Source organism: Camellia sinensis, chromosome 10 (assembly GCF_055761805.1).
Source record: "Camellia sinensis isolate YWXY chromosome 10, ASM5576180v1, whole genome shotgun sequence".
Lineage (NCBI taxonomy): Eukaryota > Viridiplantae > Streptophyta > Magnoliopsida > Ericales > Theaceae > Camellia > Camellia sinensis.
The window spans coordinates 179,502,259-179,574,347 of NC_138970.1; the positions used below are offsets into that span (position 1 = coordinate 179,502,259).

General features: G+C 35.3%; 4 protein-coding genes and 2 pseudogenes across 4 annotated transcripts; 4 read left to right on the forward strand and 2 right to left on the reverse strand.

Annotated features, from left to right (window-relative positions):
* Positions 1-3,157: 3,157 nt before the first annotated feature.
* On the forward strand, positions 3,158-9,312 carry LOC145788635 (cytochrome P450 78A5-like). The gene is made up of 2 exons (XM_082892936.1): positions 3,158-4,254; positions 8,596-9,312. The coding sequence occupies exons 1-2, from the start codon at positions 3,298-3,300 to the stop codon at positions 9,199-9,201; spliced, it is 1,563 nt and encodes a 520-aa protein (XP_082749062.1). The 5' UTR covers positions 3,158-3,297; the 3' UTR covers positions 9,202-9,312.
* Positions 9,313-12,394: 3,082 nt separating this feature from the next.
* Positions 12,395-18,453, forward strand: LOC114312653 (meiosis-specific protein ASY1). The gene is made up of 22 exons (XM_028258918.2): positions 12,395-12,491; positions 12,616-12,672; positions 13,555-13,651; positions 13,746-13,814; positions 13,904-13,996; positions 14,174-14,297; positions 14,386-14,455; positions 14,601-14,642; positions 15,112-15,240; positions 15,323-15,436; positions 15,558-15,600; positions 15,706-15,747; positions 15,837-15,961; positions 16,086-16,098; positions 16,204-16,280; positions 16,379-16,477; positions 16,668-16,818; positions 16,916-16,992; positions 17,083-17,140; positions 17,237-17,400; positions 17,907-18,044; positions 18,136-18,453. Exons 1-22 carry the CDS (start codon positions 12,489-12,491, stop codon positions 18,187-18,189), a joined length of 1,839 nt encoding a protein of 612 aa, XP_028114719.2. The 5' UTR covers positions 12,395-12,488; the 3' UTR covers positions 18,190-18,453.
* An 8,387-nt stretch (positions 18,454-26,840) lies between these two features.
* On the forward strand, positions 26,841-29,782 carry LOC114312682 (uncharacterized). Its single transcript, XM_082890665.1, is given in 11 exon segments — positions 26,841-26,998; positions 27,141-27,183; positions 27,550-27,654; positions 27,748-27,843; positions 27,935-28,027; positions 28,149-28,187; positions 28,309-28,324; positions 28,327-28,349; positions 28,735-28,856; positions 28,933-29,080; positions 29,350-29,782. Coding segments are annotated over 11 exon segments (1,026 nt in total). The 3' UTR covers positions 29,533-29,782.
* A 4,275-nt stretch (positions 29,783-34,057) lies between these two features.
* Positions 34,058-41,808, reverse strand: LOC114312652 (protein LAZY 1-like; annotated as a pseudogene).
* LOC114312651 (elongation factor 1-gamma-like) lies at positions 34,704-56,617 on the forward strand. Its single transcript, XM_082892992.1, is given in 7 exon segments — positions 34,704-34,842; positions 37,942-38,051; positions 45,159-45,403; positions 53,188-53,276; positions 54,243-54,332; positions 55,788-56,115; positions 56,118-56,617. Coding segments are annotated over 5 exon segments (834 nt in total). The 5' UTR covers positions 34,704-34,842; positions 37,942-38,051; positions 45,159-45,372; the 3' UTR covers positions 56,414-56,617.
* An 11,812-nt stretch (positions 56,618-68,429) lies between these two features.
* On the reverse strand, positions 68,430-71,065 carry LOC114271548 (F-box only protein 6 pseudogene; annotated as a pseudogene).
* Between the last annotated feature and the right edge of the window lie 1,024 nt (positions 71,066-72,089).

Below are 72,089 nucleotides of genomic sequence, written 5' to 3' on the forward strand. Positions count from 1 at the left end.
TCCTTAGAGAGTGAGGCTTTACAACTGAGGCTATCATCTACAGTGAAGTGCTCTTCAAATACTCGGATAGGATATACTCGGCCTTTACACTCCAGATTTATACGTGTATTAATCGGGTCCATTACAGCAGTAACTAATTTAAATCTGCCAATTGTAAATGCTTTTGGTGCACTTATATCACCATCCAAGAGGACCACCTCACCCCATGTGCTTCCGATCCTTCTGAATGTATTTGCACTCCAGAGGTTTGGGGGTACCCCAAAACAGCTGATCCAAACTTGTCTCTGTTGCTGCAGGTACAGACCAGGACTCCAAACTGTGATGTACTCGCACCAGTGATGGAACCATTCCATAACCATGGACTTTTTGCTGAGCAGGTCTTCTTTGGAGGGGAATGAAAGATAAACGTCTCGCCCACCTCCCTCTCTTACCAACACATTGTGCTCTCCTCTTTTGATTAGTTCATTTTTCACCTGTACAGAGGTGTGCTCTGGCTTGAGTCTCATGATCAAGCTCTCATAAAGCCAACCGTTGCCTATCTCCTCCACTCTGATTGTTATCTGCACAGCTGATGGGGCTTTTGGATGAACCCCTTTAATGACTTCTGCAAACGATCTCCCGTCGGTGCCATGGTTCCAGTTGGAGCTATTGGCCATAGCTGGTGTGTTTCTTCCCACTGGTTGTCTTGTTGAGAAGACTTTCCTTTGCTGTCTTGCCTCTGTATGTTTAGCAAACTCCGCGATTTTGACTGATATGGATTTATCATCCACCCACAGCCCATTCGTTTTCTGTTCTGCAACGTTAGCTGCAATAGAGCAATCGTACCGAACAAACCCAAATCTGGAGTTAGTTGCTTTCCGCCTCTTGTATGGTATGAAGACGTCTTTAACCACGCCAAATTTGGTGAATAGATCAAACAGGTTTCTAGGTGCCATGGATTCAGGCAAGTTATCCACGAAAAGCGTTATCAAGTTCGATCTGCTCCTTTCAGACCACAAGTTAGGATTTGATTGTCTTCCTCTTTGCTTCACCACTGGGATCCACCCACCGAGATCCCCTTGCTTCCTCATTTTTGGCAGTAGCTTGAAAACACATTTAAATCCGTACATATCATTGGCTGCTGTGCTATACATAGTTACCCAAGGCCGTACAATACTCTAACCAGGGTTAGTGAAGAAACCCTAAATCATTGGCACAAGATTAATGTCTTTAAATTTTGAATAAATTATAAATATATATTTTGATATTTATTTAAAATATAAATTATTTTTTATAATTTAAAAAATTACAAATATCACCTTATTAGAATTTTTTATTTAATAGAATTAATTAAAAAAATAAAATTCATAATTATTTTCCTGTACAATAATAAAATTACCTAAATTATTAATTGAAAAATATTTTTAACATCATTAAAAACTGTTAATTAACTTGATAATTTATTAATAAAAGGAGCGATTTGTTATGAAATTAGAAACCTTAAGGGATGGAATGTAATTTTCAAAATCACAAAAGATAATTCGTATTTTAATCAAATCTCAGAGGATGTATTTATAATTTACCCTTAAATTTTTGAAAAGTAATATTACAATAATTATGTATTTATACTGTCTTATTTTATAATATGATTTGTTAGTCTAGTTGTTAACAATACATTATACGCATGTGCGTGAGACTCATTAAACTAATGTTGCCATAATATTGTATAAAAATATGATAAATATAACATTATTGATTTTTTATTCTTGTGTTCTAATTTTTCTATTCTAATATAATTTTAATTATTAAACCATGTCTCAAGATTTACATATTTTAGAATTCTTACATTTAATCATAATAAATCTTGAACACAAAAGTGGACATTGAAACTTAGAGGGTAATTTATGTGTAGAAAAATGATGCAGACCACTATTTAGTGGTTGCACTAGGGATGTAGCAGTGGGTCTCACCCACTGCCACATGTGTTTTGTGTCTTAGTTTTTGTTTTTTTTTTGTTTTTTTTTACTTGCCACATCATTAATGGTGGTGTTAGTGGTAGAAATTTAGTGGTCTGTAGCATTGTTGTTTATGTGTATAGTTTGGGCCGAGCTAAGTTCATTTTATCTTAGATGTTGGGTCGAAGTAAATGTTCGGATCGCATAGTTCTAGATCATCTATGCGTCAAGTCGGTCAGAGATGGGCTGCCAGGGGCCTGACCTGGCTATCCCAAGCTAAACCCCATAGAAGATCGAGGTGACAGTGGCAGGAGGATCGAGCTAAGGATAGCTCTGCAAGTGCAATCTCACGGTTAGGACTACGATAGTGTTGCCTAAAGCAGCACCAAGCTGTGTAAGCTCGGTTGAGTGTGGTACCAGCCGAGATAAGAGATGCAACTATCTCACTTGATTGGCAATGAGTAGGGTGTTTTTAGAATAGACATTATCCTTGGGAGTGTGATTCCTGGCAGGACTCTGCTAATGAGAGTTAGAATCTTATTAGGATTGTACTAGGCAGAATCTATAAAAGCTCATGACAGGACCTATGTGCAGGTATCACAATTCTTACTCTCAAATGCATAGAGCTTTTGTGTCTATTATCTACTCTGCTGACTTAGACATCGGAGAGGTTTCTGGCACACCCCCGTCAACTAGCTCACGTTTATATTTTTAAATAATAAAGCAACGACGTTTGAAGAAGTGCAAACTTAATCAACAGGATTATATAAGAAGATTATTTCGTACTCGTACAGAAACCAAATGGATATAGAATTTTTGAGAAGTGAGTTCTACCAATATATTTTGTCTATTCATATTTAGATGCCTTTAGCATTGTTTTTTTAAAATGAAAATTAGAGTGTTTATAATGATCTAAATAAGTATATTTTTTTATTTTTTTACGAAAAGATGTACAAAGGATTATTTTGAAAAGTTGGTTAAAATTTAATTTTTTGACTTTTTTTTTTTGAAAAACTATGTAAAAAAATAAGATAAATGATATGATTCAAAATAAGTTAAAATCTAAATTTTTTAATCATCTTTCTCACAGAAAATAAAATAAAATAAAATAAATAATATGACTCAAAAACAATAAAAATATAAAAAAATATATACTTTTATAAGAGAGGTGAAATAGTATCTAGTAGTGCACTAAAATAGAATAAATAATGTAAGTGCAAAACATCATAGCCCAAATCATTAATCCAAATCACTTTCCAGGCACTATATATTCAAATCACACCACATACAACCCTCTCACAGCAACATTCCATCTCTAGACATTTCCCTTGGCTTTTTCAAGCACTTTCATCAAATTTTCCAAATGAAGCCCTTCATGCTAGCAATCTTCTCTCTCCTCTTCATCCCAAGTTTTGAAGCCACCCACCAAACTCCCTGGCCTTTCTCTCTCCAATTCCTTCTCACCATCTTCTCTCTCCTCGTTTTGCTCCTAAACTCATGGCTAGTCCCAGGAGGCTTTGCATGGAAAAATCATTATTATGACCTAAAAACCTCTCCAAAACTCAATGGTCCTATGGGGTGGCCCTTATTAGGCACCATACCTCAAATGGGTACCCTAGCTCACCGTAAATTGGCCACCATGGCAGCCTCATTCGGCGCAACTCGTCTCATGGCATTCAGCCTAGGCTCCAATCCTGTGATCATCAGTAGTCACCCAGAAACAGCTAAGGAAATCCTTTGTGGGTCTTCATTTTCAGACAGACCCATAAAGGATTCGGCTCGTTCACTGATGTTCGAGCGAGCCATCGGTTTTGCCCCCTCTGGGGACTACTGGCGTCACCTCAGGCGAATCGCTGCTACCTACATGTTCTCTCCTAGGAGAATCTCCGGTCTCGAGGGCCTCCGGCGACGGTTAGCCAATGAAATGGCGGTGGGGGTGTGGAGGGAGATGGAGGAAAGAGGGGTTGTGGAAGTGAGAAGGGTATTACAAATGGGGTCTTTGAGTAATATGTCAGAGAGTGTGTTTGGGGGTAGTTTGGGTAATTCACAAGGTGAGGAGTTAGGTTTGATGGTAAATGAAGGGTATGATTTAATTGCTAAATTTAATTTGGCAGATTATTTTCCTCTAGGGTTTTTGGATTTTTATGGGGTGAAGAGAAGGTGTCACAAATTAGCCCTAAGGGTGAAGGCTCTTGTAGGTCAGATTATTGAAGAAAGAAAAGGAGAGGACAGAGAGTTTAGTGGAAGAGATGATTTTCTTAGTGTTTTGCTATCTTTGGAGGATCAGCTCAGTGATACAGACATGGTGGCTGTCTTGTGGGTAAAAGCTCTCTCTCTCTCTCCATGAAAAGTTTTCAAATATAAAGAAGTATTTTATTGTTTTATTTGTTCACACAATAAATATCACATATATTATATAAATTATTTTTTAAAAAAATAAAACCTACTCTATCACTTTAAAAGGCCTATTAAAAGTTTTAAAAAAGAAGAATTTCATTGATATATTTCTATAATTTATAACATCTCTTAACTGAACACGAATTAAATATTCATGATACACCACATTACAAATAAAGGTGGTAGATATTCTTAAATTTATTTGTACATAAATCATTTATAGAGTAATTCAGATACTACAAGAAATAAGAGGATCAGTTTCACATGTAAATACCACAACTAAACCCATCATTTTGTCTTACGTGTGAACCGTTCTGATCATTTTTTGAATAGTTTCTATGCACATAACACAACCCGGTAGATATATTATCACAAAATGGACGTTGAACAGAGTTAACTCAGCCTTGATGTTTCTCTGGAATATTACTTCAGTTTTGCTATATACGCAAAATTTGATCATAAAATTGATAAAATTAGATATTATTAGAAGTGTGTGCGGTGCGATTCGAACATTTTGAGAGTAAAATTACAAGTTGAATGGTAACTTGACAGATTAGCGAATTGACAAATTGCGGTCTAAACGGTTTTGAGTGAATTGGCAGATTGAAAAATATTCTGACCAATTATCAAATATTTTCATAATATATAATACTAATTTGCATAATATTTTATAAATATAACAAAAATTAATTTTACACAATGTGTTTTATATATAAAACTACTAATTTATAACAAATTTCACATCTTAAATATTTCTCACACTTATTTTTATTTTGATATTTCATTATAGGTTAAAAAATATATATGTATTAACTAGCGAAGCGGAGCGATTTGAAAGGCAGATTATAAATTTTAAAATTTAATCCGTAATTAGCAAATAGAGTGGTGTTGATAGATGCAGATCGGTGCGATTTTAATGAATTAGGCAGTATATTATACAACCCTAAATACCACTGTCTCACATTAGAAAGAGACTAAGGATACAAAATCTAATTATAAAATTGAATACTACTCTCTGACATTCTATTATTGAATTTCATGTATTTAAAAATATTTCATAATATACTTTTTAAAAAGAGAAAGAAAAAGGAAAGGTAATGAAAGCCAGATTTTGGAAGAGATGAACAATTTTTTCAAATAGTTGGTAATACTTTTACAGAGATTTTGGCTTGGTTTGACATGTTTGAAAAAAATCAAAAAGTCACTATCTTATTTAAGTCATATCGTTTCTCTAACATATCACTTCAAACCCAACTCATATTTCATAAAAAGTCAAAAAGTACACTTATTTAAATCATTCCAAACAACCTCTCAATAATTATTGAAAGAATAACATTAGGAACTTATATATTTAATATATAAATTTATTTATAATGATACAATAAAAGAATGGGATTCTCAATCGTATAATAAATTAAAAATTAATATTTACCCTAATATATTATTGTAAATAGAATTAAAAAACAAATTATATAATTTCAAACAATTCCTGCTATAAAAATGCTTAGGTAGGTGTTTCAGATATTTTTCATGGTTCATCATGAAACTCTCATTGAAAATGCAGGTAGTATAAATTGGTGTCATATCAGTAAAGATTTTGCACCCCGCTTTGTCAGCAGAGATCATCATAAGATTATGATAGGTCTACATAGACTTTAGGAACAACTTTGACTAGATAGATAGTGCTGCTAGGTTACTAGGTGCCATTATTGGCATGTGGATAACATTCCAATAATAATGATTAAAAGTGTTAATTTTTAAATTTTAAAAAAAAGCTTAATGATGTAATAAGAGAAAAGAAAAATAAAAAAATATAAACGTATCATATTACATGTGGACCTTATACCTTATCACATCATTAGAACTCTTATTAAAACTTTAAAATTAAAACTCTCAATTTTTATTCTAACTCTTTAGATTTCATATCCAACAATAAAAAATATACTTCATCCGTTTCAAAATAATAACTATTTTTTAAAAAAATTAATTTTGTCAATAATATAATTATTACACTTTTAAAAAAAATCACTATGCTTGGTTATCATTTTTCAAAAATATTTTTCAGAAAATTTTACTTTTTTATTTTTCGTATTTTTTTTGTTTTTACTGAATTTTTTTAATATTTTGCACAAATTTTTTAATTTTTAAACATACCTAACATATATATACCTAAAAAGTAAAAAAAAAATTTTTTTTTTTAAAAATTCACTAAATACCAAAAATATAAAAAAAAATACGAGAATTCAGTACATTTTTTTATATTTTTATGTATTTATTAATTTTTAAAAATATTTTTTCACAAATTTTTTACTTTTTAGATACATCTAAGTAAGGTGCATCTAAAAAAGTAAAAAAAATGTTTAAGATTTTAAAAATATTCACTAAAAACAAAAAAACACGAAAATCAAAAAACTCAGTTTTCAAAAAACATAATTCTAAAAACTCAAACCAAATGCACTGAATAATTTTTCAAAATTATCCTTTGATAGTATATTTTTTGAGAATATTAATTGTCATAATTATTCTTTTGTATTATTAACGAATTTAAATGAAAGACAAAATAAGAAATTCATATTAGTTCTGTCTTTAATTTTTGAAAATGAACTAATATTTTGGGATAATGAAAAATGGAATAAGAGATTAATATTTTGGGATGGAAGAAACATATATATATATATAAATGAATAAATACTTTAAAAATTCTTGTATATAAATTTTTAGGTTAATTTTAAGATAAATTATATTTTGTACCTTTGTACTTTATATCAAATTTCATTTTATTCTTACACATCAAATAGAATTTGGTGCAAAGTCTAATTAATCCTTAATTATATTAACTACTTTTGAGATTTGTAAAAAGTACATTGAGTTATAAGTTTGACATAATTAGATTTTCTAAAAATTTTAGTTCACATATACCATCTAAGAGGTCGCCGGATCAAATCCCACGAAAATCAAACATTTGAAACCTTGGAGCTACTGAAGATTTGTTCGGTCGTTAATTTTAGAACGTCAGGATTAGTTGACGTGTGTGTAAATTGGCCCGAATATCTAGTTATAAAAAAAAAAAAGGTTTCAATTCACATAATAGTCAATTCATTTTTTATCAACAATTAGTTAGTGGTATAAAAAATTGATATTTTCATCATTTTATATTAAGATATATATTATACCTTTTGTCGTTGTGTCTACACACGATTTGCATTAGTTTCAAATGATTTAATCTTATTAAAAGATACGTGAGTATAATTATGTTAAATTCGTAAAATTTTTAAATAGTCTTTTTTCCAAACTCACTACAAAAATTAAAGTTTTAAAGACTAAAATTTAGGGACAAAATTATTTTTTAGAGACCAAATATTTTTGTTGCAAAAAATGTTGTTATTATATTTTTAGCAACGAAAATTAGACATTAGTGATAATTATTGTCGTTTTGGGACCAAATTATTTGTCTCAAAAAATAAATCATTTTGCGACCAAATTATTGTGTCCCTAAAAATCTATTAATTAATGACATTTTCAAAATTTTGTCGCTAAAAGCCTTGTTTTTTACTTTTCGGGACGATCTTTTAGCGACTATCCTCATGACGATAAAAATTGGTCCATAAATGTCTTTTACAACAAAATTTTTACTTTTATAGACTAAAAAATTTGGTCTCTAAAACTTTTATACGTTGTAGTGACTCTTAGAGTGGTTAGTATAATTTAATCTCTTTTTTAATATAATAATGTGATCTTTTATAATCTTTTCATTCTAAATCAAAACTCACAGTTGTATCTTATAATTTTGAAAACATTATTAATACTGGATTAGATTTTTGTATAAAAATTTCTGCTATATATACCATTTTTTAGAACAAAATTATAATTTGATAATGCATGTACACACTATTATTGACATGCTTGGCCACATCGTGAAACATTCAAACATGCAAAGTTATATCATTTGATTCTTTATTAACTTTATTAGTTTTTTTTTTTATAGCAGAATTAGCTTTATTAGTTTGAGCCTTGAAAAATGTAGCTTTACTTAATAGTGCATAAATAACTATGTCATAAAGTTTGCCTCTCTTTTTGCATGACTTTAAGTGCTATGTACGATAGAACTCTTTATTGCAAGTCATATGAGAACTTTATCTTCGAGTAAATCTAATCAGGTTTCAGATTTTCACATAATGAAATATAGATATAAATTAAATAATAAATCTTTAACATAGATGATCATTTTTATGCTAATTAAATTTTTCTTTTTATAATGTTTTAGGAGATGATATTTAGAGGAACAGAATCAGTTGCTATTCTTCTGGAATGGATCATAGCCAGAATGGTTTTACACCAAGACATTCAAGCAAAGGCTCAACAAGAGATCGACACGTGCGTGGGCAGCCACAGGCAAGTGCGAGATTCCGACATCCCAAACCTCCCATACTTGCAAGCCATAGTCAAGGAGGCCCTGAGACTGCACCCTCCAGCCCCATTACTCTCATGGGCCCGCCTCGCGGTCCACGACTGCCATGTCGACAAATTCTTTATCCCAGCTGGCACGACCGCGATGGTGAACATGTGGGCCATAACCCACGACCCGTCCATTTGGAAAGACCCGTGGACCTTTAAGCCCGAACGGTTCATTGAGTTGGACTTCTCGATCATGGGCTCAGATCTGAGGCTTGCGCCTTTTGGGTCGGGCCGCAGAGTGTGTCCGGGTAGGGCACTGGGCTTAGCCACGGTCCACTTATGGCTCGCACATCTTCTGCACCGATTCAATTGGGTTCCAGCCCAATCAGTGGATCTTTTGGAATGCCTTAGGCTCTCTCTTCAGATGAAGAAGCCACTGGCTTGTCGCGCAATGCGCCGGTATTGCTCTTTGTAAGCATCTGACTTTACCCAAAGTAAAGAATTAGAAACTGTAAAAAATATATATATATTATTAGCAATGTTGCAGGTTGTAATTCGGTGTGTTCTGTGCAAAAGAAAATAAAAAGTTATGTATAATTTTATTTTTTATTAATTTTTCTCACATCTAAATAGAAGTGGGTCCCACTGCCTAGTATTTTAGAATGAGAAAATGATATAAAAAATTCAATTATGTATAACATTTATTAAAAAAAAAAAAAAAGTGAAGGATTGGTGTGTTGTTTTAGATGAATGCTAAACCCTGAACTCTTCAGTGTAAGCTTGAGAGGAAGAGCAGCTTTAGCTCATGAAAATTTGCAAATTGTTAGTTTCTAATTTGCTTGATTAATTTGAGTTTCGCTTTGTTTACCCATGAATGGAATGTGATGGAATTAATTAGAGTTTGCAAATTGTTAGTTTCCAATGTGATGGAATTGATTAATTTGAATCCGCTTTACAAATTGTTAATTGGAAAATGTATTGTAACTCGAAACCCAATGTCCCGAATGGCTCGATTTTCAGAAACGACAGCGTTTTGACTTTTTTTGTTTTTTTCTTTTCCTTCTTTCCCTTCCACTTCTCGATTGTTGGGCAATCACTTCTCGATTTTCAGTTTTTTTTCAAATTCGGGGTTGAATAAGAACTTATATCCAAAGGCCCTATGACCATCATGGTACATGCTATTATAACTAACTGCAAAACTATGCAAAGGAATTTTTCAAAAACAAATATTTTTTAAAAAATTATATTATTTATAAAAAATAATCATTTGAGATTTCACGTAAAGGCTCCAGGAGCGTTGGGCCGCCTTACCTTTCACCACACTAAAATATGTAAAGGTGCCGTTTGGGAAGACTATTTTGGGCTAAATTAGCCACTATCGTCCAAAAAAGACTAATTTAGCCACTACCGTCCAAAATAAGTTTCACGTGAAAATGTTGAACCCATGGCAGGTTGAAATTACCAAACTGCCTGATCCCACTCTGATACACATGTCTCATCGCCTCACCACACACACAAACCCACTAATCTGTCATGAATTACGGCAAAAACCTTTTTTCTTTTTTTAAATGACAAATTCTGATTTTCGGCATATAACTTCAACAAATGTTTTGGTTGTATTGTGCTTAGGATCATGTTTTGTTTTTCCTTTTTATTTTTATTTTTTTTTTGAAACTGAAGATCTAATATCTCTTTTGTTCGAATGGTCAATTTTTGCATATTCAGGTTATGTAAATTATGTTTTTTTTTTTTTGTAAAAAAAAAACTGAGCTTCGATAACCCTTTCACAAATTTTGATGCGCTGAGGTTGAAGTTTTTTTTTTTTTTTTGAAATTGGTATAATTTCTGTTTCTATGTTGCGAAATTGATGAAGGAACAACACTGAACAGGAATGAATTATGTTGAGATTGAAAAATTAACTCTGTCAACAGTAAGGAACAACATTGAAACAGGAATGAATTTTTTGCCAAAATTCATTTTTTGGGGATTGTACCATAAATTAATTTTATTTTTGCCAACATGAATTAATATTTTTGCCAACAAAAATTAGCATTTGTCACGTAATTTAAAAATAAATAAAACACATGAAAATCCATTTTTGAAAAATAAAAACAATTAATGTATACCAATAAAATTAAAAAAGACAAAAACGTAAATTGAAAAAAAAGAACAAATTAATGTATACAAAAAAAAAAATGACAAACATAAATTTTTTTTTTTAAAAAAAAAAGAACCATAAAAATACGCCTAATCCAAACCAAAAAAAAATAAAAAATTTCTGGTACAATGACGCTGACGTGGAGGATGTAAGGCAAAGAGTTAACATGTAAAAATTACTTCAAGGGCAGTTCGGTCATTTAACATGAAGACACCTCACCAAAAAGTTAAAAAGTTAAAAAAGTCAAAAAAAATTTCTCAAACCAAGTTTTTAAGCCACAGGCTAAAATAGTAAAAAAAAACCAAAAAACCAAAAAGCCAACCCACTTCCTAAACGGCACCAAGATTGATTGGTGGAACTTGTGGAAAACTTTGGCCTTGTTTGGTCTGTTTTTGTGAAATAAATTTTGGAATTTTTTTTTTTTAAATTTTAATTGGTTTAATGATTTTGAAAAAAAAAATTTCAAAATCACTTTTTATCTCTTTCAAATCAATCAATCACTTTTTCTTTCTCATTTCTCTTTCTCAATCATTTTTTTTTCACACACATCTACTCAACTACAACAAAATATCAAATCATCCCAAACTCTTACATTCCAAAACTATTTTCAAAATATATAACCAAACAAATCAAAAAAAATCTAACTTCTTTCTCCACGATTTTTTTTGAAACCAAACCAAACCACTCTCTATTTTATTTTTATTTTTTTAAAAATCAGTGTGAAAGTATTTTGTGTAATTTCTCCATACATCTTTTGAGGTAGAAAAGGTTTGAATAAATTGATTATTGAAAAATAAAGGAAAAGTTATAGAAAACATGTCTATAGAAATACTGAGAAAATTGATGGCATGTGTCATCTTATGTTTTTAAAGACTGAAGTAACCCTACTCTGCAAGCAAATGCAACTTGTTAACTATGAAAAAAAATTGTGTATAATAGTAAGGATCATTTTATGTAGTGTCATTCATCAATAAAATATTATAAAAAAAATTAAGTAGATAACTCTTATTTTTCATTAACGAACAATTTTATGATCTTTAGTACAAATCAATAATGCACATTAGATAGTGACATATTACCGTTACATATGATTAAAAATGAGTCAAATCAAGTAGTAAATTGTTTAAATTTAATTTGACAACTTAACCAGTTTAAAATTATGATCAAACTTAATTTATTTATGTAATAAGTCAATCTCGAATATATTTTTTTAAGCTTGACTTGCAAAATTAATAAATTTAAAATTATATTTAAATTTAACCTATTTATTTAACAAATTAATTTCCAACAAACTTTTAACAAGCATAACACAAATCGAGGTCAAGCCACTGGACTGGTTTAACAATCCTAACCACTCCAATATTTACGCACCAACTTTCCCCAAGGACCTAACGCGATTTGCATTGCTCAATCTAACCACAGCTAGGTCCCTTATAACCATGGTTAAATTTCATGCGACTGTATATAGCTCAACGTCTTCTACTCCCGCTAGTTTCCCTCGTTTTTTCGCTTCAATTTCAAAATTTTCAAAATCAAGTGCTCTGAATTGCTCTCTCTCTCTCTCTCTCTCTCTCTCTCTCTCTCTCTCTGTGAAATCCGTAAACATGGTGAGAACACAATTCTCTTCGAATCATTCATTCGCATTTCATCTCTTCGCGCCTTCTTCATCTCTCTATTTCGATCATTTATTTCCTATCATCTGAACTCACTGTAATTCTCTCAATCGTTCAGGTTGTTGCACAGAAAGTGAAGGAATCGGAGATCACCGAGCAGGACTCGCTTCTTCTGGTATAGTTCAGATTTTGATGTTCATCTCCTGATAATAATCGTATTATTATAGATATAGATTTGTTTTAACTGTTTTGCTTCATTGTTATTTGATCGAATTTCGGACTTCTACTTTGAATTTTAGTTGTCTCACGTTCAGATCATTCTATTGGTTAATAGATTGCAGATCGCGAGTAAATGTTGTTTTCTATGGTAATTGATCGGTGAACTTTTCTGTATTCAAATGCTATATTCCACAGAGTCTGGACCTGAAATGCTTTAATTTTCTAGATTTAGAGAGAAATTATAGTGTTTTACAATGATGATTTAGTAGTTTATTCATCTCCTGATAATCATATTAGCTTATATATGTAGATTTGTTTAATCTGTTTTTCTTCATTGTTAATTGAAATTTGGATTTCTACTTGAATTTTAGTTTTGTTATGCTCAGATGATTGCATCGGTTAATGCATGGCAGATCGAAACTAAATGTTGTTTTCTGCTGTAATTAATTGAACAATTTTTCCGTATTGCAAATGCTAGCTATGTTGCAGAGAGTTTGGATCTGAAATACTTTAAATTTTTCACATTTAGAGAGAAATTATAATGTCTTGCAAATATGATTTGGTTGTTTATTGGAGATTAGGGAGATTGCCCATAAAATTAAGTGATAAACTGAAGTTGCGTTGTTGATTTTAGTACATTGATTTTTAGTGAAGAAAGAGGATATGATGAACAACCGTTGACTGTTAATTTGTACCTGAAGCTTACAGTATTCCTGGAGTTCAAAACCTATACCGTATTCCTGTTAATGTTTCAAAAATGGATGTTCAAAAACTTTATTGATGTTGTTAATTTATTCAGTGTTGATCTCATGTTCTTTAATGGTTTTGTCTGAGACAGACGAGGAATCTGCTGCGCATTGCCATTTTTAACATTAGTTACATCAGAGGCCTTTTTCCTGAGAAATATTTCAATGATAAGTCTGTTCCTGCCTTAGGTGAGCTTGTTATCATCAGATTTACTTCAAGTTTTCTATGAAATTTAAGTTCTCGTTGGTGAATATATTTGAACAATCATGAAATTTTGAACAGAGATGAAGATCAAGAAGCTTACACCAATGGATGCAGAGTCTCGCAGACTGATTGATTGGATGGAGAAAGGCATGTAGATTTTGCTGATCTGATAGCTTTTGTACACTCAAATGTTCTTACACTCTTCTTAATCTGTTTGTGTTTCTTAATTTTTGTAGGTGTTTATGATGCATTGCAGAAGAAATACCTACGGACACTGTTGTTCTGTGTTTGTGAAGGAGTGGAAGGTTCAATGATTGAGGAATATGCATGTAAGATTTTAAGAATCGCATTTCCTTTGGAACTATCAATGATTGCCAGGAAAATATGCAGAAGTAACGTTAATGACTCTGCTATATGGCAATGCCTGTGCCAATCTTTTAGTATCTGTAGATTTCCTTCTGTGCATAATTAGAATAGTAAATAAATTTATAATTCTTCTGCTGCAGTTGCTTTCAGTTACTCTAATTCTGAAAGCCAAGAGGTTTCAATGAAGATCAATCGCACTGGAAACAAGCAGGGAGGAACATTTAAGTGCAACTCCTTGACTGAAGTTACTCCCAATCAGATGAGGTACTTAAGCCAGATAACTCAATCTTTTGTTGGCAAGATTTTGAACTTCCATGTATATCCTCGTTTGTGATACAAATTAACAATCCAGGAGTTCTGCTTGCAAAATGGTCCGTACACTCGTTCAATTGATGAGAACTTTGGATAGAATGCCAGAAGAGGTGACACTTCCAGTGACTGAGTTGAGAGATAGCTTTAGGATTTTACCTGTTGGATGCACTTTTCACTTTGTTAAAGGGAATGACATAGTGTGGCTTATGTTAAATGCAATGCTTTTGACTTTAAGATATTTGATTATTGTTTCAGCGGACTATTTTGATGAAACTCTTCTACTATGACGATGTTACGGTATGCCCTAACTTTAATTAGCTTCTTTTGTACTTCATCTTGCTAATTGGTGTTCCCTTAGACTTTCAGTTCCATAGATCTTTTTCTTGAAATGTTTTTTGCATAGAATAGTCAAACAAAATCTGATACACACTGAAAAGGCTGAGGAAATAAATAATGCAACTCACAAGCACTATTATCTCTCTACAAGCTGCATACATTTCTTACTTGTGTGTTTTGTTTGTCTGATAGTAGTCCAATGATAATATCAACTTATACATGTCCATGCAGTTAGAATTATGTAATTTTCAAACTGCAAAACTGCTGGAATGGGAAATGCTAACAAAGATAAAGCATCATCTGAATCTTACAGAGTTTGGGGTGTTCTGGCTTGTCACTAGTCTGTCCAATAATGCATCTAAAAATCCTTATTTTTGTTTGTTCATATTTGACCATGAAAAGCATGATCACTGACTTATTGATCTTGCAGCCTGTGGATTACGAGCCTCCATTCTTCAGAAGCTGCACAGAACAAGAACCTCATAACCCATGGACTAAAAATCCTCTGAAAATGGAGGTTGGGAATGTCAACAGCAAACATTTTGTATTAGCTCTCAAGGTAAAGATGTAAGATTGCAGGAACAGTGAGACACTTGGATCCCTTGTTCAAATTTTGGGTTTTGTAATTGGAAATTATGCAGGTTAAGAGTGTGCTTGATCCTTGTGAGGATGAAAATGATGACATTCAAGACGATGATGTGAGCTTGGGAGCTGATTCTGTAGAAAGGGATGAGCATTCTGAATCTGACAGTGAGGTACTGTGTTAACATTACATTGCTGTTTGTTCTCCATGAGCTTCACTAACTGCTGAAAGCTTGATTTACCATATAGCACAAGTGTTTAGTTAACTACTTGTCAATTTGTAACCCACTTCAGGTTAGCCATTCGCAAGATAACGAATACATAGTCGCGCCAATAGGTAATTACATGTCTTTGTGCTCGGCTGTTTCAGCTTGTTTACGTATTAGGTGTTTCCAGTAGTCTCTGAAGTTTGAAATGTGAATGACATTAGTTCTTTTGACAGATAAGCAACAGAATTGTGATGATAATGGCATGGTTGATGAAGGTGATTTCAGTTAAACGACATAGCATGCTGATTGTATTAGAACAAGTTCAGGGCATATCATAATCCACTATACAATATTCAATTGGCAGATGATACTGAAGACCCAGTGGAAGATGAACACCAATTAGGCCGGGTAAAGGACTGGATCAGTTGTTATCACCTTGCCACTGTTGAGCTCACTAATGTTCTCTCAAATTTCCCTGACATCTCAATGGTAAAGACATTTTCCTATACTTCAATTGGTGGTGTTAAAGACTAGTGCTCGTTAAATCAACTATTTACAATTTCTTTTGAATCTTACAGTTTCTTAATATTGGTATGAAACTTGATGGTTGCAGGTTTTGATAGAAGGTAAATGGAGGATCTGATCCATGTTGAAGCCCATAAAAGAAGGCATCCCCATCCTGCACCATTATGCTATGGAATAATTTAAATTTTTTTTTTCTTCTTTTTCAGAAATTATGGACAAGCTAGTTAAGGAAGGTATCCTATCTAAAAGTGGAACCGACAGTTATACCATTAACAAGCAAAAGGTTGTTTAATTCTTTTCATTGTCAGTCTGAATTTCGTATATTCTTGTTACTGCTGGCTCATAGTGCTTTTTATTTTTGTAACAAAACCACAATCTTAGGAATCAACCTATAAATTCAATGCTGTAAAAGAAGAAATGGATGTCCCAGATGGGAAGAAAGCTCGGCAGGGTATGGGCGAAGATCACATGTACATGAAGGTGAGTCGTATTAATTATCCTTGGAACAAGGAAATAGGACTCTAAACTAGTTAATTTATTTATATAGGCAGTTTCTGTTCCAATAAAAACATGTGATGGTGATTGCTGAGCATGGCTTACCAATCAATAGATACTGGTGTGATGTTAGCTGAGCATGGTGTACTTATTATTATGAACATTCCAATCACAGGCTTTGTATCATGCTCTTCCAATGAACTACATTACTGCTACAAAGCTTCAGGACAAGCTTGAAGGAGAAGCCAACAAGACTACAGCGCGCAAGCTAATTGATAAAATGACCCGTGATGGGTTTCTTGATGCCAAAAGCAACCGGAGGCTAGGTGTGTTCACTCAAACTAATTTTTTTCTCCCTAGTTTCTGGCATAATTTGGCAGAATAAAATTTCCCTCTTAAACTTTTTGCCGTTAAATGTCACAGGCAAACGTGTGATCCATTCTGATCTGACTGAGAAAAAGCTAATGGAAGTCAAGAAAGTCTTGGACATTGATGCCATGGTGATATTTAAAATTTTCTTTGGATTTATTAATGCACACAACTTCAAATATATTTTTGTTGATCATTTGAAACTCTATTAAATAAAACAGGATTTGGATATTAATGAATCACATAACAAGTCCAACCATGTTGAATTTCAGAAAATCGGTAAGTGGATTAGAATACTTGCATGCTTATTCTTCATTATCTAGTTGTTTTTGTACTTTGAAACAATAGAAACTAAGAATGCTCATTGATGATCAGGGATCAACAGGGACATGTCCACCTGTGGGATGCTCCACTCCATTGGATCAGATCTCACGAGCACGAGAGGCGGATCTGAGACACATCAAAATGGCTCTTTAAGAAGCGAACAGAATGGTTCAAGGGCAAGGGATCAAGGAAATGCACCCACAAGCAGGGCTGAGGTTAGTCTATCAAATCATGAACTGCTTCCTTTTTACTTATAAACACTAATTCCTGTCACCCCATAAGTTTCATGGAAGTTTAGTCCATTTGGATTGAGTGATTTGATGAGAAATGATAAGAATTATGGGAAATGGAACTTTTTTTTTTGGTCTCATGTTTTTATAAATCAGATGAGAAATAGCATGAAAGGGTGAGAAGTCTCTTATTATGTCACTCTCAATTTCTCACCAAAAATGATGAATCGACTGGTTGTAATTTCTCACCAAAAAATCAATTGGCCGTATATTTTTCATATGCCCATGAAAATTACAGAAGGAATAAAAAAAATCTCCCCGATATATCTTTATTTTCATATGCTTTACTTTCTTATTCAAACATGATAGTGAGAAAACATAATCGTGCCTTTTTCTTTTATCCCCAAGCGACAGAGTGATCACAATTGTTTCATTTATTTTCTCACCTAATATACCAAACATATAAAAACTGTATTGTGGTTTTTGTGCAGCCAGCAACATCAAGAGAGAGTTTTGTACCAGGGAACGAGAATGGCAGAGCAAATGGAAATAGCAATCACTGTGACGAGTTTGAGACGGTTATCTGTAGTAGGTCCACCCAGGACAAGCAGTCAAGGAAAGCAAGCACGGTATGCTTCAACTTTGTCATCAGAATGGAGGCTGATTAACAATAGGCAATACTCTCAACAGTTCTATTCATGACTTTCTTTTCTTTTGCAGGTAAAGGAGCCCATCCTCCAGTACACGAAGCGCCAGAAATCTCAGGCTCTCTGAAAATATTTGAACTACGATGCTCTCTGGTGACCTTTCGTAACTGTATCTTGAATTCAGTTTCCACTAGTACTAGTTGAATATCAAGAAACATTTCTCTATTCTTTTCTTTTCCATTCTATACTCTTCTCTGGATTTCAATTATAGAAAATGTTGCAATCATGACAACTTACATTCCTATCTGAGAAGATCATGGAAACAAGTTTATTTCGATGGGGCTATAATTTTAAGGTAGCCTTTGGAATATCCATAAATGCAATTGCATCAGTTGATCTATGTGGTGCCATTTTTTCCTACCATTTCTCTTAAGCTAAGTTGTTTGATGATTGGGCTATGTTTTGATTAGGACAATTGTCCCTTATTTGTGTACTAGGCCTCATGAATGTTAAATTTCCTCTCTTTTTATGGGAAATTCTAATATACACGCCTTGAAAAAGGGTGTACTATATGCATCTTTGTTATATCATTTTCTTTCTTAGCCGTGACTAATTTTCTTCTTTAATTATGATATTATTTTAGTTATAACTCATGAAACTTTTAATTATACCTTATGTTAGTTATGATTTTTTTTTTAGTTATAACTCAGAAAGTATAAAATTATATCATTTTTTTAATGATAGGATACATATAGTATACACCTTTTGAAGAGTGTACACCATAGTGTTTCTCTTATTATGATCATATGAGTAAGATCCCCTTAATTGGGGCTAACAAATTTTCAAGTAACCATAACATTTCCAGACTGACGTTGCCATGTGTTTCTCAAAAAGCCTCAGCTTTTTTTTTTTTAGATCTATTTTGTTACACCAAAAAAATATGATAGAAAGTGAAAATGATAAAAAATAAAGTAAAAAAAAAAAAATTGTGTTTCTTATATGCATTTGATGAAGATAAAAAAAAAAATTATGAAATAGATAGCAGTTGATAATTTTAATGAAAATAAATTAAAAAATCTTGTATTTTTTTCAAAAATTAAAAACCATCTTTCTTACATTTTTTATCATTAGAAGACAGAGTTATTTACCATGAGTTGGGTCACATTCCAAACTGGATCTATTGCGTTGAAGCTTGTAGATTCATCACGGTTCTATTAGTTCATTTTATAAGTCTTTGTAAATAAATTATGCACTAAAAATATTTAAATTAATTTAATAATTACAATCATATATTTCATCATTTATCTTTAAAAAAATGTAACTTGTATAATATTTTATCATTTATCTTTATAAAAAATTGCTAGTATAAAATTTTAAAATAAACCATTTATGTATATTTTAGTTGAAAAAAAAATAGTAAAACAAAGGTACAACTCTTTATGTGTCGGATGGAACTCAAAAGCTATGGGGTGCAACTACATATTTATGTAAATTTATTGTTATTTTTTTTGTTAACTACGATGTAATTCTTTCTATAATTTAAATGATATTACTAAAATACTAAAATTATCAAATTACTATAATATTTTTATAAATAATTTACTCAAAATACTAATATGTAGATCATCCTTCCCAAATTAAAATAATAATAATAATAATAAATAAAAACCTTGTTACACCATTGGCGGCAGCGGGAAGCCTCCCAGTCTACTCTAGAGGAGCCTAAGTCATTTGCTAAAAGAAAAATATTCGAAACCTAATATTTTATTAAATATTAAATATTTTAAATATATGTAAAATTTATATTATATAAAAAATATTAAAAATTTTAAAAAAATTATTTGATATTAAATATTTTATATGTGTAGAATTTATATTATCGGTGTTGTTTGGTAACACTTACGTTTTCAGTTTTCTGTTTATATTTACAAAAATTTTAAAAACTCAAATAAAAACTTGTTTGGTAAAATTTTTGATTTATAAATCAGTGGTCTCAGTTTATAAATTTGGCCAAAAAATAAAAACACAAAAAATGTGTTTTCATTTTGAGTTTTCAGTTTTTTTTTTTTTTACCACCCAACACTAGCCACCACTCACCTCCCACTACCACCTACCATCACCACTCACCACCTACCTCCCACCACTACCCACCAGCCACCCACCAGACACCACCCACCTGCTACCCACTAGCCACCACCACCCACCCCTCGCCGCCACCACCACCACCACCACCCGCAACCCACCTACCATCCACCCACCACCACCCGCCACCCGCTACTACCATCCACCGCCCGCCACCACCACCTGCCATCTACTTGCCACCACCACTCACCACCCACCATCCACCACCAGCCACCCACCACCACCAGCCACCTGTCACCGACCCGCCACCACTACCCACCACCCACCACCCACCACTCACTCGCCACCCACCTGCTACTACCACCACCACCACCACCACCATCATCACCCACCACCCACCACCACCACTACCACCACCCACTCGCTACCATCTACCACCCGCCACCGTCACTCACTCACCCACCACCACCACCACTCGCCATCTACCCGCCACCACCCACCACCACTCGCCATCCGCCATCCACCACCCACCTGTCACCACCACCACCACCCACTCGCTACCACCTACCACCCACCACCGTCACCCACCCACCCACCCACCCACTCACCAACCACCACCCGCCACCTACCTGCCACCACCCGTCATCCGCCGCCCACCTGCCATCACCACCCACTCGCTACCACCCACCACCCGCCACCGTCACCTACCCACCTACCATCACCACCCACCACCCACTACCCATCCGCCACTGCCCACCACCCACCACCACCCGTTATCCGCCACCCATCTGCCACCACCACCACCCACCACCCGCCACCACCACCCACTCGCTACCACTTACCACCCACCACCCGCCACCGTCACCCACCCACCCGCCACCACCACCTACCCTCCACCACCCACCACCACCCGCCATCCACCACCCACCACCACCCACTCGCTACCACCCGCCACCGTCACCCACCCACCACCACTACCCACCCGCCACCATCCGCCACCACCAGCTACCCACCACCCACCGTCACCACTTGCCACCACCGTCTTTCGCTGCCACTTGTCATTTCTCACTCTTTTTTATATTTTAAATTTTTTTTAAACATTTTGTTAATTACCAAACGCGTTTATAGTTTATGTTTTTCTAAAAATAAACAAAAAATAAACAAAAACCAGTTTATAAAATTTTTGTAAATATAAACTGAAAACGTAAACGTTACCAAACACACCAGTGTTTTAAGAAGTTGGTAAAAAAATGATTTTTTGACTTTTTTAGTGACTTTTTTAACAAAAAAATTAACTTTTTTTGACTAAAAAAATTGATTTTTTTGACTAAAAACAGTTAAAAAACTAGTTTTTTTTTAACTTGTTTGCCAAAATGAACCTAGGTGAATCTCACACAAATATGTAACATTTAATAAAATATTTAAGTGACTAACATTCCTTTTTTGCTATAGAAAAAAGATTAAGAGCTCTAAATTAATAACTCTAATAACTTTAATTAGTGTGTGGATTCTATGTGATGTAATGTTTTCGCCTTGATGTTTTTTTTTTAATGATTTTCTACATCATTAGTGCTCTTTTAGAACTTCTAAATTAGAGGGATGTATTATTTCTATTTGCTATTAACAAGAAGAAGAGGGGCTTTTCCCTAATTAAGCTAAAATACCAAGCTATTTTCCAAAATAAGCTGAAACGTGGTTAGAAATCACGCTTTCACCGTTTTTGTAACCCAACCGCAGAAAATTTGTAAAATCGTAAAAGCGTGGTTACAAACTATGCTTTTAATTAAGAAAGCGTAGCTACAAATCATGTTTTTAAGGAAATTTGATTTATAAATTAAGCGTTGTTTCTAACCATGTTTTTAAATAAATTTTTTTTTCTTCAAAAAAGCGTGATTAGAAAACGTGGTTTCTAACCACGCTTTCTTAAATTAAGCTGTGTTGTAAAGAAAACATGGTTTAAAACCACGCTTTCCATAATAGACCAAACAACATCACGCACTCACTCGCTCTCTCTCTCTCTCTCTCACACACACACATCACTCACACACACACTTACACTCACACTCACATCAAACATATATAATTTTTAATATATATAAATTTTATTTTATAAAATTGAAATCAATATTAAATATATATAATAATAATTTATAATAGCAAATAATAATCAATTATATGAAATGATTATTTATTTATTTTAATTCTTAAATTTTTATTTTATTTTTATTTTAAGGTTTACGATTTAGGGTTTAATTCTTAATTTTTTTTATTTCCTGTTTGGTAACTATTCCGTTTTCCGTTTTCAGTTTATATTTACAAAAATTTTAAAAACTGTCATAAAAACTTATTTGATAATTTTTTTTATTTATAAATGGTTGTCGCAGTTTATAAATTTGAAGAAAAAACGTAAACTCAAAAAATAAGTTTATGTTTTCAGTTTTCAATTTTCAATTTTTTTTGTTCAAATAATTTTTTTTTCAAATAATTTTTTTTTCAATTAATTTTTTTTCAAATATTTTTTTAATTAATTTTTTTTTCATTTTTTTCAAATATTTTTTTTTCAAATAATTTTTTTTTCAAATATAATTTTTTCAATTAAATTTTTTTCAATTATTTTTTTTAGTTAATTTTTTTTAATTATAATATGTATGATCCCATTGTCATAAATAATAAATATAAATATAAATATTTTAGGCTTGAACAAACATATTTTTTAGTTTATGTTTTTAAGTTTTTTTAAACATTTTGTTCAAACCAAACACATTTGTAATTTATGTTTTTCTAAAAATAAACAAAAATCAGTTTATAAATTTTTTGTAAACATAAACAAAAAACGTAAACGTAACCAAACGCTACCTTAGTGTTCAGAGATAGAATTTATTTTTTTTATTTTAGGGTTTAGGGTTTAATTCTTAAAATTTATTTATTTTTATTTTAGGGTTTAGAATTTGGGGAATTTTTTTTAAGGTCCCTAATAATAATAATTTAGAGGATAAAGGACACCCAAAAAAATAGTGATGCATCAGGTCCCTGAATAACTTGGCGCGCTTTTTTAATTATTTTGTGGACCAAAATACCCTTGCCAAAATCGACACAGAAACGAAACTCATTCCGACATCTGAGTTCCATTCCAAACATCCAGCATCTTCACGAACAGAAGAGCAACAAAATTAGGGTTTCAACATCATCTTCACCATCGACATTAGAGTTTCGTTATCTTCTGCAAAAATCATTCACATTCTTTCATCACAAATTTCTCTGACCTACATTAAAGCTTCGTTTTCACTACTCATCATCATTTCAGTCCATCTTCGTCACGTCGTATCTTCATCTCAGGCCATATCAGCTCGTCATTCAAGTTTCATCCTAACTCTGGTCAGTTTTTCTACAATACAACTAGATTTTCTCTGGAAACACAGTTAATAGCATTTTATGTTAACCTTCCATAAATTAGGGTTTCAATTTCGTAATAAAAAGCTAGCTGAATTTGGAAAAAGTTATTTCTGTGTATTTTGAACTTATTCTTGAACATGTTTGTGTGATTTTATTTGTAAATTTCTCTGGCATTTGAATTTCTCTGATTTTTGCTTGATGTATGTTTCTTCTTTCAATTTTCTCTGGCATGTTTATTTTCAAAAAAACAATTTTCTGTGTTTTTATCTTATTCTTGAACATGTTTCTGTAATTTTGTCTATAAATTTCCCTGCTCTGTAAATTTCTCTTTAATATGTATTTTTAATTGGAATGTCTGTCTTTCTCTGGAATGTCTATTACTCTCTTGCCTCTATCTAAGTTTCTCTGGTATTTATAATTTTCTCTGACCACATCACATCACTTTCCTCCCTTGTGTGTCTCTATCATTTTTAATTTTATCTGAAATTTTAATATTATGGACTGGAATGAATGTTTCTTCTTTGAATTTTCTCTGCCATGTGTATTTTGAGAAAAAGTTATTTCTCTGAATTTTGATCTTATTCTTGAACATGTTTCTGTGATTTTGTCTATGAATTTCTCTGCTTTGTAAATTTCTCTGGCATATGTATTTTTCTCTGCAATGTCTATTACTCTCTTGCCCCTGTCTAAGTTTCTCTGGTATTTATAATTTTCTCTGACCACATCACACCACTTTCCTCCCTTGTGTGTCTCAATCATGGTTAATTTTCTTTGGTTGTGTATGTAAATTTCTCTTGCATTTTAATATTATGAATTGAAATTTTCTCTGGAATGGAAATTTCCTCAAGAATGTGTAATTTTCTCCGGAATGTGTATTTTTCTATGGTATATTTATTTTGTTCAATTCTTGGTTTCAATATGGTGTAATTCTCAGTGGTATGTTTACATTACTTTGTTTATTCTATCTTGCTAATTGTGGAATGGAAATTTTCTTTCACTTGCTATGTTTACTTTTTTCTATCATTCATTTTCTCTGGTATGTTTACTTCTATATGTAATTTTAACAATTATTGAAAATTTCTCTCCCATGTGTTATGATGCTGTGTTGATTTTCTCTGACATTTAATTTTTAATGTCCAATTTTCTCTAGCATGTCAAATTTTCTCTGGCATGTCTAATTTTTTGTAATTTTTCCTTATCTGTAATTTTCTCTGGCATCTCCAATTTTTTATTTTCTGTAATTTTCTCCCTTATATGTAATTTTCTCTAATATGTCCAATTTTCTCTGGGATTTAATGTTGACATCTTTATGTTTTAATCATTGTCTAGAAATGGCAAAATGTAAAAACAACGAAACACCGGAAACACCAAGCAAAAAACAGAAACTCTCTCAATCTTCTTATGGGCTAAGATCAAAAACTAGCAGCAAAACACTAGAAACACCAACCAAGAAAGAACAACTCGCTCAATCTTCTTATCATTTAAGATCAAAAACCAGCAGCAAAACACCACAAACTCCTCACCAAAACACACAAGTCCAACGTGATGAAGAAACTAGCATCTAGATGAGTACCCCAACTTCAAAAGACTCAAACTCAAGGGGGAAAAACCTGTTAAACTCCATAGAAAGAGAGCTCACTACAGCATTCAATTCCGATCCAACCTCTCATCTGTCGTCTCCTTTTTTCAAACACTTAAATTCAATTCAAAACAACTTCTAGAGCTTCAAAATACCACATTCTGGTATTTGATCCAAGCTCTAACCACTGTAAGGATGGATCCAAAGAAATCTAGGAAATCCGATAATGATGTAGTTGCCATAATCCAATGTTACAATGAAAAAACAAAAGCATTCACAGTTGGTAAGAAGAACCTGACCTTTACAATAAATGACACGATCTTGATTTTTGGTTTGGAAGGAGGTAAAGGAGCCATGTCATTAAGATACTCTAAAAAGCCAAAATCTGCATTCCTCAGGAGAAGATTCCAAAAGGACACAAGGCTCACTGGTCCTGTTCTTAAAAATGCCTTGGTCAAAGCAATGAAAGGCAAGCAACCAACTGACTTCAAAGATGTAGCAATCATTGTTACATTGTACTTGTGTCTCACCTTATTTTTTGCACCAAGTGGGAATTCAATAGGTTGGGTTTTTATAAAGTATGTGGAACCTCTTGAATCAATGAAACAGTATGATTGGCCGGAAGCAATCACATCAACATTGATTGATTCTATCATGGCATTGCACAAAACTCCAGAAAAAGTTATGGGGTGTGTCATTGCATTGCTGGTAAGTATAATATCCATTCAAATTTGCAATTATCATACTTACAAATTTGTGCATTTAGAAAATTTTATTTACTTTAATTTTCATCACAATATTGGCTATGTGAACATGTAACTATCATCGACTCGGAAGATAGTAACACAGCTGACTTCCCAAGATGTGCCAAGTGGAACCTGCAAACCTTGACGAAACAGCTGCAGAAGACACCAGTCCACTCTCTTGCACCTCGACAGGTTAGATTCCTATTGCTACTGAAATCTCAGTGAAATTCCAAAATTTCTCAGACCACTGCTTTGTTTCCCTCCTTGTGCATTGATTGATTAAGATCAATTTTCTCTGAACTATCAATTTATGTTTTCTTCTTTGGTTACCACTAGTCTATTTCTGCCATGGTAATCAATTTTCTCTGCCATCCAAATTTCTTTGACCACAATTATAACACATTAGCTTATATGCCCTGATTGATTTTCTCTAATACCTGAATTATGTTGGTTGTTTCATAATTTCTCTGGCCCATAAAATTTTATCTCATTGTGTGTAATTTTCTCTGCCCATAACTTATGTGCCTTGCATTTTTTATAAACACTATTTATTTCTACCATTCTAATGAATTTTCTCTGGAATCCAAATTTCTCTGACACAATTATAGTAAAACATTAACTTATATGCCTTGATTGATTTTCTCTGATATCTAAATTATGTTGCTTGTTTCATAATTTTCTCTACCTTGTAAAATTAACTCCTTGTCTCTAATTTTCTCTAGCCCATACAATTTTCTCTGAAGTTTGTTTCCCATTAGTATCATTTAGATGAATTTTATTTTCCTTATTTAAATTTTTTCTCTCAGTGAATTTTGTAACATTTCTCTAATAAAAGAGTCTCCTGTTACAGATAGATAACAAGCCTAATGTAGAAAACGTAAAGAAAGAGCATAATTTTGTAACATTTCTCTAATAAAAGAGTCTCCAGAACCATTTGATTCGATACGCAAAATTAATGGGGAGACTTTCTCTTCTATAATGCCTTTAGAATCTGTGACGTCCTTTGGCCAAAGAAAGAGTAAGTTTGTGGTGCAATCCACTCTCAATGACCTGCCTAATGTAGAAAACGTAAAGAAAGAGCATGATCATGAGATTTCAGAGGATGACATCGTAAAGAGGGTACAACCCAGCTCAAGGTGCTCCTTAGTTATGGCATTTTTTTAATATGATTTAGTTTTGATTTGAGTTTGTATGCTAATCAAACAACATATCTATGCTTCTCATGGAACCTATTATTTCATAAAAGTGTATTTGCAGTTGGCATGATCTGCTGTGAAGAAGAAGGCCGTTTGAAGGAGAAGCCTGTCTTGCTACAAAGCAGGTAAAGACTATTGGTCTTGTCCTTTAGTTTCCCCCTAGGCGTTCATCAGGAATGTTGTGTTGCATCCTGCATTAATTGTGTAAGCTTTACAATTTTGATTCTCATCCCACATGAGGCTAAACATGGTACTATACATGAAGTTAACTTCTGAAATTTCATATCATGAAAAAAGAACCTTAACTTCCCACTTTGAGCATGCAACCCATATTGGGATTTGGGCAGATAGTCTCATAGTTGTATTTATTACTTGAAATCCAAAGCCATTAGTTGGAATGTGCTATGTCTAATATTAGGTTAAGTTTGGTAATCTTTTTAAGCTCTTTGTACTAATATTGCATTTGTCCATGTCTTTGGAATCTTAAATAGATTATTGTAGCAGGTCCTTTTACCACAACTGACAACTTGTTCTTTGAACCTCTAACTGAGCTGCTAGCATATGCACAAAGAAAGCAGCCTCAGTTGCTTTTATTGGTAAGACCCACCATTTTTCATATCAATAATCTTGTAAATTGTAATCTGCATTGATAAATGACTGGAGAAGTTGGATTTTTTTATGTTTGGCAGCTGGGACCATTTATTGATTCTGAACATCCAGAGATTAAGAAAGGAGCAGTAAACAGGACCTTTGATGAAATGTTTCGTCTTGAAATCCTTGGAAGGGTATCTATCTATCTACACTAGATAGTTTTGCCTGTTTGAGAAGATTTTATCTTTCTTTTTTTAAAATTTTTTTCCCCCCAATGGTTTGCAGCTTCAAGATTATGTGGAATATATGGGTTCTGCTGCACGTGTGATTCTCGTGCCATCTATACGGGACGCAAATCATGACTTTGTTTTCCCTCAGGTAATTTTATTGCTAAATTAATTTATATAGTATATCTATTTTCCCAGTTAGTTAACAAAAAATTAAGATCATAATTAAGTGTTAATTTCTAGATTAATGTTGTTTGGCTTTGATTCTGCACCCTGCTTTTGATATTCAGCAAGCCGATCTCAAACATCAGGTATGCATGATTCTACTAGACTAGGGGAAGCGCACCTTTGAACTGGTTGCTAGACCCAGATCATTTTTCAGTTTGCAGTCTCGCAAGTCACAATTTTAAAGAAATTACATTGTCTTACCAGATAACCAGTCTTACAAATTCGGGGATTTTAGTGCAAATGAGGTAATCACTAATTGCCTTTATTCTTAAATTATGATTGTTCGTACTTCTAGACATTAATTTCATGTTTGTGTGTGCTCCTCCGAATTCTTCAAAATGCATTGATGAGATGAAATTTTTTTGCATTATATCAATCTCATGCACCACAAAAAAGCTTGAAACCGTACTTTTGGAGTAAAAACACACTAATTAGCAGAATGCCCTAAACTTGAGATGAATACAATTTGGAAGAGCAACATGGAATTAGAAAGAATCTAGTTAAGGTTCTCCCAAGGGAATATGCTTAATCTTATTATTTTGAATTCTAAAACAATGGTTTGAAGCATTTTGAGTTAAAACACATTGTACAAGTCTCTAATTAGTTTTCAATCACAGTTTGGGTTTTCAGATCAAGGTACGTTGCTGCACTGTGGATATTCTCAAACAACTTAGCGGAGAGGAGATCTCACGGAATCCATCTGGGGGATCCAAGCAGCGCATGAATAGACTTGCAAATCATCTACTTAGCCAGCATAGGCATGTTTTTATTATTCTCTTAATGGAAATTTCTGTATTTGATATTTAAGAAGTTTAAACAATTGAAAAGACGGTTACTTTTTAAAAACAACTTCTATCCTCTATACCCACCAATGGAAGATACTCCCGTGGATTTTTCTCTCGCTCCAGAGGCTCTTCAGATCCCTTGTAATCTAGATATCCTAATCCTATCCTCTGACTTGGCACATTTCGTGAAGGTAAATGATAGTTCTAGTTATATCAAAGTAATGATGGATATACGAAACAGAATAGTTATACAGAATGATGTGTCAAAATGATATTCATTCATTTCAAATCAAAAGACTCATGAAAGTGACTTGTTATTTCAAAACTGCCGTTGACACGCCATTCTAGTGGACTTTTTTGTACATAAATTCTGTTTGCAAATCAGTTTTCTTTCTTATCTAGCTTAGAGCAGATTGGGTGGTATGAATGAAATTTAACTCTTCATCTCCTATGCGGACATGTGTTGTCAATTGGGGATAAAAATGACGGAGAAGAGCAAGCGAAGTGCATTTGTGTTAATCCGAGAAGACTGGCTAGGGGCGAAGGAGCGGGTTTCTTCGTGGAGCTTAACTACGGGGGAAGCCCTGATTCAACCAGTGCTTCAGTTATAAGCATATGGACCTTAAACTACCGCGTGCAGTGATTCAACAAGTGCTTCAAAAAAAAAGTAAACCCTAAACTTATAGAGCTTGCAGTTGCAAATGATATCAGTTTGTTTGGAAGCAAACTAGGGACCTATCATAGTGGACACCAAATTCTAATGGAGGAGCTTAGCACCATGAAGACTGTTTAGGGAGTGCTGTCATGTAGTACTAGTTTCACATCACAATTAAGGTGATGTTACTAACATGATGTTCTATTAATGTATTATTATTATCTTTTCAAGGTGGCAATGATTTCGCTCTTTACCAACCAAAAAAAGAAGGGAAAAGGAAAAGAAAAGAAAAGTCGTTTTTGGTTGTGTTTTTGTTTTCTTTTATTTTTGCTTTTCATGTTTTAAGAAATACAAGCAATGAAAAGTTTGACAATCATTTTTATTTTGCACGAAAATAATTGTTATTTTTGAAAAGGCAAATGCTAATGAATGTCTTTGTGGCAAATTGTCTTGGAAATAGTTAAAAAATGTTTAAAAAATAATATTTTGAATTCAGCTAAATAAAAAAAGTGTTTTGATTTCAATAAGCCTCTTATTCCTTGTGTCTCATTAACACTTGTTTAGAATTCTTTTTTCAAAAAATAGGTGTTTATAGAAAAAAAAATAAAAAAATTCCTTAAAACTAATTTTCAGGAATAGTTTGCCTAACAAATTTTTTTGTTTTTGTTTTTGTTTTTGTTTTTTTCTAAACTAATTATAAATAAAAACATGAAATCATATTCAAATTTGGCAGTTGTAATCTAGGTCATTATTGAGGAAGGGGTGTTTTATTTTAATTTAATTGGTGGTTAAATTTGTGGTCAGTTTAGTTGCTTCCAATCCAAAAATAGGGAATATGCTGAAGAATATGATTTGTATTACAAAGCTCTTATGAAAAAACATCTCTGTAAAAATTATCCTATCGCTTAAAAAATTTCTATTAATTGTGTGCTTAATGAATAGTAAAAATTAAATAAATATATGACCTTAAAAATAAAAAATAATAATGAATAAATGATAAAAGATCATTGGATAGACATTAGACACATAAATATTCCTGATTTATTAGATAATTTCTGCTACATAGTGGGTCTACCAATCGAATCCTCTCTGCATATTCCAAAGCTGTCATCCTTCATACACAACTACTAGCCTTTCGTCAATTTTATTTTTTTAATAAATTGAATGCTTTTAACACTGTTATCTTTCTTTTCTTTTCCTTATTTCTTTTTTTCACAATTAATTAGTGCTGTATCATTATTTATGATGAACATTAATTATTTTGAGTCATTTTATGAAAATAAATAAATTATAATGTGAGAAAACATCTATATTATCTTTCCAAAGAGGAAGAGATAGGAACTTAAAACTCTATTATGCCTTTGTTTGGCAACTTGGGTTGGGTTGGTGATTATTTTAGTCACTAAAAGATAAAATATGTTTTTTAATCTAATAAGACAAAACATCACATCCAATCCATAATCATTATATTCTTTCTCTCACAAAAATTAAAAAAACCACAAAGTCTATCTCAAATGAGGTTTTTTAGTCCCAAACTAAAATAATCAAGAAGTTAAAAAGTCAAATCAACCCACTTCCCAAACAAACCCTTTAAGTGATTATTTGATAGTCTTGGAGTACTATTACATACTATATATCACTTAAAACTTGTTAAATTGTTTTCCAAAATTCAAACAAAAAGTATTGGGTTTCAATACTTTAACCGATAACAATCAAGTAAAGGCACCAAGTAAATTTGCTCCAAGTCCACCATATAATTTTGAGATTTTTACCAGCTAATTCCAATAATTGAATCTATTACTCATTAGGTCTTAAGTTTCTATTTCATACGCTAAGAAATCCTGTTATATTTTTTTATCTCGATTTTGCCTTGCTACCAACTAGTAAAAATCCCTATTTAAATCATCCCAAACACTCTCTAAATCTTTAATTGTTTATAATATTTATTACCTATTAATTTTTTCAATTTGTATTAATTTCTCTCGTGATCATTTTTCCAAGACTCTTTTTCTTTCTCATCTCTCTCTCTCTCTCTCTCTCTCTCTTTTGAAGATACCACCATTGTAGTTATGGCCATGGCCATCCATCCACAACCGCCATCGTCATCCGTCACTAACCACCGCCACCTCCACGGGTCACTACCACCACCTTCACCAGCCACTACCACTACCACTGTTCATCAACCATCTCCACCGTCGCCGATCTATACTTCACCATCTCTCAATCGTTTGACTTGCTCGCCTAACATTGTCGTCTTCCTTCCCCTTTGCCATTACCGTCGCTCTTCCTCCATCCTTCATCCTTCATCTGCCATCACCGTCGTTCTTCTTTAATCATCAATTGACCATCTTTAACGTCAAACTTCACCAATGGCTTCAAATCTAGTTGTTTTCAATGTCAATCTACCATCTTCGGCGCCAATCTAGTACTGTACATAGTTGCCAATGAGATCGAGACTCTTTCTACAATGTGTTGGTCAAGATCTACATTTATATAACATTCTGAACTAATCTAATGAATTTATCACTTAATTCAGTGATAAATTTATCACTGATTTGTTTCATATGTTATGGACTGCTGCTGCTGAAATTTTGATATTAATATAATGATAAATTTATCACTGATTTTTGTTCATGTTATATTTATCAACTTTCTCTTCCTCACTCCCTCTCTCTCTCTTTTTATTTCTCTTAAACTAAATCTGTTGTATTAGTGATAAAAGTTTCACTGATATATTTCTTTGAATCGTGTGTTGATTTGTGACGATGATGACGAGGTTGTTCTTTTTTTTTTTTTTTTTTTTTTTTTTTAACAAACAACTAGTGAGAAATTTATCAATAAGTGCATTTATCACTGCGAAATTTATTACTAAATATGTCTTTGAATCTTGTGTTAATTTGTAATGATGATGATGAGAATTTTTTTTTGCAATTTTTTAACAAACAGTCAGTGATAAATTTATCATTTTTGTCACTAGAGAGAGATAAATATGTATTATGATTAATCTATCAGTAATAAATTTATCATTGATTTGTTCAATATGTTGTATATTGTTGCTGAATTTATCACTGATTTGTCATTGTAGATATGAATATGTTGGATGGGTCAATTTATCAGTGATAAATTTATCACTAGAAAGAGAACAAAGAGTAGACGGTAAAGGTATGGTTATGTTGATCTACAATACAAAGGCTAACAATTTTCTACTAAGGTCTTTCTTTTTCCTTTTCCTCTCTATCTTCTCTCTCTCTCTCTCTCTCTCCCTCTCTCTCTCTCTATCATTATTCTTCTTTTTCTACTTCTTTTTCTTTTCCTGTCGTCATTAGATCTTAGGAGATAGTGACAGTAGTGAGCGCCGAAGGTTGCCGGAAGTGATCATCAGAGGTTGCCGGAGGTTGTCACCGATGGTTGAAGACAAGGTACTAAATGGATCTCATAGCACAGATGTTTTAACTTATTGTGCAAAGTACTAACTTTGTCTTTTTGATGATCTAGTTCAATTTCCTCGAAAATCGCATTAGAAAGCATGCAACAGCACTTGTTGCTTCTGGTCTGTTTGAGGAAGCAATTGACCCTACAGTTGCTTCACAGGTAATATAGTTGCTCCATTTCTACCTCTCTCTTATCCGCACACACTTGCAATCTTAAAAAATGGAGAATTTACACTGTTTGGTGTGAGCAGTGGGAGAGAGCCTTTAAATGAGGGTAGGTTTGAAAGAAAATAAAAAATGGAAATTCAGGTACAACTTCTAGCACTTCCCAAATTGTTATGGCATTTTTTTAATATGATTTAGTTTTGATTTGAGTTTGTATGCTAATCAAACAACATATCTATGCTTCTCATGGAACCTATTATTTCAGAAAAGTGTATTTGCAGTTGGCATGATCTGCTGTGAAGAAGAAGGCCATTTGAAGGAGAAACCTGTCTTGCTGCAAAGCAGGTAAAGACTATTGGTCTTGTCCTTTAGTTTCCCCCTAGGCGTTCATCAGGAATGTTGTGTTGCGTCCTGCATTAATTGTGTAAGCTAATTCGTTATTGTGTAAGCTAAAAAGTCCTTTTATTAGACAATGTGCTCAAGATGTTGTCAAGGGAACTACTGTCTACTGCTTTCCCCAGTTGGGCATATGGCACTTGATTTTGGCCAATGCTTTGCCTCAATATACCTAGTTCCTTGGTAGCTTAACTTTACTAAACTTTCATGATCGGAATTACCAATTAGATAAATCTTAAGATGGGATATGAATTTCATTTGGATGGTACATGTTTACTTCTTATCCTTTGATGCTATTAGTTATCTCTACACCTTTGCTGTTTAAATATGGTTATTAGTTCTTTGACAGTGTTGAGCATTCTGGAGGGCAACGGGTGCGTCTTGACTTACAAAAATTGAGCCAATTTTCAATTTTTCCTGGTCAAGTAAGAAATAGGAACTCGACTGCCATTTCAAAATTCCTTTTAAAAATTATAACATAATGCCAAATGATTGCATTTTTGCAGGTTGTGGGTGTTGAAGGGCACAATCCTAGTGGACATTGTCTGACTGCATTATGTTAAAAATTATAACATAATGCCAAATGATTACTATTTAATGCCAATATATCATAACCGCACTTTAAGAGCGCTTCTTCCTTCTATAGCTCCAGCACGAAGTCTGCAGTGCAAATAATAGAATTGAATCAGACTAATAACCAAAATAGTTGCACAACTCGAATAATGAAATCCATAATACATGAGGCCAGTTAGAAGGAGATCATTATATCTGACAGAACCCATAAACTAGGTCTTTCCTTTGTCCTTATCAAGAATATAAGTTGAAGGATGTACAGCTTCATCAGTCCAAAAGTGATAGTGTAAATGCCAACTTCTGTGGGCTCAGAATTTAGTTTCTATAATCAAATTATAATCACCATGAAGTCTGGAGCATACAATAGATTTTGGGAAAGGTAGCTATATGTGTACTTACAGTCTGCATCTGTATTGATCCAGTTTTCGCTGTTCCCATTTGAATTGCTTCCACTGATTGTGAGTTGTGATGGGTTTGAGTGTCTCTTGAAGCATCGTATGCTCTCTTTTGAAAGGGCTGTATGGGGAAATATTATGATATCTTCACCTGGGTGCATATAATCTCCGTCATAGTACCCCTCCTCACAGGTGATGTTGTTCTTTGGTTCATTCTTATGGGGCTTATCTGATTTCCATGCAGAAGTTGAGTTTTCAGGATAGACTTTCTTGTGGAACATGTGGAGGATCTGCATGCAGCAAATTGTAAAATTAAAAAACTGAATGCAGAATTCAAAGTATGTTTAGGAATTTGAGTTTACATATAATTATGCATAAAACTCTTATGTTATGTATGAAATTCTATATGTCACATTGTAAGTACTATTTTACCCTGAAAATAAAAGGAGGATATTAAAAATTAGCAATACTTTGCCATGCTCTCATGTCCTTGGACATGGGAATTAGACAAATATGAAGCTTAAGCACATGCTCAAAAGCCAACAACTGTACCTGAGTTCTTGTAATATAGCATTTTGAGTACCTTTAATACTAATAGTGTGATCAAAACAAGTCAACCAGTATCGTACTGAGCATGTTAGATACTGCATTTCTATTTCTCGTATCAGAACAATTCGTGTTCCTAGTACCGTAGCATTAAAGATATTAAGTTATAAGCACATATTAAGACTTGAAGTGTATCTAGAGAAATGGAGGAACCATCTTGCAACGTTAATGATTGGATGGTGCAAATCATCTGATTGGTTTGATCACACTACACAGTATGTTCTTTGTAAGCAAATCACAGATGATGTTGCAATGATCCCAACAAAACTATGTCAGGAGTTGCAGTGCGCCATATATCCCATCTAGAAGATCTATCATTCAGTACTAGAAGTAGACATACCTTATGCAGTTTCGTCTCCATTGAAGCAGAGATAACATTTCCCCCAGTCACTGTGGTGGAGGTCCGAGAGGAATCATGGACCATTTTTCTTCAGTATCTTTTTCATGAGACGTATAGCAGATTTATTTGTTTCCTTGTCTGCCTTCTTTTCTCCGCTCTCGCATTTAGCGACAGAATTTTCCTCTGTCATTTTTGTCCTCTGAAACAGCTCCCCAAGTGATGTTCTATGTTCCTTCTTTGTTTCTGGCAACTCAATTGCTGACCCAAGCAGATAGCCCTGGAGTGGACACATTGTTGTTCTGTTCCCACTGGTCTCTGTGCCTTCCAATGTCTTGCCACTTAGTGTAATGGTGCTAACATGACTGTTTCTCCCAGATGAGTCATTGCAACCATCTTCTTTACCTTCAACTCCTAGCACCTTCTCCAACTCATCATTAATCAGCTTCAAATCATGCTCTGTTACTTCTGTTTCTTTTTCAGTTATGTTCTCAACAGAGATGGCGAATGTTGGTGTTTTTTTTTTGATAACTCAGGTATCCCCACAGCCGAAGCATGGGACTAATCCTGAGGGCCCTGAAGTTAACGACCGGGCAAACCTCCAGTGGCTCGCACAGTAGCCCGTAGGGAGTGGGATTCGAACTTGGGACCTCCAGGAGGAGCAAACTCCCAAACCCCAGGTTTTCTTCCCTCACCCACTAGGCCACCCTTGCGGGTTGATGATGGCGAATGTTGGTGTTGATGATGGGTCAGCGATGACTGTGTCTGAACCAAGAGTACCAATGGTAAGGAAACCATGGAAGAGCTGAGAAATCGCAGTCGATGACTCTTCTTCAAAGTCATCTTCTTCTATGGCAAATGATTTTCGAAGATGGTTGTATCTCTGTGATTTGCCTAAGGTCTTAGTACCATAGTTTGCCTTCATGTTGTACTGCTGCTCATCCAGTGATGGCTTCTCTGAAAGACAATTAGAAGAATTCCATGACTGAAGAAATGTTAAATAATTGGGATAAAGGTGAAGATGACTACCATTGGCATAAATATGATTAGGCGTGCACATGGGTTGCTTTGGTTCTAGTTAGCCTTGAACTCAGAACCAAACCAATCATGATCAGTCCCAGGTTTTTGGGTGCAGGACAGAACCAATCATGCACTGGAACCAAAACCAAACCAAGCCAACCCGATTTAGCATCGGGTTTGTTTGGGTTGGAACCGTAGTTCCACTATACTAAAATAAGTGAATCAATCAGCAATAAATGATTAGAATAAACAAATCTTAAACATTTTAACGTAACACAGACATAAAGCAACAAAGTACTGTTTTAAAATTTAATATTGTTCACAAAATATTGTTCGGAGACGATTGCCAAGAATAGAGAAATCACCCGCGGCGGCTCATCTTGTAGTGGTGTAGTGGATGAAGGTAGGAAATGAAAGATTAGATTAGACACTACTTTTCTCTTATTTATGAAATGATCAGGTGCAATCAAGTCCACCTTAGTAATTGCAATAGACCAATTACATAAAGACATGTCAACAACATTAGAATTTTATGCAATATATATAGATTCGGATCTTGGATTGCTTCAGTTTCAGCGTGGCTTAAACAGCACCCCAACCCATTCATGTCGGGTTGATGATTTTAAGACCTAGAGCCGAACCAATATATTGAAAAAGCCGAACCAACTCAACTCATAGAGGTAGGATTAGAAACATGACTTACCCCAATGGCAAAATCCTTGAGTGCTTCACTAGGCCTTAACTTGCGATGCATCCAACCAAGTAACTGCAATCAAGAGATGCAAATATGAAGTCATAAAATACTGGAAACAGTTTTTGTCTTCCAAAGTTCAACAGAAATTGGGGTTACCTTCATTTTTGTGATCTTTCTTCAAAGAACTTGATTTAGATTACTCTGGCAGTGAGGAGGAAGTGAGAGAGGAAGCCTCTAAAAGTGCCTGAGATTGAGGCAGGTAGAGAGAAACATAGAGAAAGTTACAAGATTTAGGTTGGCTATTTTGTGTAGACCAAATCATGTGGCCAATGGGGAGTGGGTTCAAGACCCCACAAGCTGAAGATTTTTTCTGCCAGTGCACTTGCATTAATTCTTATAGTTATGCCATTGGCCTTCCCAATGTGACATGTTTATGCACATGCATTTCTGCATGGCATTACAATGGAATTTCCATTCTCAGTATTCTAATCAGAACTACCCACATGAGCAGATGGAGTCTAGAGAATATTTTGTTGGACCCTAATCAATTCAAAGATAATATGACAAAGAGGAAGATCTTTTTTCCATTAGGGACCCAAAAAGTTCAATCCTAGTGCTTTATGGTAGGTCCACCTTTCAGAGGAAAGTTCTAACTAAAAGGAACCTCATCTCTTTTTCTTTTTTCTTTTATTTTTTTCCCTTTAATTTTTAGTGTTAAAAACACAGTGTTGCATTTGTGTTAGTCTTTAGTTCTTCACACAGATTTCTTTATCTTTGCAGCTAAACTATGACAGCAACAATACTTTTGCACGTGTTTCTATTTGCAGCCAACTTATGTATTATTGGGTTTTTCACAGACCATGCTCTCATTGGATTTGGTGATATTTCAGGTTTGACCAACTCTGACATCTTAACTGAACACTTTAAGCTATGTTGCATTCTGTGGTGCTTTCATTACAATATATTAGCTGAATGTAGCAACCCAACTCCAATAAGCAATAACCTCGTTTTCTGCTCATGATTGGTGAAAATATGTTATTAGGCATTACCATCAATGTTTAGTATTGCCACTTAACTACCATATGTTTTCTTTTGGCTTGGATCGATAACCTTGCCACATGTGATCAGGTCATCTTCTTTCATTGCCTGTCAGTCATATTGTCATGAATGTAAGCTTTTTCATAAAAGAGGACCCTTCAGGTACAGGTTTATTGCATTTTAAGGAATTGGGTGCACCCCACAAACAACTTTATTGTTGTGGGTGTGTTTCGAATTCGACCCGGATGATGCTTATAACGAGTTGATGACTTGCATGGATTATTAATGATAGGCCCGACCCAATATTTGTATTTGGATCTGTTTTGACTTGGTTTGCTATTTTCAAATCCTTGTATATATTAGGTTATTTCAGGGTTCTAGGATTTGTGATGATCTTGTGAGTTTTCAATAGAGGGCTGTGAGAGAGAGAGAGAGAGAGAGAGAGAGAGAGAGAGCTGGCTCATTGTAATCTCCACGGTCATAGTTAAACTCTGCCATCATTCTATGCCCTTGGACGTAGGCTTAATCCTGAACCTTGTAAATCCTCATGTGCTTGTGTATTTGGTTTGCTTTAGTTTTTCTCATCTTCGCCTTTGCCATAACATCTACATATAAGAGTAGCTGAAGAAATATGCATTCACATTTTTTTACTTAAATCTATTTTGTAAGCTCTCTAAAATCCAAACCCAGTACTTTTCAGTGTTCTGAATTTTTTGATATTGAGGCCCCATTTGGGGACCATGGTTTTTAGCCAAAAAACTACTACAAGTTGTTATATCACTCTCTTTATTTTTTTGTACATATTTTCGTAAAAGCCAAAAATTCAACTAAAATAGCAAATTCCCAAACGGGGCCTGAATAGCTCCCAAATCCAAAATTTGACCTATGGATGTGAATGAACTGTTACTTGCCTCTTGAACTATAAAGACAACTCTTTCATGCTTTGACATTGTAAAAAAAGCGAGACCTAGTGCACGAGGCTTCTGCTAAAGCGGGGTCTGGGAAGGGCAAAATATACACTACTTAACTCCTATTTCTAGAGAGGTTGTTTCCATGATTTGAACCTGCACTACCTAACAGCAAGCCATGCCATTGTACCAAGCTGCCTTTTAAAAGTTACACCAGTATAGCCTCCATTAGATGAAGGTCTTGGAGAGAAAGATTGGGTACAGACCTAACCTTGTGGTATTATTTGCATAAAGTGGTTGTTCTTAGGTTCGGACTCACAACCTTTGGTTCCACTAAATAATGTCCGTTTACAATCTCGACTGTCTTATTGCAAGTAGGGCCACGTTTGTTTGCTGGGATAAGGAGGTGGATTACGATGTGGGGCTCAGCTGCTCCCTCGTCTTCTCCTCTTGTTCCCCAATCCCTTCCAATCCCTTCCAATCCCTAGTTTGGTTGGCTTGGCCAAAGTAGGGTGAATCAGTAGTCATACTTGATTAATTTTCCTCCAAAATGAGGGATAACTAATCCCACTTCAGCTTGGGATAAATGATCCCTACTACCTATGGAATATCTGCCAACCTCCATCTAATAGCCAAAAAAATATACTTGCCCAAAAAAAAAAAAAAAAGCCAAAAAAAAAATTTCAAACCTTACTTCCTCCTTTATCCTACCCTAATCAGTATAGTACAGTAATCCCATGATATATATTAATCCCATGGTGTATTCATTTGCCATCATCCCCTCTAATCCCATGCCATGAAACAAATGTGGCCTAAAATTAACAAACATAATTGATGATGCCATGACAAGGACAATAATTAGTGCCAAATAATTGATTGGTCATTGGATATGGTTAATTTTATCTCCACCAGTAGGAAATTTTATTTTTCTGGTTGATTAGGTAACCGTAAACATCATCTTTTTTAAAATTGTTTCTATTGATTAATGTCCCTTTAACAATCTATTTTATGGAATAAAGACACGAATTTCTTTTATTGATGCTATAATTGGTATCATGTTCACTATCTCCACACCACTAGGAAATCTCATGTTCCTTGTTCATTAAAAATAATCCCATAATAACAATAGGTAGATCTAAACAAGTTGACACATCCTTTGATACTCCATACATACTAACGATAATAACAGGTATTTTTTCTCTTAGGAGAACATATTAAATCAGGCTTTAGAAAAAGCCTAGATTAAGTATTCGTAGTACTTATGTCATTATGAATATTTATCTAGTAGGATTGAAGGCGAACTAGTGGTTGGTGGACTTAGGAGAGAAGACAGAAGAAAATAGTTAAAAGAAGATTTGAGGAAAGCATACATAGGTGTCTTTGAGGAAGCATAGCATATTAATTTATGAATCAAAAGGTTCACATAAATGGGTTAGATTGGAATGGGTGTTGATTAAGATTTTCCAAAGCTAATGGACCAAGTTACTGTTAACTGAGCTGGAAAAAATCTTGATAGTTATCCTACTAGGCAATTTGTATGTAGTTCCAAATGTTACACGGTCTTGAATAGAACTCAACCTTCAAAGCTAGCTTTAGAGGTGAGGGTGCCCTCACGCTTATATTTTTTTTGATCGGCAAATAAAAAGCTTTATTGATGAAAACCAAAGTATTACATCAATAAAGAGGAGCTTGGAGCTAAAAGAAGCTCCAACCTCCTTGTTGGTGAGAAACTAACACACATATCAGAACAAAGGAACAAAACAGCCAGAGCACCAAAGAAAAGGCACACAAAGAACAAAAGGAGGCTCCTCCAGCTCCAAATCGAAGAGCTGCACTAACAGCTGAAAGATCAAACAACATGCAAGTTTAACAGCAAAACCATCACTGATCTAGCATCACTCAGAACCCACAGAGCAGACCACGAAGATACACAAAGGCTTAGTTCTCTGCCGCCAGAACCCAAGCTGATAAACTTCAAACCTGTTTCCTAATCTGGTGAAGGTTGAACATAATATCATGGACAGAAAAATCAACCTGAAGGGACCATTTGACCCACATTGCCACTTGCAATTTCATCCTTTCACACAGACCTCCTGACCACCAATGTAACAGGCCCTCAATTGAGCTAGGGATGACCCATGAGTGGTCCCACCAGCTGACCATGATTGCCCAGCACTTCCATACCTCTCTACTGCCTGAGCCGATTGCTGAGGAGACTTCAAGCGAGCAGCCTAATCTGGCATAGGTTTGAGACAAGATCATGGACTGAATAATCAACCTTGAAGGACCACTTTACCCACCGAGCAATCTGCAGTTTCATCCTCTCACATAATCCTGCAAAATCTGGAGCGACCCCCTTAAATAGACATTCGTTTCTTAACTTCCAAATTGACCACAGCACTAGTGCTGGAACTGCCTGCCAAGCTCCATCTACCCAAGACTTCGCATTACCCACAGACCACCATTGGAGCAGACCTTCAACAGAACCAGGGATGACCAAATTCTGATCCCACCAGCTAGCCATGGCTGCCCAGCACCTCCAAACCAGAGGGCAAAACAGCAACATATGCTCCAAAGACTCCTCCGCAGATTGACCAAACACACACTGGATCTGTGCATTGGGACGTAGAATCCCAATCCGTTGGAGGAAGGAAGATGTCTTAACTTGTCCTCTCCAAGCAAGCCAGCAGAGAAACTGCATCTTTGGAGGAGCCAGACTTGCCTAGACCCCAGCTGGCACCCTCAATCCAGGACCTTTATTTACAACCCACCAACTCCACACTGATGATACAGAGAACTTACCAGACTTTGATGTAAGCCAAGAACAAGAGTCTTCAGCTTCCACTCTAAGCTCAGGGGCTGATTCCAAAACGACATACAACCTCTGCAGCTCTTTTTCCTCCCATGCTAGCAACCTTCTTCTGAATTGGAGCTGCCACACCCCAAGGCTCTTCTTGGCACTAATTTGCTGTAAGGATTCTTCCTTCTCAGTGGATAGACTGAATAATCCGGGAAACTCCTCATTCAGACCTCTACCATTAAGCCAAGCATCTGTCCAAAACTGAATCCTCCTTCTATTTCCCACTGATTGCCTTAAATTCTGGTTATAAAACTCACCCAAAGACTGGTTAAGTGAATTGAGCTGCACTATATCCTTCCACACCGTAGACGCCCCATCAGTGTTGTGCAAAGTTGGTACCCAACCCCCTCCGAAACGACCATACCTAGAGCATACTACTGATTTCCACAAAGCTTTATCCTCTACACCACATCTCCACCACCATTTTAACAACATACAATCATTCACCTCACCCAAATCTCTCACACCCAAACCCCCTTGATTTTTATTCTTAGTAACCTCACCCCAATTAACCAAGTGAACACTCCTCCCAGCCTTAGATCCACCCCACAAGAAATTGGATTGGATTTTAACTAGAGCCTTAACAACCCCTTTAGGCATCTTGAAAATAGATAGAAAGTAAATAGGCAAATTAGATAGGACTGATTTTATTAATGTCAAACGCCCAGTAAAAGACAGAAGCTTTCTCTTCCAAGAAGACAACCTCTTACTCACCTTATCTAGTATGGGGTTCCAAGTGCTCTTCCTCTTAGGATAGAGGCAGTCCTAAAAAGTTAAAAGGTAATTTCTTCGATAGACAATTCAATCTTTGGGCTAAACCCACAATTTCATCTTCTTGGAAACTTACTCCGCATACAGCACTCTTATGGTAATTTATTTTTAATCCAGACATCACTTCAAAGCACCTCAACACCCTTTTAATGTTGAGCACCTCCTCCTGATCTCCTTCACAAAACACTATAGTGTCATCTGCAAACTGGAGATGAGAGATGCGCAAACCATTACCACCAACTAAGGCTCCTCTGAACAAGCCCTTCTCTACTGCCCTTGCTAATAAAAGGTTGAGAGCTTCCGCTGCAATTATGAACAAAAGAGGTGAAAAGGGGTCACCCTGCCTTAGCCCCTTCTGTGGCTGGAATTCCTCTGTAGGTAAGCCATTAACCAACACAGAAACCCTGGCTGTAGAAATGCAATTCCTCATCCAAACTAACCATTTCTTACCAAAACCCAAATTATTCATCATCGACCACAGAAATTCCCAATTGAGTGAGTCATAAGCTTTTTCAAAATCCAATTTTAGAATTATGCCTCTCTTTTTTGATCTTTTCCATGCATCTACAACTTCATTTGCTATTAGCACACCATCTAAAATTTGCCTACCACTCACAAAAGTAGACTGAACCTCATTAATCATAGATGGTAACACTCTCCTAAGCCTCCTTGAAAGCACTTTTGCTAAAATTTTATAGACAGAGTTCACCAAGCTGATAGGTCTATAATCCCCCAAGCCTATGGGATTTTCCTTCTTAGGAATAAGAACTATGAAAGAGCTGTTAACCCCTCTAGATAGCTTGCCATTTTGGTGAAATTCATTCACCATACTTAAGATCTCCCCTTTCAATATAGGCCAACACCTCCGAATACAATTAAGGTTAAAACCATCTAGGCCCGGGGCTTTGTTCCCATCACAGTCTTGCACTGCTTCCTATACCTCCTCTTCAGAGAAAACAGCTTCCAGAGTAACAGCATCCACAGAGTTAATAACAGCAAAAGGGCCCAGAATTTTTGGCCTAATTTTCCAATTCTCTGAGAACAGCTAACTGAAATGACTAACCACTTCTTGCTTCACCTGATCTGGATCCTCCACACGCCTACCCTCCACTACAACAGAGTCAAGCAGATTCTTTCTCTGCCTTCTACTAGCCATAATGTGAAAGTACCTAGTATTTTTGTCACCGGAATGAGCCCACATCTGCCTAGATTTTTGATGCCATAGCCTTTCCTTGCTTCTACTAAGCTGCCACACCTGGCTCCTAACTTCTCTTCTTCTCTTCAGTTCCAATTCCTGTAGGGATCTAGACTCTGCCTTCAAATCCCATTCATGAAGCTCCTCCTCGGCCTTCTTTAACTGAGTATCAATATTTCCAAACACAACCTTGTTCCACACCCTTAAGTGGCTCCTAAGCAAGTTCAGTTTTCTCATGACTCTAAACCCTGCCCATCCTTGAACTTGAGCTTCGTCCCACCTCTTCTTCACTTTTGACATGAAGGATGGATGGGATAACCAGGCATTGATAAATTTAAAAGGCTTTGGTCTCCAATCCCTGTCATCTTCCTTTATTAGAATGGGGCAATGATTTGAGATTGACCTTAGGAGACCCCATTGCTTAAAGGAAAACTTTTCCATCCACTTCACATCTAACAAAAATCTATCAATCCTACTCCACCTGTTCCCTCACGCTTATATGCTTAACATTATTTTAGTACTCGGGTGATGTGGGACTTTGCTTCATACCAAAAAGCCTTGATGGTGATCCTACCAGTTAATTTCTTTTCATATATCGGCAAAGGCAATGCATTATAGTTAAACTAATCAGGAGGTTACCCTAATAAAAATAAATAAGCTATATATTTAATTAATCATATTTCAAGCAAACAAATGGTCGTCTGATGCGGAAGCATTGGCTAGTTTATAGTAGACTCAGCTCACTATTAATAGAGCGACATGCATTTTATTTCAATGATATAGAAATGTTGTTTCAGAATTTGAACTGATTTAAATAGGCATTGTAACTCCTTGATGCGCATCTGCATTGCTACCTGTAAGAAAATTTGTATCCCATTTTACAACTCTAGGTGATTCATTGTAGGAATACGGTGAAGGTATTTGATATTAGATCCTAAAACCTGGGATTTGGCACCATTGCTATAGATTACTGATAAAATGCCATGATGTTTGCAGGTGACTACAGTTTTTCCTTTTGATTTTGTTGTGTTGTGCATGTGCTTTATCTTTTAGTGAAATTAGAACCCTGTCAATTTTTTTGCTCATTTTTATTGCTGTGCTATGCAACACCCCATGTTAATCTAGCCTTTTGTATGGTTGCACCTGTATTCCTATCTTATTTTGGCCTCTCTTTCTTTTTTGTTTGTATTTTTTTTCATGGCCATATGCCACAATGTCATTGCAGGTCTAATACAAACGAGCTTTGGAACATCAACTACATTATGGAAACTATGAGAATTCGTTTGCCAAGTTGCCAACTTACGAATTGGATGGAAATGATTAATGACAGACATGGGCAGTTGAAAACTGTAGAGGCCCCTGGATGCGTATGCCAACTTGTTTTTCAGAAGGCAACAATGAACTAAAGTTCAAATTGAGGACAACATCGTACTAATAACATGAGTGGGCCATTCCACGAGACATCTGAAGGTATTTATAACTTCATCTATATGCTATGCTCCCTTTATTCTCTTTGAAGTCCAAAAGGGCATCTCTCAGGGCACTAGAAATGAATTTAAAAGGGTAATTTGACAAAAGGGTTCACACCACACCATAAAGTGAGAATTATCTAAAAGTTATGTACTAAAAAATTAGCTTTAGAGTAATCCTAAGATCTATATTTTTTCTTTAAATGTTCCAACATATTTAATGCTTGTTTGGTGGTATAAAATCATGCTTTGGAGTTTGGATCTCTGTTATCAGAATCTTATGATTCGTAATTTTTGCAAAATCAATACGAATCTATTTTGGAAGTGAATCTCTAGTGAATCGCACGATTCACAATCGATTCACGATTCGATTCACTTTTTACAATTCATGCAATTTTTGAAATTATTGTGTCCGATATATTTTTGACTCTTTTTTCTTCATCGTTTTAGTGAAAATGGCATAACACAACTTTTAATAGCATTTAATACCAAAATAATCAACATATATAGATGATTTGTTGTTATTTTGATGATCATGGAGTTTTTAATAGAATCCAATCAGATTCAAGGGTTGTTTGGGATGATCTAAATAAGTGTACTTTTTGACTTTTTATGGGTTTGAAATGATGTGATGGAGAGGTGATGTGACTTAAATAAGATGATGTGACTTAAATAGGATAGTAACTTTTTGATTTTTTAGCTTTTTAGGTTATGACAAACAAGACCTCAGTCAAACCCAACATATTTTTAACCTTTCTTCTCATTTTTTTTTTCCTTTAAAAAATCAATATCTTCTAAAGATGTTTAAGATTAAAGTTACACTACGAATTATCTATTGCTATTTTATTAAATTGAATATAATTGAATATTATATGTGTGAGATCAGTTATAACTTTTAAAATGTTTTAGGCTTTAAAATAAAAGATTATAAATAATTCTTTCTTATTATTTGCTCACTGTTACTTAGAAAAGTATGTATGCTTATTGTCCAAATATCAATATCATTGTTAATTATTGTTACTTTAGAAATTGATAGTTTGTCTATTTGGTTATTATCTTTGAAAGAAAATATGTGGGTAATTATATTACTTGAAGCGGAAACGGTTTGGATCGGATGCTTGAATTACGAGTCTCGTCTGAAAAACCTTCCGTCAATTGAGAAGCTACCAGAGTTTCTCAATGTTGTATCCACACTCCAAATCCCTAGGTTTTACAATGATGACCTAAGAATCCCTAGATTTTACAATGGTGATATAGCGATCCCGGGTTTACCCTTGTTGTACAGTGATCCGGACATGTGTCCGTGGATGCTAGTAGTTGATTATTATCTTGTTTACATCCTTTCTTACTTGGTATATGAGTTATAGGATGTGTTGGGCAGGTTTGTTACAGGTTGGTTGAGTTTAGAAACCAAAACTAGTCGCCCAGATTTTGACCTGTCCGCTCGAGCGGGGGTTTTGGCGCTCGAGCGGGAATTGCACCCATCCAGTATTTCCTGTGCAGTGTTGGACGCTCGAGCGTGGGGTTGGCCGCTCGAGCGGGGTTGTGTGAGTGCCGCTCGAGCGGGGAGTTGGAAGCTCGAGCGGAGACCTGGTTCTGTAAAAGTTCTGGGAGTGTGTATCCGCCGCTCGAGCGGGATTGTTGACGCTCGAGCGGGAGTTTGTGAGTGACGCTCGAGCGGGGTGTTTGACGCTCGAGCGGGGCGACTGGGTTTAAGTTCCGTGTTTTGACCTTTCAAATCACTTTTTTCACTTTCTCTTCTCTCTCTTACTTTTCCAAAAACACCATTGTTGAGCCTCTCACTCTAGAACTCAACCTTCTCTCTAGGTTTTGATCTAGTTGGAGTGATTTGCTCATCTTTGGCCTTTACAAAAAAGTTGTTGATCGTCGAGGGCTACATTTTAATCTGAAAATTTCGAGATTTGGAGCACGTTGGGTTTTGTCTTCTTCTCCTTTGGAGCTCCGAATTTGAGGTAGGGCTATCCTACTCCTCTCTATGGGTTTTGTCTTTAAATATTAGTATTTTGAGATGTTGGGGTTGGTTTGGTAATTTGGTGAAAGTTTGGGGCTTTTTTGTTATTTTACAAAGGTTGGGGTTTTATTCATAATAAACCTAGATGCATGTTTGATATAGAGAAATGGAATAAATGTTGAGTCATTGATGAAAAAGGGACCTAAGGGTTGTAATGTTAATTATGGATAAGGACCTAATTACATTGTTTGATTAATTGGGTTAATTAATTGTGAGAAATGAGGAAATGAAATGTTGATTGAATATCCATTGTGCATTTATTTTCTGTTTAGAAATAACTGCGTTGGGCTATCGGTGGAGGATAGTCGTGATTGTTGTAGACAATGCATGATGATTAGGCAAACGAAAACTAGTCAATAGAATGTGTCATGGAATGTGTCGGTTGATAGAATACATTAACTATATGTATTGAGTGATTGTATATAGAACCAATGTGTTTGTATACGTTATGTGTAGAGGAGGAGATGGGGGATGTACTCCGCGGTTTAGGGGAAGATGGGGGATGTACCTCTAAACCGGATAGTGTTGGGAGAAGATAGGGGATGAACTCCGTAGATATAGCTCATATGCTTGTCTAGAGAAGGGAAGATAGAGCTCATATGCTTATCTTTGTGAAGTGTGGATATAGCTTATATGCTTATCTGTGAATGTGGATATTGTTGTTATACATATCTGTTGTAGAATGTGGATATAGCTTATATGCTTATCTGTGAATGTGGATATTGTTGTTATACATATCTGTTGTAGAATGTGGATATAGCTTATATGCTTATCTGTGAATGTGGATATTGTTGTTATACATATCTGTTGAGATGATGATAGAGCTTATATGCTTATCTGTTGAAAAAGGGAAAATGAAAATAAAGCTTGGACTCATAAGTCGTATGACATAAATACGTGATTTATGTGAATGTATCAGTGTCGACCATCTATCAATTGCTAATCTTTTAGTCATTGTTCATGGTTGGTTTAGTGTATTTCTACTGGGCTGTGGCTCACCCTATATGGGAATATCATTTTCAGGTACAGGTAGCATGCCACCTCCAAGGACATAGCTTGGGAGGCTAGAGGCGGACATACTTTTATCGTTTTACTTTTTGATGTATTACATGTAAATTCAAGCCAAGGGCTTAATGTGTAAATGAGTTAGTACTCTTTTGTTGTAACCAAGTGTTAACTTGGAAAGCTGTAAGCCCATAGGGCATTTGCTTTTGTTGTTAACATGTAATACTTTTGTAATGGAATTCTGATAAATGGAAGAATGTGGAACTTTTACATATCAATGCATATCTTTATTGATGGGTTTAATGTTGTTATTTTGAGGGCGCTACAGGTGACCTAAGAGGGAAGAACATAGAGAAAAATTCTGCAGAGATTTTTCGGGTAAAATCTCACAACAATAATACGTATATCTTCTCTATATGAGATATATGATATATATCTCTGCAGATAGAAGTGGAGTTGTAGGCTCCCACAACAACTCAAATACTTCATTAGATAATTCCTTAATTATCTTATTTATTAAATAGTGTGAATTATCTACAACTCATGTGGACGCTCCATAGGTTATGGGTCGGGTCAAATCTGACTCAATTTTCAATAATCTTTATTAAGAATGATTGATAAGAAATTTCTAAAAAAGAAAAAGGTAAGATGGTGATTTTACATAAGAATCTTTGTTAACTTCTTACCTATTAAACTACGTGATTATCATTTAAAATAACGTTTTTAGAGATTTAAGTCTAAATATTTTATATTCATAAGATATATTTAACATCTAAATGTGTAGATATATATTTTTAAGTAATTTAAAAAAAGTGATCGAATCTTTACAATTCACAATTCGATTTGATTCGGTATGAGGCCATTTCAATTCACTATATGAATTTAGATTTGACAACTGTGGTTTGGACATAGAATTTTGTTGAACTAAGATGATATCCAGTTCTTATAAATAAAGACCTTTGTTAAAATGTCATTTTTGTATAACATATATATAGATACGGCAAAGGGGTCTTGCAATTGGTGGATGGGTCAACAACGATTATTTGACACATGGAGTGGCCATTATGGGTCATTTGTCAGTAAGTGATTGACTCAAATGCCATCTTAGCTTAAAAGTGCAGTGGTTTGAGGTTGGCCTACATGCTTCTCTTTAAGTATCACAATAAAATGATCTCTTAGCAGGCATATCAGGTGTCATCAAAAGGAGGCATATAGATGGTGTCAAACACACTCTTCATTTATCAATTTAGAATCACTTGGTTGGATTTTTGGCGATGGTGTTGATTGATTCTCGACCATTCTATATAAGGTCAACCTTGACTTACCTGCTTCTCTAGTGGATGCCAGTTAGTGATGGCTTGACACCTCAAGATTGTATGGTGTGTAAAGATGGTGTTGACATATGGTTTAGACAATCTACCAAATTAGACAATGGCCATGGTCTATCCACCTGCTCCTGTAGATAGGACAGAACTAGGAGAAGATTATGGGGCCATGACCCCCTTATTTCTATGAACATTATTGTTTGTTATAAAACTTTAAATATATCTATATATATATCATTTTATATATAAAATGCTCCAAGTATAAAAAAAAATGTCATTTTTCTTCCATTTTGAATCCTCTTTTTGTTTTACATAAAAAAAAAACTTATTCATCTTAATAGAAATTACTTCTATGGTATTTAATTATATATATATAATTTATCTATCATATATACATACATGTGTGCTCTGTATATATGGTGAAAAAAATTATTTCTCTTTTGGTCCCTCCAGTAATAAAATTTTGGTGCCGTCTCTGCTTGTAGGCAAACTTGCTCATTAGATGATCCATGTCAAATTAGGCAATGACAGTAACTTCGGATTTGTATTTCCAGACCCGAGGCTTTGATGATCTGAACAGTTGATTCTTCCTTGGGGGAAAAAAGAACTTACATACTTCAGATTGTTTCAGAAGAGAAATGAACAAAATGAACCATGACCAATGTCGGACAAGTTTTCTATTCTTCTTCTTCCTTTTCACAATTCTATTTTTGCAGAAATAGAATTGTTTTTTTTTATTTATTTTAAAACTCAAGACAGCCCCTTACAAGTTATAGATTAGACACCTATGGGATCCACACCTAGTTAGATTAGATACCCAAACTTGGGGGTAATGGGATGCACCACTTCTCATTACCGAGCAAAAAGCAAGAGCCTTTGTTTTGTTTAGAGACCTAGAGGTTACAACCCCAAATGTTAACAACTAAACTACACCCTTGGGTTTAGAACCTGTTTGTGTTCGTGCATTATCCAAAAGTATTCAGGATCAATTTTCGTCAGTGCAAAACGTAACTTACCTTACTGGGCTCTTTCTCTCTGTCTATTTTCTATGGAGTGTTATAATTTCACATGATCTAGGGGCCTAACCCTATGCCTGGTAGGGTTATTATACCAGGATCCTCCAGATTGTTTGCCCGGACAATTCCAAAACCAGCCATGTGAATGGTACTGAATGGAATAAGAAAAATATCACTGTCCCGTTGTATTAGAGGGTCTAGTTGAACGGCCTGGTCTGACATTGCATAATGCGCAGAGACGGGCGGAGCGAGGATTCCTCCGTTGTGGGAGCCGGAATGAAGTTATGGGAAATTTGTCGGACAAATAGTGAGTTGAGTCGGGTTTTAATAGATTAAATAATTATTGAAATATTATTTAATATAGGCTAATTAACATAAAAATATAATAAAATATAGGAGATTAGAAATTTGACCTAATAATAGATTATTTAAACTTTGGCTTCAAAATTTAACAAGTTTTAAAATGTGTTCAAATTTTGTTTGTTTGAGCTAAGTATTAAATTGTCCAAGCCTGATTGAATCAAATTTGGATTAAAAAAAAAGGGTTGACCACTAGATTGATATGAAATACAAGGCTGTTTTAGCTTTAGTTCATTGTTTTGTCAAGCACTAAGAACTTATCATACAATCTAAGATAGCTTGCTTGATAGTCAATCTAGTAGTTGGTCCCTATTAGGACTCAGTATACTACAAGAATTTGCACATTTGGCGACCACTTTTGGCGACTAAACAAAATTTAGTCGCCAAAAAGTTGACTTTGGGTGACTAAAATATGTCTTAGTCGGCGTTGGTACAGTTTTTAGCTACTAAAATTTTTTAGTAGGGAAATATTATTTATTGGCGACTACACTACCTTTTTGTAGGCAAAAGTGACCTTTTTAGTGACTAAAAAATTTATTAGTTGCCGTTAGTCTCAATTTTAGGCTACTAATATTTTTTTAGTCGTTATATATGAATTTTTGCCTCCAAAATAAATGGTAGTAGCCAAAAATAGGTATATTTTTTTGGTTAATCTTTAGCGACTAAAAAATTTAGTGGGCAAATACAAATTTTTTCCGACCTACCAAATAGGATAGTCGCCCATAATAACACTTTTGCTGACAAAACTTTCTTTTAGTCGCAAAATCTTTAAAATTTTTAGGGCGCGCGCAGGGACTCTTTTAATGCTGCTTGTCCCTTTCTCTGTTACACACAACAACATTCAAATCTCAGAATCAGACACCAAACCGAAGACAAACACCTCACCGCAGCCCACCGTACGGAAAACATTGCCACGGCCACGACCATCACCACCACCGCAAAGCACCATCGGCACAACCACAGATCTTAGGTTCCCTCTGTCTCTCTCTCTCTCCCTCGCTTGCTCTCTCAATATTGGTGTGTTTGTCTGTCCATCTCTCTCTCCTTCACTCGCTCTCTCGCTGTTGGTGTGTCTGTCTGTTATCTCTCTCTCGCTCACAGTCTCTCTGTCCCTCTCTTTCTTGCTTTCTCTCTCTCTCTCTCTGTTCCCTCTCTTTCTTGCTTTTCTCTCTCTTTCTCTCTCTCTCTCTCTGTTTGTCTCCATCTGTTTCCCCCTTTTCTGATTGTGGCTTTAGGATTTTGTATGCTTAATTTATACTCGATTTAGTTGGTTTATATGCTTGATTCAATTGATTTATTCTCTCAATCTCGCTCTCAGTCGAACCCATTTCAATACATCATTGTCTTGGTTTATATGCTTGATTCAGGTGCATTTACTGCTCTTTTTTGAAGTGGGTTTGTCCATATGATGAGTGTCCCCCAAACCAGAGTCAAGAATGTAATCTCAGCAGTGATTTTTTCATTGTAGAGGAATTAACTTAGGACCTAAACCAGAGTTCTGAAATGGGTTTGTGCATTTACTATTCATTTCTGAAATGGGTTTGTTGTTATTATTATTATACAAAACACCTTATATGGCCGAAAAAATCAAGGATCAGCATTATTGCCCTACATTACCCCTGTTTACCCTATCTAACATTTCTTTTTCTTTTTTTGTTAGTGTACACAAGCATATGCAAGGAAGAAAGAAAGAAAAAAATAAATAAATAAAACAAACCTATGGGAAAATCAATCTCAATTTCAATTTCAAGAGTTTTCAAATTAACTCCATCTACTTAAGCGTGTCTTTGTCCCATTATTGTTTCCAAAGGTGGTCAATGTTGAAGCAAAAAAGGGTTGTTCATGCAACCTGAGGTCCATGGAAAGAAAGGTTTTGTCACTTTTTTATAATGTATATGAATAGGCATTTAGAAAGTTAAAACTATCGACTTAAAAGCAGAAACAGAAGCAGTTTGATTTATTAATAGATTCTTCTCTCTCAAAAGTGGTTTCATGGATTGGGTACTTGAAATACTGTGCCTGAAATTTGGTACGGAATATTTTTTAGGTAATGCTGGTCGTCTTCCGCAGTTGGTTCCTGATCAAACCCTCAAGCTAAAGCAACTTACTGTGCTAACACTGGCTGAGACAGACAAGGTATTTGTTTTTAAACTTTCAAATGTTTTTAACTTGTTTGTTGACTTAAATTGATGGTTAATTGTTTGAAATATATTGATTCACTTGTTTGATGAGTAATCTTGGTAACTTCAGTGTTTGAGTTAAGGGAAGGACTACTAAAATTTGCTGTTTTCAGAACTACATGGTGCTTATTTTTCGGAGCTTGGGTTTCTATTTGCAATGTAATCATCACTTTGCTGGCAAAACTAATTTGATTAGCTTGTGGCCTGGCATAGCCAATCAAAATCTGTAGCATGCATTTTCACAAGGGTGACTCATCTCATTGTTAGAGAAAGATGCTCATTCTTTTGTTACTCTGCACTGTGTTGGACTTTGTAGAGATGTTAAATTGTTAGTCCTCTTTGGAGTTGAATGAAATGTTAAATTCATTAACTGATTGATAAAATTTATTGGTCAAGTTTGTATATGGCATATACAAAGTAAAATATTAGTATTTCAAGATTGCTTTCGATGAGTTCCATACAATGTATATTATTAGAATGTAGTATATACTGCCCTACCGATACAAACTACAAATATACGTGATCATTTTGTTTTGATTTTCTTGTTGTGTGGTCATATTTTCTCTAACAACTCTGTTGCTTTATAATTTGTAAAGCATTTGTTTTTTGTTTTTATTTTTTATTTTTTTATGTTGTTCATTTTATGGTTATCAAACTATTTCCCAATATGGTGGTAGACAATCCATAGGTTTTTCTTATACTATATATCTACTTTTGGAATTTATCAGGTTCTAATTTTTTGTTTTTATTTTATTTTATTTACTAAAAAACAAAAAACAAAAACCATGTTTGGTGCACATGTTTTCAAAACATGTATTAAAAAAAAACATATTTCTTATTTTTTTTAGACAAAAAACACAAAATTGGCAACATTATTTATAGAATTGAAATTCTCAGGCTCTAATTTTTGGTCCTTTCCCAGGATTTGCCCTATGATATACTGATGCAGGAGTTGGATGTGACAAACGTATGCGAACTTGAAGATTTTCTTATCAACGAGTGCATGTATGTGGTAGGTAATCCATCTTTCCTTCCTCATCTGATAACATGCTAGTTTTGAGATATACGACCACCCAACAAAAATCTGCTTAGTTGCCAACAGGGCAAGGAAGAAGTGGTGGTTTACCTCTCTCTGTCTGTCTCTCTTCTTTAAATCTATGTTTTTGGGGGTGTTCACTTGTGACTTGGACAGAAACAAGTTATTAGTTTAATAACACTTCGATTCGTGCCATTTTTTTTTTTGGTTTGTTTTCAGTGACAAAGCTGGTGATCTAGGTTTTGAAAGTGTCTCGAGCTCTGGATGATGACCCTTCATTTGGTGTTGTACAATTATTACTTTGCTTTACAATGTTATTAAGAATAGCTAGGTCAGTTGCATCACTAGAGGCATTGTCTCATCTCACTTAACCTCTTGGTTGGTTGTAGAAGGTTTATATTAGATTGGAATGCTTTGTCCTTTGCTCAGATGCAAATGCAACACATTAGCAGTCCATGATTGTCATAATTTGTGGCAAAACTAAAACAAAGGTTGCAAAATTTAGACTTGCATTATAAGGACTATTCATATGGGTGAGTAGTATTGAGTGGATGGCTGCAGCTCTGCCTTTACTTCATATGCATGGAAAAACTTCCCCTCTGCTGATTGAAATTCACTTTTTTGTCAGAAAAAGGGGCCCTTCAGTGAGAATCTTGATGTAATGAACAACATTTTTAGTGAAGGCACAACTCCAAAGCATGATATTCCTTAGAGAGGGTACAACTTTGAATAGCCGTGTAGATCAACCTTACATTTATATTGTGTCAGACCTAAGATCATTGCAAGACATTATGTGGGCACCCCTCATACCCCAAGGACTAGTGCCATGTAGAAAATATAGAAAATAAAAATCCTAGAAAAGAAAACAACAGTAATAATAAACACAAAGTACATACACATTGTTGTGCTGGTTGATCAATCAGTGTATTATTCTTGCCTATGTCTCAGTATGTGCTGGTTGACATGACACTGGCCTTTATTACTTACCATGCACATCATGCTTTGTGTACCACATCTTTAGATGCATCAAATTGATTTTTAACTAAAATAAGATTTTTTGGAAAATTCATGTCTAATTAAAATCTTTTTTCAGACTGTCTGGCTAAGGCAACTAATTAATTTTGTTGTCTGTACTTTTAAATCTGGCATGCATATAAGCCTTTTAAGATATTTGAATTGTCTAAGACAACACAGCACCCACATATCAAAACAAACCCAATTTTTGTTATTCAGCCCCTGAACCACCGTACGGATGTCACGACCACCTTCCTTGTGACAAATAGGACTTGTAATAACAGACAGAATACAATTAGCACGTATAGACAAGAATAACGTTTTATTTTTACTAGTAACTTTTTTTTCTTTTTCTTTTTGTTAATTTTAATTTTTTATAATTATTTTATCTTTACTCCATATGTATTTTGTTTGAAGGCTGAGGAAACTACTATTGCTGCATTGAAGAGAGCTCTTGGTGCTTTGAGCGTTCATCTGGCTTCAAATACTTACCTGGTTGGTCATGCTGTGACCCTGGCTGACATTATCATGACATGTAACTTGTTTCCGGGATTCACTAATGTCATGACTAAGAGCTTTACTGCTGAGTTCCCTTATGTTGAGAGATACTATTGGACCATGGTTAACCAACCAAATTTCAAAAAGGTAATAGGTGAGGTAAAACAGGCAGAGATCATAATTGTTGTGTTTGCGAAGAAGCCTACTCAACCTAAAGAAGCTACTAAATAAAAGCCCAAGGAGAAGCCAAGAAAGAACCAGCAAAGCCCAAAGCAGAAGATGTTGAGGAAGAGGAGGCGGCACCAAAGCCTAAAGCAAAAAATCCTCTTGATCTACTACCCCCAAGTAAGATGATACTGGATGAGTGGAAGAGGCTGTACTCCAATACCAAGACCAACTTCCGTGAAGTTGCAATCAAAGATATAAATTCAATTATGAGCTTAATGTTACTTGTTGGAATCTATAGTAGTACCTTTATACTGCATTTGAGCATTTTTTTCTTCTTCTTCTTTTGTTTGTTGGCATATGAAATGTTACGAGCTTGAGGTTGGTTCTGCTGACCGCTCTATTTGTTTTTGGTGTGTTCCACTTTCTTGTGTGCAAATGCCTCCACTCCCTTCCTCCAAAAAAATAAAAAAAAAATGATGCAGTTTTTCATGCTTCGTGAATCATTAATGAAATCTGCAAGGTCAGTTGATAAAACATAATGATGATTCCAGTTTTTAGTTTGAGTGACTGCAGTTCTATGATTTTGTTTTTTTTTTCCTTCCAGTTGTTCAATACAAAGTCTGTAAGAGAAGAGCTGATCCTGGGAATATTAGTAATGCAGTGAAAAGAGATGAAAAATATTTGAGTTTTGGAAAAAATAGGGAATTATTAGTGCAATGTGAGAATGAGTAGAATGAGCAGCTAAGGAGATTCAAAGCTCTTAATCGCTTCACCTGAGTTCAGTCATGGTTCTTAGATTGGCTGGTCGTTGAATTTGTTGTTTCTTTCCCATTAGGGTTAGGGTTTATAGTTTGTTAATTTTTTTGATACATGTGTAGAAATATTATTCAGAATTGAAATATATGGACACAATTTATTTATTAGCTCCAAAACACATTAATTTTAAATGTGCACTTTATTCTCTATTTTATGCGTAAAACTTTTATTAAATTTTCTACATAACCAAAATTATTAGTGGTTTAGATTTAAACTTCCTCATGACAAATAGGACCTGTGGTTTAGATTTATGAAAGAGAAAAGTTAGGGATAATGAATTTTTTTTTTATGAAAATGATCATGAAAGAGTTATAATCCTTGGATTACCTTGATTAGTGTGTGGTGCTTTATTCTAAGTGTAATCCAAGGGTCACAAAGCTTTCATGATTATTTTCATGAAAGATTTTTCATGACACCTAGCATTGCTGTTTAAGAAATAAGAATATTTTGTAATGTACTTGGATATCAGGTTAAATTAAAGGAATTGGATACTTAGAGACAAACCTATGTAATCAGCCCCCGAACCATCGTATGGATGTCATAACTAGCTTCCTCATAACAAATAGGACCTGTGACAGTAGACGGAATGTAATTAGCACGTGTACGTTGGGAGTTAGAGCCGAAAACGTTTTAAACTTAACCGAAAAAGGGACATTAAGGGAGCAAAAATTCTAAACAGCCCCCGAACCACCATGTGACTCTCATGGACAACTTCCCCATGACAAATAGGACTTGTGACAACTGACGGAACGTAATTCGGACCTATAGGTAGAGAGTTAGAGCCGAATACACCCTAAACTTAGTCGAAAAAAGGTGTTTCGGGGGAAAAACTTCAAAACAGCCCACGAATGACTGTGTGGCTCCCACGGATAGCTTTACCATGACAAATAGGACTAGTGAGAACTGACGGAACGTAATTCGGACCCGTAGGTTGGGAGTTAGAGCCGAATACGCACTAAACCTGGTCAAAAAAGGGCTTTTCGGGGCCAAAAATTCAAAACAGCCCCTGAACAACTGTATGACTCGCACGGATAGCTTCGCCATGACAAATAGGACTTGTGAGATCTGACAAAATGTAATTCGGACTCGTAGGTTGGGAGTTAGAGCCGAATACGGTCTAAACTTAGTCGAAAAAAGGCGTTTCGAAGGCAAAAATTCAAAACAGCTCCTGAACGACCATGTGGTTCACACGGATAGCTTCGCCATGACAAATACGACTTGTGAGAACAGACGGAACGTAATTCAGACTCGTAGGTTGGGAGTTAGAGCCGAATACGCCCTAAACTTAGTTGAAAAAGGGCGTTTTGGGGGCGAAAATTCAGAACAGCCTCCGAACGACCGTGTGACTCCCACGGATAGTTTTGCCATGAAAAATAGGACTTGTGAAAACTGACGGAACGTAATTCGGACCCGTAGGCTAGGAGTTAGAGCCGAATACGCCCTAAACTTCGTCGAAAAAGGGCGTTTCGGGGGCGAAAATTCAAAACAATCCCCGAATGGCCGTGTGGCTCCCACATATAGCATCACGATGACAAATAGGACTTGTGAGGATTGACGGAATGTAATTCAGACTCATAGGTTGGGAGTTAGAGCCGAATACTCCCTAAACTTAGTCAAAAAAGGGCGTTTCGGGGGCGAAAATTAAAAACAGCCCCCGAATGGCCATGTGGCTCCCACGGATAGCTTCACCATGACAAATAGGACTTGTGAGGACTGACGGAATGTAATTCGGACCCGTATGTTGGGAGTTAGAGCCGAATACACCCTAAACTTAGTCGAAAAAGGGTGTTTTGGGAGTGAAAATTCAAAATAGCCTCGAATGACCGTGTGGCTCCACGGATAGCTTCTCCATGACAAATAGGACTTGTGAGGACTGACGGAACGTAATTCGGACCCGTAGGTTGGGAGGTAGAGCCGAATACGCCCTAAACTTAGTCGAAAAAAGGTGTTTCGGGGGCAAAAATTCAAAACAGCCTTCGAATGACCGTGTGGCTCCCACGGATAGCATCGCCATGACAAATAGGACTTGTGAGGATTGACGGAACGTAATTCGGATCCGTAGGTTGGGAGTCAGAGCCGAATACGCCCTAAACTTTCTCAAAAAAAGGCGTTTCAGGGGCGAAAATTCAAAACAGCCCTCGAATGACCGTGTGGTTCCCACAGATAGCTTTGCCATGACAAATAGGACTTGTGAGGGTTGACGGAACGTAATTCGGAACCGTAGGTTGGGAGTTAGAGCTGAATACGTCCTAAACCTAGTCGAAAAAAGGCTTTTCGGGGGCAAAAATTCAAAACAGCCTCCGAATGACCGTGTGGCTCACACAGATAGCTTCGCCATGACAAATAGGACTTGTGAGAACTGTCAAAATGTAATTCGGACCCGTAAGTTAGGAGTTAGAGCCAAATACGCCCTAAACTTAATCGAAAAAAGGCGTTTTGGGGGCGAAAATTCAAAACAACCCCCGAACAACCGTGTGGCTCGTACGGATAGCTTCGCCATGACAAATAGGACTTGTAAGAACTGACGAAACGTAATTTGGACCCGTAGGTTGGGAGTTAGAGCCAAATACGCCCTAAACTTAGTCGAAAAAAGATGTTTCGTGAGCAAAAATTCAAAATAGCCCCCGAACGACCGTGTGGTTCACACGAATAGCGTTGCCATGACAAATAGGACTTGTGAGAACTGACGGAACGTAATTTAGACTCGTAGGTTGGGAGTTAGAGCCGAATACGCCCTAAACTTAGTTGAAAAAGGGCGTTTCGGGGGCAAAAATTCAAAACAGCCCCCGAATGACCGTGTTGCTCCCACAGATAGTTTCTCCATGAAAAATAGGACTTGTGAAAACTGACGGAACGTAATTCGGACCCGTAGGTTGGGAGTTAGAGTCGAATGCGCCCTAAACTTCGTCAAAAAAAGGCGTTTCGGGGACAAAAATTCAAAACAGCCTCCGAAGGGCCGTGTGGCTCCCACGGATAGCTTCGCCATGACAAATAGGACTTGTGAGGACTGACGGAATGTAATTTGGACCCGTAGGTTGGGAGTTAGAGCCGAATACACCCTAAACTTAGTCGAAAAATGGTGTTTTGGAGGCGAAAATTCAAAACAGCCCTCGAATGACCGTGTGGCTCCACAGATAGCTTCGCCATGACAAATAGGACTTGTGACGACTGACGGAACGTAATTCGGACCCGTAGGTTGGGAGTTAGAGCCGAATACGCCCTAAACTTCGTCGAAAAAAGGCGTTTCGGGGGCGAAAATTCAAAACAGCCCCCGAATGACCGTGTCACTCCACGGATAGCTTCGCCATGACAAATAGGACTTGTGAGGACTGACGAAACGTAATTCGGACCTGTAGGTTAGGAGTTAGAGCTGAATACGCCCTAAACTTAGTCGAAAAAGGGTGTTTCTGGGGCGAAAATTCAAAACAGCCTCCAAATGACCGTGTGGCTCCCACGGATAGCTTCGCCATGACAAATAGGACTTGTGAGGATTGATGGAACGTAATTCGGACCCGTAGGTTGGGAGTTAGAGCCGAATACGCCCTAAACGTAGTCGAAAAGTGGCGTTTCGAGGGCAAAATTCAAAACATCTCTCGAATGACCGTGTGGCTCCCATGGATAGTTTCGCCACGACAAATAGGACTTGTGAGAACTGACGGAACGTAATTCGGACCCGTAGGTTGGGAGTTGGAGCTGAATACGCCCTAAACTTAGTCGAAAAAAGGCTTTTCGGGGGCAAAAATTCAAAACAACCCCTGAATGACTGTGTGGCTCGCCCGGATAGCTTCGCCATGACAAATAGGACATGGGAGAACTGACAAAATATAATTCGGACCCATAAGTTGGGAGTTAGAGCCGAATACGCCCTAAACTTAGTCGAAAAAATACGTTTTGTGGGCGAAAATTCAAAACAGCCCCCAACGACCGTGTGATTCACACGGATAGCTTTGCCATGACAAATAGGACTTGTGAGAACTAACGTAACGTAATTCGGACCCGTAGGTTGGGAGTTAGAGCCGAATACGCCCTAAACTTAGTCGAAAAAGGGCGTTTCGTGGGCGAAAATTCAAAACAGCCCCCAAACGACCGTGTGGCTCACACGGATAGCTTCGCCATGACAACCCCCGAATACGCCCTAAACTTACTCAAAAAAGGGCTTTCCGGAGGCGAAAATTCATAACAACCCCTGAATACGCCTTACACGTAGTCGAAAAACTTGCAACATTTAGTTAAAAAAGCAACAATTTTATTAAAATAACATCGACATATTCTAATAATTGCCTTTATATATTTATAGGACGAAGAATTACATATTACATTTTTTGTGCAGTTGGTTGGAATAAATATTGCATGATACATATATATATATATATATATACTTTCTTTTATTTCCAAGAAGACATTTCTCGATTGTTCTACTTTAAATGCATGTTAGAACATGTTCCGTATGGCTGACTGAATTGATATTTTGTAACCAATTCTTGTCACACCTCAAACCCGAGTATGACCGGCCGTGGCCCACAGGGACTTAGCCCAAGGCACACGTAAGCCTAAACACAAATCCATAAACACATTGAATAACTATACAATGGTCCAATAATAAATAATCAAAACTCAATCCAGTAGCATGCCACAATTATAAACGGCAAAATCAACCGTAATCAAAACCATCCAAACATATGGGATATAAACAGCCCACATATCAAAATAATCTTAAATGAACCTCAATAAAAATAAAAATAAATATGCACAACCTTGACATAACCATTTAAAACAAAATAATGAATGTCCTAGAGGTCCATGCAAACGAGTCCCCGCTACGCCATAAGTCTAATCTAAGTCCTTCTAACACCTGGAAATGGTAAACAACTAAGTCCGCTGATAGCTCAGTGAGTAGCAACATGGATAGTATATACAGTTTTGAAAACATGGTTCAATTCCAAAATAAGATATATATCATAGAAACTAGATTGGCATATAGTTTGATAAGGATAATCTGTTTCAAAAAGAAGGTTCCACAGTTTAATAGTTAAAATACTCATGTTTCTCAAGAACATGATAAATGACATTTTTCACTTAAAACAGATTACAACATGAATACCAATAATTTTATGGGTACCAAGAAAATAACAAATAATATGCCACACAGTTCTCAAGGCTATAAGCCCCATTGGATCCAATATCGAACTAAGAGTCATCCTCAGGGTGGCAACCTGGGCCTTTTCTCAAAGACGATCCGATTGAAGGTCACCTAGTTTAATGTAGGTCTTTTCCTTACAATCGTTAAGCACTAGAGTCATCACGGCCCAACCCGGATCTGTTCCCTAGTGGCCAGAGTCACCACACACAGTGGAATAATTTCCCTGGACTAAATACACAGATGGTCCCAATATTCAATACACATCAGTTTCACAAAACATGGTAGTTCACCATTACAAACAGGAGACCAAAACAAATAGTTTACAGTATGCCAAGTTCACTAATGTTTCAGAAATAATTTGATTCCTTTGATAATATAATAATTTATCAAAATAGTTTAGTCTTGAAACAACAATTTAATTTTCCAACAGTTCAGGGTAGGGGAACATTTATAAAAATATGTAGCATGAAACTACTCACCTAAAAACGATATAATATAATCCTCGAATAAAATATGAAAGTCCAATTAGTGTCCTGAACAAAGTATTAAAACTATACGTCACTACTAATTCAAACATACTAAAAGGAATAATAAACTAAGTAACCCCAAATTAAAACGCACTAACACAGCTCAACCCAACTCACCGTTACTTTAAAATATTACCTAAGTTCATGTTCTTCAAGGTCTAAAATCACCCAAGACATGGGTTCAAATCGAAACTTAATTAAAAGTAACTTTAAAATAAAACAGAATTTTAAACAAACTTTCCCAACCTATTCGCTAACTTCGAAAACTAAAAACTCACTCCACGCTGTTCGAAAAATTCCAAAACCCTCCAAATATCAACTAACATATCCTAAGTTTCAAACCCAATTGGTTTCACTTGATTTGCTTATCAAAATAATTATTTACAATTAATTATATCCAAACAGGTTGTTTTCTGCAGCATTTTAAAGAAATTAATGGTTCTCTTAGTATACATGAGCAATCAACGCAAGGCTAAAAATTTAAGAAACTAGACTCGTAACCGGTTCTAATGATGCTGATTTGATAATTTTCAGATTTATACCCAAAGAAAACAACACTCCCGAATTTACTGTTTAAACCAGTTTTCTGGACAGATTTGAACGCATCAGTTTATATAGATTTTGACTTCCAAAAATTATGAGAAAATTCAGATATGCAATTCAATATGTAATTAATTTACTGTAAAAATTTCAGTTCAAAATTCATTAGTTTGATATGGTTTCTTGATTTTTAAAGTTTGTGATTCTGTGCAGAATTTTTGGACTAAAAATTACACCCATTCTTTATACAAGAATTTAACTCCTCAGATTTCTTAACAGTATATATAAACACAAAATACATACACCTACAACCTCTCCATCAATGAATTAAATAACAATAGAATAAGGATGAAGAACAAAGAAAGAAGAGAAGAAACCTAAGAGGCCACACGACACAACACACACAAAGCTCTCCTTCCTGGCTACAACAATAATCTTGATGATTGAATCATCCCTCACCTTCCTTCATAAACTCACGGCTGGCTGCTAGGGCTGCTAGTGTTGTGAACAAATAAGAGAGCTAGGTTTTTGTTTTGTTTTTATATATACTAGTGGGGGCACACACAGGTCAAATAAATAGATAATTATGCAAAACATATATATAAGTTATATGCAACTCAAATGGTATGAGCTTTATTTATTAACCTTTTGGTCTAGAGTTCAAGTCACACCCTCCTCTCTCTCTATATATATATGTATATATATTTTTTAATAATAAATCTTGCCTCTAAATTAGAGATTTCCACCATAAATTTATTTTAGGTTTAAAATTAATTAAAAGACCTTCCAAATATTTAATTTGCACTTTAGGATTCACCACCAAAATATTTGAGATTATAATATTATTATTATTTAATTATTTACTTAATTTGCATATTCAGGTTCTTACAATTCTAATGTTTCATTTTTTATTTTTCTTTGTAGATGGCTTTGTTGCGTGGATTTGTGGATAATCCATGTTGGTGTATGGAGAAGAATTTTCACTTTTGTGTAGAACTAATATAATACTTTTGTCGTCCTTAGCTTTTGTGTAGTTCATTATTATTGATAAAGAAAACTTTTGGCAATCAACAAATAATGACTGTCGTGGTACATAGATACCATTTGTCAACGTACATATAGGACGTTTTGTCATGGTTCATAGAAAACTTTTGTCGTGGTACACATATCATCTTTTGTTGTGGTACAGATTACGATGGTAATTGTACCATGCCAAATGGTAATTTCGCTTGGTAGTAAATATATTTTTTTGTATACGGAGGGTTTTGATTTTTGTATGATATATTTTGTATGGAATTATTATTTTAGTTTGGACAATAGTTGATTTGTATGGACTTTGCTATTTCATGTTATATATTTTTGGTATACGGATGCAGATTGTGAAATGATTGATAGTATGTATCATTTTGTTTTTATATGTATTACAGGTTGCATTGTATATAGACAGGTTGTGGAGAAATTATAATTTCGCGATAAAACATAATATCATGTTTTTGGTAATTAAACAATTAGTAGCTAAAAAGAAATTGGGAAAAGACATTTGGCGACTAAAAGTTTTGTAGCCAAAAAAAAAAAAAGAAAAAAGACATTTTGCGACTAAAACTTTAGTGGCCAGAAGAAAATCAAATATTTGGCGACTAAAATATTTCATAGATAAAAACAAAAAATTAAATCATAAACACACTTTTGCCAATTAAAATTTTAGTAGCAAAAAATTTAGAACTTTAGGCAACTAAATATTTAGTAGCCAAAAGAGGAATTCTTTGCCGACTAAACATTTAGTAGCCAAAGATGGAGACTTTCAGCGACTAAATTTTTAGTAGCCAAAAAAGAACTCTTTGCCGACTAAAATTTTAGTAGCTAAAAAGTTGGGACTTTAGGCCACTAAAAGTTTGGTTGCCGAAAGGGTCTAGTTTAATTTAATGTCCAACCTTTTGGTGACTAAATATTTAGTCGGCAAATGAATACATTTGGCGAGTAAAATAATTTTAGTCGCCAATTAGCTTTCCCGACTACTCTTCGGCTATTAATTTTGCGACCAAAAAATTTAGTCGCTAAAACCCTTCGGCGACTAAAAATTGACTTTTGGGGATTAAAAATTTAGTCGCCAAAAGTGAAAATTCTTGTAGTGACAATTAGAACAAATTTGTAATGGATTAATTATTGTTGGATTTTTGACTAATGCAGATTAGTAAATTAGAACAAATTTTGTCTTATTCAATTATTTTTAGCACATCACTTCATTTGTCTTATTTAAATTTTCTTAGCACATCACTTCAGTTGGATTAGTGGACAAGAGATTATCATACTAACCCAGTATTTGATTGGGGAAGTGGAAACAAAGGTGAGCTGTCAAAGCCCAAGAATTCTTATCTAAGACCTAATGACCCAATAGGTTCTCTGTATTTATTTATTTATTTATTTTTCTTATTTTAATTATTAAATTATTTGAAAATTTTAAAATATATGAATTTCAATTATGATTAAATTGTTAGGAGTGTATTAAAACATAAGGACAACATAGAATATCCTATGCTATTGAGATAAGACGATCCAATATCAATGTATTTCAAGAAATAGAAGATGAATGAAAAATTCAAAAATGGCGAGCCAGGCTTGACCCTTGGTCATGTTTGTTTATGGGCAATAAGATTGGATTAATACTGTGCGGGTCTCGAATCATGTTTGGTTGTAAAATAATGACATGAAACTTATGAATTCCTCAAATAGGTTTAGCATTCTGAGGGTGGCATTGCTAATCCTATATCATAGGATTGTAAGTTGAAACACTATTGCAATTTTATTTTATGAAAACAATAAAGTCACTTTTAAGGTAATGGGAATTTTTACTTAATAACATTTAATTTCAACAAACTAAAACAAAACAAACATGAACACACATGTACTCGTTTGAATACCAAACATGAACTAAATAACTTGTCCATATCATGAATGTACGATTTTCACCTTTATAGTAGGAGTTTGCTAAGTGGCCCTTTCACCATTTCATGCTATAGTGGGAAATTGATGTCGTTAGTCACAAAGAGAACTAAATGAATGGAGAGAGAGGAAAGTAAATAAATAAATATCTCTTCCGCTTGCATAGGGATGGTGCATTCAATTTCTACATATTGTTTGTCTGTACGTCCGTCTTGGTAAAGACAAATGAAAATAAACCCAGCCTTATAAATAAAGGTTCCAAATGAACAGCACAATCAATGAGATGATCTTATATCTGGGTTAGGCAAATATAATGGACAAAATTATTTAAAAAATGATCTGGCCTAGTTGCTTAAATCTATCATGGAATTAGTAGACTTCAACTTTGGCAAACTTGGTATGATTGAAAGAGATGTTAATTTTGATTGTTTTTCATTTCCCTCTATAAATCTCTTTCCAACTCATGAGGGATTTGTAGAGAGAAAATGAAAGAAAAAAGGGAAGAAAAGTAACAAAAAATTTAGTTGATTTTATTTACATTTCCCTCTATAAATCTCTTTCCAACTCATGAGGGATTTGTAGGGAGAAAATGAAAGAAAAAAGGGAAGAAAAGTAACAAAAAATTTAGTTGATTTTATTTACATTTCCCTCTATAAATCTCTTTCCAACTCAAGATCCAAAGTCTACGAATTAGGAAGGAAAATTAGTAAATTTCTACCGTTCCATATTTGAAATAACTATAATTTTTTAATGGTCTTCCAACCTTTTATTTGCCCCCCCCCCCTAAAAAAAAAAAAAAAAAAAACAACGCTTCTATTTGGATCCTGAGGACTCAGTATAGTCCCCATACGGGGGGCATATGTGGCAGTCCCAAGAAAATATAAATCCATCCAGAGGTCTACTTTTATACCTAAACGTTAAATTTAAAATTGAGCACAATACATGGCCTAATCTCTCCAAACAAACACAACACAAGTGCAACGAATCTTGTGTTGTGTTTGTTTGGAGAGATTAGGCCATGTGTTGTGCTCAATTTTGTGCAGAACCTTAGTGATTGTGCAGAACACACTCAGCCAAGTCCACTGGTTACTACATCAGCCGAGCTGGGTGTGAACAATAGGGGCATTTCAGCAAGAAGGGGAAAGACCAGTGAAAAAGCCATCAATCGTAGTTTGAGAAAAAGCACTGATATGAAGAATAGGGGAAAGTCAAACCGTAAGCAACTGAAGAACAAAGGTGTGCTGTTCAGCAATGGTCTGCAAAATGGAGCTATATTTCGGGCAGCAGCTGCTGCAATCTCATTATCAGTCCCCCAGAGTTCAGAATCAAGGAGAAGGAGATGTTGTATGTTGACCTAATCTGGTGCAAGCAAATGGGTAGTTGGCTGGGACCAAGAATGATGAGCTAGATTGAAGATTTTTAAAAATATGATTTAATGATCAGCAGACAACAAGGTTTTGGATGCTGCTATATTGTTGTTGTGTTGCCTCTGGATTTAGGTTTGTGCTGGTTTAAGGTTTGGTCTGCTGCTGGTCAAATGTTGCTGTCCTAAGGTGGAGTTGAACCCTTACAATCTGTTTTGAACTGCCACTGGATTTGCAGAGCCCTGTTGTTGTGCTGCCAATGGATTTAGGTTTGTGTTGGTATAAGGTCAGTCTGCTGCTGGATACATAGGGCAGCCAGATTGGTTTGGTCTGCTAGTGCTTGCTAAAGTTTTTTCTTTTTGTTTCTTTTTTTTGGATTGGTTTCTCGCCAATTGTGGGTTTAGTGCTAGCAGATGATTGTGTTACCTCCTTGGTGCCAACCTAGTTGGGATTGTGGAGTGTTAGCTATGATGCTTTTTGCACTTCCCTTCTTTATTGATGTATTTTGTTGCTTGTTTTTTTTTTGCGCATCTCATTAATAAAGTTTCTCTTTTCTTTGCTGATCAAAAAAAAAAAAAAAAAAAAAAGGTGCAACGAATCTCGTGTTTGGAGAAGAAACAGAACAGGGTACTGCCTAAACATTGCACTGCCCAACACATCCATGAAGAACATGCTTTGTACAATCGATTGTTGAAAACACTACTAACTATTTTTTGAGCTATGACTGAATTCTTGATGCTTATCCTTCTTACACTAGAACCCTATAGCTATCATTCTCAGGAGTCGAACTCAATTCTAAAGCCTGAAAGGAAAAAGATAATGCAAATAAGTCTATGGACACGAAATCAACCATGTGGTGTGATCTGACTAAAACTGTATCTTTTAGGACGGACATGATTGTTTATGTGGATGGTTCTGTATCCGTAAACTTGTTGAAAGAGAATGTACTCAAAGAAAGACGCAAAAACTTAATATGACATTCATAACCCAACGTACTGAAAAGAAAAGCATTTTACTAGTCATTCTGAAATCAAAAGTTGTCTCCTGGGTGTTTGTACAGAAAGGAAGGATTTATCATCACGGTCCCAAATATGATCATATCATTTTACTTAATCATAACAAAGAAAACTGGTCTGCAAACTAAGTATTGGCAAAAAGCTTACAGCCATTGCAAGAACAGTAACCGATGTGGGTTCTTCTTGCAGAGAGAATACGATTTCTAAATCAAGCCGAAGCTGTCAGGCAAGGGTGATATGCAGTGCCACAAGCGATCCACTGACGCTTCCTCCCACGAGGCAGTGTGCACCCAGGAACCTTCAACCATTCCTTGCTCAACACATTGTAGCTAACCAAACGGTCATTTGTCTCGATCTCAATGACAACATGAGTAAACCTTTGTTACCCAAGCAAGTCATTCGAACGTGCTTTCCGTAAAACTCCAAGTGCCATATGTTTGGCATTCTGTCAACCTCCTTCCACAATAGAGTCATCTTCTGCAGCTCCCATATGCACACGCACGTGGCAGCATTTTTTGTCAATAAACCGACCAGAATGATCTGGCCCCCACATTCTGCGAGTGCGTGATCACTCAGAAGAAGAGGGGATGGGATTAAAAATTGCTTCCAAACCCCGGTAACCATATTGTAGGACACAATCCCATCTGGGTCAGTACGCATGAAGTAAAGCGTTCCATCAATGGACACTGCTTGTGACTTAAAGTTCAGAGACAACCGTAGCTTAATCGTGGAGGGCATGTTTCCCGGGCGGGCCTAGGAGTTCTTTATGGAGTCATAAACTTCGTACTCACCGTCACAACCCACCCAGAGGATTTTATAGCCCCCACTGGTCGAATCTTCATTCAACGTCATCCCCACAGCAACTCGGGACCAAACCTTAACTAACCTAGCTGGAAACTCCTTGAAGGATTGAGTAAGAGGATTGCAAACAAAGAAGCTTCTATGGCCAATGTCAAGAAAGCAGACAAGACCACCTATTGAAGCGACTGGCAAGACAATTAACTTTGTTGGCAAAGCCGGGTTCGTAGGGTGATGCCATTTTTTCAAGGAAGGGTCATACATGGCTCCAATATTCACATTTTCGTGAGTAATGGTGTAAAACCAAGGTTGGGCTTGCATGACTCGTGCACATTGTTGGGAGAAACTATGAGAGGCCGGCAAGGAATTCCACTTTTTACAAACAGAGCGGAAGCGGAAGAAAATGGCAATGGGAAGTCTTGCACGCAATCATAGCTTCGTAAAGGTCTTCTGGGAATTCTTTCCAAATATGATGTTCCATAATTTCAGTTGAACCGGTAGCATCAGCTAATCTTCCCAGATTCCTCTCTTTTCGAGATTTCTTTGCATGTGGAGATTTGCTAGGTTCCAGCATCTTGAAAGTTCCAGGTTTTTCAGGCCTTATAGTGAAACTGTAACAACCATCTTCTGCAGAGTTATCATCAAGATTGAAGAAGCAACATCTGTACAAAATGCAACCATGATGCTCAGGTTTCTGCAACGTGAAGGTACTTTAAGCAGAATCGGAAACCACGTAACAATTTGCTACAAATTCATGGACATATATGCAAATAAAAGCTGCAAATTGAAATGTCATCTAGGAGAAGCCTGGTAAAATAGTATTGTCCAATATTAATTTCCACCACAACCTAGCAATGTCGAAACGAGTACAAAAGTCAAATCTTGGACAATCAAAACCTAAAACCTACAGCAGTCTATGCTGTCATTCTTGATTCAGCATCAGCCATGCCTTTACAACTCTACTTCACAGTCATATAAGACGATTTGGTCATCATGAATGCTTTTAAAATTCTATTTATGGAGTATGGAAAAACATGTTGGAATTAAAGCGCGAGGAAAATGAGGCAAAATCTATGGCACTAACATTTTTACACCAAGGATCCTCTAGAGTGAAATTTCCCTAAAGTTTCCTAGAGTGCTACATTGTGTGGTTGAGATTTACTAGCAAGTCACATAAGAAAAATTGATGTGACTTGCCAATAAATCTCAACCACACAATGTAGCACTCTAGGAAACTTTAGGGAAAAACCACTTTAGAGGATCCTTGCTCACATTTTTATGTTTGATTTTTAATGGGTATGGATATGACATGGCACTCAGTTTTAGGGCTTGTTTGGTAATAGGTTTTTTAACTAAAAAAGCCAAAATGACGCCAAAAAAAAAAAAAAACAAAACAAAAAAACAAAACAAAACTAAAAGTTAAAATGTCACATTATACATATTAATCAATCACTTTTTTCCTCACAACTATCTATTCAACTAAAAAAAACCATTCCAAACACATCAATTTTACTGGTGCCTCATAAAAAATCCAAAAAGCTTTTAAAAAGGGCAAGTTTCGAAACGGGGCCTTACGATTGATTTACTGGGTACCATTTGTTGGTTTGAGCCAGAATAGCAATAAATTCCAAATTTCACTACAAGAAAAGGGAGTATAAAACACGGAAGCTTTTGCGACGACGTGTTCCCCGTCGCAAAAAATGAGCTTTTGTGACGGCAGGTTAAACCGTCGCAAATAAAGAGCTTTAGCGACAACGTTTTACCGTCGGTAATAAAACTGCACGGGTAATGTGAAAAATACGGAAGTATTAGCGACGGCGTTTTTTACAGTCGCAAAAACATTTTTTTTTGAGACAGCATAAGTTGGCTGTCGCAAATAGTGGACCATTTGCGACGGCAAATGTCCGTCGCTCAAAAAGCCTTATCAAAACGGCGTCGGTTTAGCTATAACTATTTATCATTTGCGACGGTTTAAAATGTACCGTCGTAAAAAGTAAAACAAAATTTGCCCGCTCTTCCCTTTCATGTTGGCGCTCAATCATTTGGATCGAAATCCCTAAATGTTCGAAATCCCCAAACGAGCGACAAACGGCGAGCAGGCTAGCGGTGGTGCGGTGGTGTGGCGACGACGACAGGTAGCGGTGGTCCGGCGACGACTTTCTCACACTCAGCGTATGCTCTCTCCCCTCTCTCTCTCTCTCTCTCTCTCTCTCTCTTTGTGTGTATATATATATGTATTAGCTGTTTAAAATATATATATATACATGAATATATATGATTAGTGTAAATTGTTTGCCCCGCTCAACCAAGTAAACACCAGAAAAGGAACAAAATTTTGTCTCGTTTCCATTGAAATGGATGAAACATATCTGTTTTCTGTAGTGTCCAGAAGGGGGTCGTGTGTGAATCAGATGGACATTTGTTGAAACAATCCACGCTTCTCAAGTTCTACTAAATTTTGTATATATATGTATTAGTTGTTCAAACAAAATTTTGTCTCATTTCTTATGAAACTGAGACCAAACAATAGTGAAAAACCAAAATTGTAATGTTTTCACCAAAAAATACATAAACTCCATGAAAAATTCAACACAATTGAGTTATTTCGCTTATTACAAATATCTAACAAGTATTATTTCTATTTACTTTTTTTGTTGAAAGAAAATATTTAAGAGCTGAAAAAAAATCTTAAATTAGAAAGAAAATATAAGAAAGAAAAATCTTAATAGTCACTTCTTTGTTATTATATATATATATGTATCTACAAATATTATCACTTGTACTTTTATTTCCTCCATCCCTGCAACTAGAATCTAGCATTTCTTATGAATCCTTTGCCCAATTAAGCATTTAGATCTTTTTCTTTATGTGTTTCTAGTATTCATTTACCTTTATTAAACCTTCTTTGTAAT

Bases quoted from the DNA above. Each gene is read 5' to 3' on its own strand.
- LOC145788635 (XM_082892936.1), top strand. From the start codon at position 3,298: ATGAAGCCCTTCATGCTAGCAATCTTCTCTCTCCTCTTCATCCCAAGT. The intron at 4,255-8,595 runs GTAAAAGCTCTC...ATAATGTTTTAG, and splicing joins ACATGGTGGCTGTCTTGTGG to GAGATGATATTTAGAGGAAC.
- LOC114312653 (XM_028258918.2), top strand. The intron at 15,748-15,836 runs GTGATTTCAGTT...TTCAATTGGCAG, and splicing joins TAATGGCATGGTTGATGAAG to ATGATACTGAAGACCCAGTG. The intron at 16,281-16,378 runs GTTGTTTAATTC...CCACAATCTTAG, and splicing joins ATACCATTAACAAGCAAAAG to GAATCAACCTATAAATTCAA.